The sequence below is a fragment of the Protopterus annectens genome, chromosome 3.part1 (genome assembly GCF_019279795.1).
Source record: "Protopterus annectens isolate FY-2018-M chromosome 3.part1, PAN1.0, whole genome shotgun sequence".
Lineage (NCBI taxonomy): Eukaryota > Metazoa > Chordata > Ceratodontiformes > Protopteridae > Protopterus > Protopterus annectens.
In genome coordinates, this window is record NC_056732.1 from 1,541,828,145 (window position 1) to 1,541,900,233 (window position 72,089).

Here is a 72,089-nt window from a genome sequence, read left to right on the forward strand (position 1 = left end):
CCATTTACAGAAAGGAGATGTTTTCCAACACACATCTCTATTTTAATAGTTGCCACCCTTTTCAACAAAAAAGTATGTCGTTAAAGATCAAATGGTGAGGCTTTCAAGATTTATATTGGGCAACAACATTTTTGAAAAGGAAATACATTATTTAATATGTATGTTTATGGAAAGGGGACATCCTATTCAGTTGTTAAGAGATATTAAAGCTGATGTGGTGAATCATTGCAATGACTATTTTTCACCCCATTTTAAAAATTAAGTCCCACACAGCTGAAAATGCAGGAGAAATAATAGTTGGTAGAACAAGTAATGGTCTGTTCGACTCATCCACTCCTATTTTTACCATCCCGTATAGTAAAGATGTTTTCCAATATGCTAGCTTAGTAAGGTTGAATTGGGACATAGTATTTCCTGATGACATTAAAAGTGCTTAGGAACTGCTCCAGTAATTGTTTTTGCAAAAGGAAAAAAATATTAAGACTGTTTTGTAATTGTACTCCAGTGGAAAGAATCGACAGCGGGTCAGGGAGTGATGCAGAAGTGTGGGACCTGTAAGATGTGTAGGTTCATCAATGAAGGTCCTTATGCTTCAGTAGACAGTTTTGCAAGAAACATCCCCTGTCCTGGGAGGTGTAACTTACCACCCCCATATTCTCTATCTTGCCACATGCAGCTTCTGTAATGCCTTTTACATGGGGAAAATTATAAGAAAATTTAAAGAAAGAATAAGTCAGCATGTTTATGATATCAGGAAAAAGAAAACTACTAACACCTTTTTCAGGATCCACGGTGGTACAGCGGTAGCATTGTTGCCTCACAGCAAGAAGTTCTCCCATTCGATTTTTGGCTGGAGTGTGGGGAGTGCCTTCTGTGTGGAGTCTGCATGTTCTTCCAGCCATTGGGTGGGCATTTGAAAGACATGGGTAAATGGGTGTGCCTTCATTGAAGTTTGAACATTGAGCTGGCACCTCGGCGTTTGACAAAATCTACTGCCAATCATTAGTGGACCGGAGTTCTTCTGTGGTGACCCCTAACTGGGAAAAGCCAAAAGGCAACAACAGCTAACACCTTGTTCAGGCATACCACTGATTGTCCTTGTGATGATGTGAGGTATAGTCCGCTATGCCAGGAGAAGTAGGGCAGTGGACGTGTAGCATATGCCAGCACAGCTAGCTGGAATTTAGTATAGAATTATATGTTATTTGAATATCAAACAGATTTGTACAGACACTTGTGCTGAAAATGGATTTGTAAAGTTGCTTGTGTTAAAAATCTGCCAACAGTGGGTCCTGTCTGCATTCTAACTGAATTAAATATATATGTTAACAGAGGATACCGGAAGAGAAGAGGTTAAGTTCAGCTCTAGCTAACTTTGGAAAATAGTAAGAAATTAAATTACTGGGCCTGGGTCATAAAGATATTATCTCATAGTTCTGAATGAAGCCAGAGATGCAATGTCTGTAAGAAGCATGTTTTGTTAGTCTCTATAGAAGTAGAAGTTTATAATTTTTTATGATTTCCAGAAGTTCCACCAGATCTGAGCAATGCTCTCATGTATGCATTATTGACATGTAGGTGCAAAATCCTGGCAGTTTCTAGCAATAGCTGATTACATGCGAACCAGAAGTCAGATGGTCAGATGTATGTGATGTTATTCTGTACAGAAATAATGTTTTAATATTAGGAGACAGAAGTCTCAGGCAGTCTGTTTCTTGGAACCTAACACAGAAGAATCCCTCACCTACTTCATCTTGCCTTGCTCTATTAAGTAAGTAGGAACTCTCTAGATCAGTGAAGAAAAAATAGCGATAATAGTTAAGTATTGCTTTTCTGTAAATGTGTGAATTTTTCCAGCTTTGCTATTTTGAATATTTCCAGTGATTGAAACACTAGTGTTTACTGTAAATAGATATTTCATATTGTCATGTTCTTTTATTATTTATTATTAAATATATTTAAATGTTTCATTGTGGCTCATCCTTTAGAGACTATTTTAACCCCTGTGAGTACCTATATCTATTGATGACACTGTGGCCACTCCTGAAGCCTGACTGCTCAGTCAACATTACCATTTGTATTAATATTAATTTCACTCAGAATAATAGGGTACCCTTGCAAGAGCCTTAAGTAGCTGGCTTTGTAGTGTCTGGTGGCAGAGATAGCTACCTTATAGTCTGGGTAGAAGGGGGCACAGCGGGTAAATCTGTGCCAGCCTTTCCCAGGTGTGCTTGTGAAAATCAGATCTCACAGTGTGTGCGTGTGTGTGTGTGTGTGTGTGTGTGTGTGTGTGTGTGTGTGTGTGTGTGTATGTGTGTGTGTCACCAACTTGCAGCAGGGAAATGAAGAAGAAGGTAATTTGGTAAAGAATTATATGTTATTTGAATATCAAACTGATTTGTACAGACGCTTGTGTTCAAAATGGATTTGTAAAGTTGCTTGTATTGAAAATGTACCAACAGTGGGTCCTGTCTGCATTCTAACTGAATTAAATATATATGTTAACAGAGGATACTGGAAGAGAAGAGGTTAAGTTCAGCTCTAGCTAACTTTGGAAAATAGTAAAAAATTAAATTACTGGGCCTGGGTCATAAATATGTTATCTCACAGTTTTGAATGAAGCTAGAGATGCAATGTCTGTAAGAAGCATGGTTTGTTAGACTCTGTAGACGTAGATGTTTGTAATTGTTTATGGCTTCCAGAAGCTCTACCAGATCTAAGCAATGCTCACGTGTGTTTTATTGACATGTAGGTGCAAAATCCTGGCAGTTTCTGGCAACAGGGGGTTATATGGGAACCAGAAGTCAGATGACCAGATGTATGTGATATCATCCTGTACAGAAATAATGTTTTAATATTAGGTGAGACATAAGTCTCTGGCAGTCTGTTTCTTGGAACATGACACAGAAGGATCCCTCATCTACTTCATCTTGACTTGCTCTATTAACTAAGTAGGACATCTCTAGATCAGTGAAGAAAACATAATGAGAATAGTTAAGTATTGTTTTTCTGTAACTGTGTGACTCTTTCCAGCTTTGCTATTTTGAATATTTCCAGTGACTGAAACTCTGATGTTTACTGTAAATAGATATTTCGTATTGTCATGTTCTTTTATTATTTATTATTAAATATATTTAAATGTTTCATTGTGGCTTGTCCTTTAGAGAATATTTTAACCTTTGTGAGTACTTATATCTATTGGTGACACTGTGGCCACTCCTGAAGCCTGACTGCTCGGTCAACATTACCATTTGTATTAATATTAATTTCACTCAATATAATTGGGTACCCTTGCAATAGCCATAATTAGCTGTAGTTGTAGTGTCTGGTGGCAGTGATCACTACCTTATAGTCTGGGCCAAAGGTGGCACAGTGGGTAAATCTGTGCCAGCCTTTCCCAGGTGTGTGTGTAAAAATCAAATCTCACAGTGTGTGTGTGTGTGTGTGTGTGTGTGTGTGTGTGTGTGTGTGTGTGTGTGTGTGTCACCCACTTGGAGTAGGGATATGAAGCATTGGTTTCACAGAGAGAGTGCTGGAGGACCTGGCTTGGACACTGAGGACTTTACTCTATAGTTGTGCTAGTAGAGAGCCTTACTGGGGCCTTGGAGGTAGACAAAGAAATTCAGACCCCGGGCTGACTGTGTTCCCTGTGTGCTCTTAAGGGAAATTGTGCTTGATGCAGACAGGTCTGCTTTTAGAAAGACTGAGTGTATCCATTTTTGTTCCAAGTGAACATCTGTCTCCAGTGCCAGTGGTGAGGATTCAAGCTCCTTGATTACTGGCCCAGACTGGGGATGTCACAGTCCTAACTTTAAGAAGTTCCTATTTTTCATTACTGACAGGGTGATAGTTGTGAATTTTTGTGGAGACTTTGAAACTCTTCTTTAGTTTAAATAGATTACTTGTCAATTGAGGCTCAATGCTTCAGTTGCTCCTGGTATTAATGACATTGTTTCTCTTTTAAGGGTTCTTAAGAGAAAAACCCTGCTTTAGTATGAGACAGTATTCAATTTATACTATTTTAAAACATATTTATTTGTCATTTTTATTCTTTATTAATGTTTTATGGTTTTATAGTTTTGCAGTCTTATATTTATATCCTTGTTAAACCATAGTGATTTTGACATGCTAAGGTCTCTTTAACTTGTTCTTTTAGCTTTATCTTGTTGAATGACATCACACTGGTTATGCAAATATTTCATTTCTGATTAGCCTAGTAAAATCCTATGAATCTATGTGTACAGTATCACAGTGACCACATCCTCAATCATTTACACTTGACTTTGCACTGCTGTACTTCCTGTGTACATGGGCATAGTTGATGCATTGCCATTAGTCTCCATACTGCTGTGCCATTCATTATAACACACCACTTCTTAATTCACTCATCAATTGCAGATGCTTCATACAATATTCATTGCTATTACATGTGGCAGATGCATGTAATACCCAGCTGTGTGTAGGAATCCACTCATAATAGTGTGGTGTTTGTATGTGTTATTCTTCATATGGCCAATATCTACATCAGCCAGGGATGCTTTAGTCAAGTGTATCACATCTGGCACATTGAGCTCCCACACATCAGGTAGGCCATAGAGACCTATTCTTTGAGATGCATACCCATAAGGATTTGACAGTGCAGAGTTCCTTAAAGGTGCTTTACTACATGCTTGGGTGATAAGTCTTTTTGTGCTGCACCCAGCAAATACACAGCTTGGTGACAACATTGATGACATGGGTTTGATTTTTGCAGGTGGTTAGTGTGGCTTATATGTCATGAAAATCTCTCAAATGGTCATAATTGGCCATGATTTCAATCCCACTTTTAACACTGTTCTTAACCCTTCCAAAAGTGGTCATTTCTGGGGAAGGGGTGGTGAGTTACCCTTACAGAATAATGACAATCATTACAGTTGTACATGTCGGTTCCTGCAGAAGATGTATAATAAGTTACACTCACATAATCTGTCCATGCCATAGATTAATGGTCATCATATTTTAAAAGTGTCCATGATTGTGCCTGTTTCTGTCTACATTTGTCCTGGAGTCTGTTGCTATGTGTCCTTGATTGGTTAAGAGTTATGGTGACATGCCAGTCATATTCAATCAAGCCATTTTGCAGATCTTCATAGTATGCACATACTCCATAGTGTATATGCTATCCTTGCTAAATGCCCTCTCCAGTGAACATGTCAATGATATTTATATCACAACCATTCACTTCTATTGACATGTGACCTTGTGTGACCACCACATATATATTATCATGCATGATGATATCCTCTCACAGGAGGTGTAAACAGCACTATGTACTGTGCTATCTACATATGTCCATAGTGTTATGGTACTGACTTATCTTGGATGTGTACATACATTGTCGTGTCCTATCTTGGGGACATTGCTATATTTCCATGCCCTCGTCCCCTTTATTCATCCCTATCATCCATGTCTGTACCCATTTTCATCAACAGACTTTTGCTGCCTAGTGTACTTTTCCTTGTACTTGCCCTTGCCATTTCCCTTCTTTCATTATTTCATTCTGCAAATAATTGTAGGTCTGTACATTGCATAAGTTTTTTAAATATGCTATTACTGCTGTTATTGCAGTATTTTCAACCAGGGTAGTCATTGTGACTGTCTGCACAATCTCTCTGAGCAGGTTTGCTCCTATGCACACTTGGATGCTTCATGATGCTCTGCATGGTTAAATAGCAGCAGCACTGTTGCTTGAAATGAAACCTTGCTTGTATTTTTTGTAAGTGTAATGAGCAGTATGAATATGCAATTAACACTGCTGCTCATCAAGCAAGCATGTAAACTTCATGTAGGCTTCATAGAATTCCCGGGATCATTTTCCCATGTTAAACCAAACTTCTTGGTGGTCATGCAAGTTTCAGTAATCCATGTCAAAATGGCTGACAGTGTGGTGTGGCCAAAGAGGTGGACAATGTGATGTAAGGTTGAGTACTCTGCCGCACAGAGGCTTAGAACTTTGCTCTGTCATCTTACCAGACCAGCTTCCAAAGATTCCAGATGGGGGTGCTGTTCATGCTAAACATCATCCTTCTGGGATGAAGGATGTCCTTTCCCATGTTGTCTAAATAGCCTTGATGGTGTAATCTCACATATTTATGTGTGCATATTCTGCAGTGAAAGCCATGGCTAGAGTGGTGAGTATTAGAGTGTACCTTCAATGGTTGGCTTGGCTGCATTCATCCTCTTTGGGAGAGTAATCAGGACATACCAAGGATGGAATTTTCATCTGTCATCGGAGAGGTGCTCTTCCAATTCCCCTCCTTCTCTTGGATTGGGACCTCTTATGCCCTCTGATCATTGTAGATGCTTCTTTCTCTTTTTCTGAAGTAAATAAGAGGGTCCTTTAGGATTTTTGAGGGGCACTTAAGTCTTGGAATTTGAGAATGTTGCCCCCATGAAAAAGTAACTGACTGACCTCTAGTTCTACAGTGATTTGAAACCTCAGTTTTGCCAGAAGCTTGAGGATAGTTATCCTTTATACATCCTCACCTGGGGTAGGGATGAGCTCCAGTTTGTCTGGCTATTGACTCCTGGAGCTGGGGCCGCTGTTCTATGGACCCCCCAAGTTTCTGTGTGGTAGTTCTTTAGGATGCTTCTTCTATCATTTACGTTCCTCTGAGATCCAGTTCCTTAATTGCGTGCCCCTTTGTAGCCTCCTTCCCTCTTAAGATGGTTACTTTGTCTTGGTTCCCTTCAGTGGTTTACCTGTTCCGAGGAATGTATGCCAGAACTACTTTGATGGTTGGAGGATGCCCTTCTGAGGAGTACCTTTCATTCTGCCTTGCCTGGTTGCAGAAGAGTTGGGAAAGTAAGGCTTGTGAGGCTTCCCATCACGTAGATCTCTCAGAGCTCCTCAAAACTAAGAGTGATTCTTCCCTCAGAGTTCTTCCTATTTTATATTCTTTTCATTTGTTTTCTGGTGCTGAAGGGCCACTCAATGTTTCCTCTTTGTCAGGGATGGCTGTTGACCTTGCTGTAGATCTGTCTGCATCAGTAGTCTATTCTGTTGGTCCTATGTGTTCAATTCTGGTAGAGGGGTACATGTTTGGGCTTTTAGCAGTTTATATATGTCTCCTGCTCAGGTCAATGGCTTCTTTTCCTCTGATTCTCCATTTGTAAGAGGATTTAACTACAATTCCATTTTGGTGAATACAAGCCTGTAACTGGTATGACAGGCTGCTACTCTGTTTTCCTTCATATGTGGGGAAAGGCAAGCTTAGAGGGTCAGTCTTCTACATATGGTGGTGGACTTGCCTTCACTTCTAACTCTTGGTCTGATGAGCCCTTTAGACCCTCAGAAAGGAAGATGGAATCTCAAGGAAGGTTTCACTTCTGTTCAACTGAGAGTAGTATTTCAGGGGGAACAACATGTGGCCAGTATCAATTTGATCATGGGCTTTCATGGTTCTGGGTGTTTATTGCTAGGTCCCATCTTAGTTTGGATAAGAATTTAGCACATACTGGTTATGTTCAACGTTGGAACAGGTTGCCCTTTTTTTCTTTAAAGAGGCTCCTAGTTCCCAATTGAAATCTTGAGACTAGCTTACTTGAGTTCCTAAATAGAGAGAAAAGAAACAATTCAGAACAGCAAATATCAAGCATCACTCTTCTCCTTTAAACTGCAGCTCCTGATGTGGGAGGTCAACACCCCCCAAATAATTATTTATATCAATTCCAAAATTACCTTACCTTAGAGAAAAGAGAATAGTTTGAGAACTGTCAATGTCAAATTCAATATATGGGGTTTGGATTTTCAGCCATACAGTTTTCACATCTCAGAACTCAGTAACACGGGTCCTGAGAGTTCAGACTGTACAAGATCTTCCCTTCTCAGGGTCCCAGACTTCTGGTTAACATATATGTCTGTCTGCTATGGGGCACCTTGAGTTCCATGACACTAGTTCCATTTCTGGTAGCTCTGCCACCTCTGAATGTCCTGATGGTGCTGCACTGAGGGAAATCCTTCTACCCCAGTGGGAGCTCCACACAGCTTCCCACCTTCCTTGGGACAGTGGTTTCCATCCCTGATCAAGCATTGAATACCTGTTTTCATAGGAGTAGTTGGAATTAGTGGAATCCTAACTCGTAAAAGAATAGCTTCTTCTTGACAGATTTCCTCCCAGAGTATGCACTTTCTGGGGTTAAACTATTAGTTTGTTCCCAAATGCTTAAGGAGTAAGGGGCTGTCAATCAAAGTTGCCTTAAGACAACTGGACCTGGAACAGCACTGGATTGTTTGCTCACTGTGGCAGACAGTAGTCTTGTCCATTCGTGTAACAGTACCTACCTCTAGTGATTGCTTAATTTGCCCTTGACATGGTTGGTCAGTGCAGCCAATTTTAATGTGTTCTCTTTCAGAGGCTATCCACTGTTATGACATTGGATATGGGTCCTTTTGGGCTCAGTATTCTTTAGTACCTAGCTGTCTATTTGGCCCTAATATGGTTCTCTGATTCCTTACTGCTGAGTCACTTAACTGCTTGGGATTTGACCTAAACTAATGAGGATTCCTGAAGTTAGATACAGCAGACACCTTCTTACTGTATCAGCTAGTCTGCTAAGAAAATCATCCCTTATGAATCAGAAATTTCCTCCATTTGTTCTCCCATGGGCAGGCAGTTTTTTTTCCTGACAGTAACTGGCTCTTGGAATTTTTGCAAGTTTGGTACTATACTTTTGTATATCATGTATTAGCAATGACAGTGTTGATTAATTATTGTTATTCCTGATTTGCAAGAGTATTTTTGCTTGTAGCAATGGGTTAAATTCTAGAATGAAAGACAGGTTTGTTTATGCAGCTGACTTGTGATAGCAACACATTTATTTATTTATTATCATTTGTTTATTGAGAAAGTCCTACTTGGAATGAGCCAATTTTCAGCAGGGACCCGAGGAGAAATGCTCCAGACTCATGCAGTGAAATGGTTACATATCCATCCCTGTATGATGAACATGCCCTGGCCCAGCAATTAAGGAGCCTCAATCCTCACCACTAACACCAGGGAGGTCATCTCCTAGAAGAGGAAAGGATAACTGATACACACAGTAAAGTACAATTTCCCTTAAGTGCACACAGAGATCACAGTCAGTCTGGGGCTGGTTGCGCCCTTGCTCTCCAGGTCCCCAATAAGACTCCCCACTGGCACAGCTACAGGGTCCAGACCTCAGCCTAATTGGAAGCTAACCTCCAGTACCCTCTCTGTCCAACCAGTGCTTCATGTCCCTGCCCAGGTAGTTGGCACCCACCCACACTTTGAGATAAGTATTTCTACAACTTCACAGACACTCCTGGGAAAGGCTGACACAGATTCTCTAGCTGTGCCCCTTTACCCAGAGTATATGGTAGTAATTCCTGCCACCACCAGCTTAATAATAATCAGCTACCTAAAGGCCATTGAAAGGGTGTCCAATTATTAATGTGCAATATTATCATCCAATTGGTAATGTGACTATTCAGTCTAGGGCTTATTAGAGTGGCCTATTATGATAACCTCTATAAATATGCAATGTACTCTAGAGCCTATCTCTACACAAACCAGCCACAGGTAAAGGTTTTTAAAATATTTAATAATAAATAATTAAAATACAAGACAATACTACTACACCACAGAGATATCTAAGACATCAGAGATCACACAGAAACTTAAAACAATACAGTAGGACAGGTCTGATGTCAAAGAAAAACACTTAATCTAACTTTCTAATCTTTAGCTATTCTTAAGAGAAAACACAGTACTACAATCCTACTTACAGATATAAAGAGCATAAACAGTGCTGAGTAGATGGTCCAAGACAAAATGCTTTCAGTCTCTCACTGAATAATAGTTTTTAAAACACTAACAAACAGCTCTGCTAAGGCCCTCCCCAATTACATCATTTTGATACTTAGGCTTTCCCAGTATTCACATTACATCATTTTGATACTCAATCTGGAGTTCCCAGGCCACACACTGCATTATTTAGCAAGCTAACACCTGCTCAGGAAAATACAACAATAAAAGACATTTCATATGTATACTCTAACAATTATTCCTTAAGTTAAGACAATAGAAAGAATGTGTTCAGCTAGATGCTTTGGCACCACTTTTTTTTTAGATAATTGTAACTTCAAAGAACATTTGAAATGCTTGGCTTGATTTTCCTTACAGCAGATGGCAATGTTGCAACAATGTTGAAGTTCAAATTTTACAGTGTTTTCTTTCATTTAAGAACACAAGTCTGTATTTTACATTTATTTATACAAATGATAGAATTATGTATCAAATTATATTTGACTAGCCTGGCAGCCTTCGCCCATCTTTCCCCAATCTTCACATCTCTTCCCTCCCTGGAGAACTCAAGCTAGTTTTTCAAGTGACCCTTGAGAAATGCCATTTGAGAGGGTTAGGTCTATCTGGGTGTACCTCACCCCATTCCCTGTCTTGACAGCCCATCTGCATTGGCATTGCTACTCCCACTGCGGTGCTGCACTGACATATATGCATGCAACCCCAAGCTCCATCTTAGTAACTTGGCATTTTGCTGACTGGCTCTGTTTAACCATGTTAGAGGGTCATGATCTGTCATTACAGTGAATTTTCTTCCATACAGATAAGGTTGAAGTCTTTGCAGTGCCCACACTATGGCTAGACATTCCTTTTCTACAGCTGCATAGCATTCGTCCCTGGGTTGGAGCCTACGACTGAGATAAACCATTGGGTGCTGTTCACCCTTTGAAGAAATCTGGCTAAGTACAGCTTCTGCCCCATGGTTCAAAGCATCCATCTGTACAACAATTTATTTGCTGTAATCTGGACTGGCTAACACAGGGGGTCCTCCCAAAGCTTCTTTAAGCTTCTGAAACCTGCTCACATATTGGGGTCCACACTACCTTATCTGGCCTGCTCTTCCTTGTCAGGTCTGTGAGGGGGCAGCTATGGTACTATAACTAGGTAGTACCCTGCTGTCCCTAAGAATGCCCTCACCTGATTTTTGGTAACAGATGCAGGCCATGCCTGAATAGCTTCCACTTTGGCAGGTTCTGGCCTTATCTTACCACTCCCCACTCTATGTCCTAGGTAGGAGACCTCTGCCATACCCACCTGACATTTTCTCAGCTTAATGGTCAGCCCTGCCCTCTGTAGTATGCCCAGCACCTCCCTGACATGCTGAAGGTGCTCTGGCCAGGAATGGCTGTAGATGGCAATATCATCTAGGTAAGCAAGGGCAAACCCTCCTGCTCCTGCTAGGATATTATCCACCAGCTTCTGGAAAGTCGCTGCTGCATTCTTCATCCCAAAGGGCATCTTTGTGAACTCGTACAAGCCGTAAGGAGTTACAAAGGCTGACTTCACTCTAGCACTGGGAGTCAAGGGCACCTGCCAGTAACCCTTGGTAAGATCAATGGTTGTAAGATACTTAGCCCCACCCAGCTGCTCTAGGGCCTCATCTGTCCTAGGCATGGGGTAAGCATCCGACTCTGTGTGACTATTTAATTTCCTGTAATCCACACAGAACCTGGTGCTGCCATCCTTCTTTGACACCAACATCACTGGTGAGGCCCATGGACTGTTGGACTCTTGAATCACCCTTAGTTCCAAACTCTCCTGCACCTCTTCACTCAGACTCTGTTTGACTCTCTCTGGGACCCTATAAGGGGCCTGCTTAATAGACCTTTGGGATCCTGTATCCACCAGGTGCTGCACCAGGTGGGTGCATGCTGGTTTCCCAGTGAACATGTCTCCAAATTCTTGCAACACTGCTAGGACTTCTCGAACCTGGGTAGGAGATAGCTGCTGGGATATTGCTACCCCTTCCACTGAGGTGTCAGCCCAAGCCTCACTGAGGAGATCAGTCCCCAGATCTCCCTCAGACTCCTCCTGCAGTCCATTGCAAATGCTCAGCACAAGGGCCTCCCTATCATGGTAAGGTTTCATTATGTTCACATGGTACAATTTGTGCTCCTGCTGTCTACCTAGCAGTTCCACCATGTAGTTAACATCACTTACCTTTCTCACCACCTTGTAGGGTCCCTCCCAAGCTGCTTGCAGCTTGTTGTGTCTGACAGGAATGAAAACCATTACCTGCTGCCCCATAGCATATTGCCTAGCTCGAGCATTTCTGTCATACTGCACCTGTTTCCTGTTGTTGGGCTTCTTCCAGGTTCTCCTGGGCCAAGCCCATGAGTTCCCTGAGCCTTGTCCTGAGGTTTAGGACGTATGCCACAACAGACTCCTTGTGAGACTCACACTCACCTTCCCACTCATCTCAAATTAAATCTAGAGGTCCCCTCACCCTATGCCCATACAACGCAAAGGGTGAAAAACCTGTGGATTCCTGGGGAACCTCTCTGTAAGCAAACAGATGGGGCAAATATTTGTCCCACTCCCTCTTAAACTGATCTGCAAATGCCCATAGCATGGACTTGATTGTAGAGTTTAACCTCTCAACAAGACAATTAGTCTGGGGATGGTAGGGGGTGATCTTCATGTGCTTCACCCCACAGGACTTCCACAGACAAGCCAGCAAATCTGACATGAAATTGGCACCTTGGTCAGTCAGTATTTCTTTTGGGAAACCTACCCTGCCCGAAATCTCTAACAAGGCATTTGCCACCTTTTCTGCCTCAATGGAGGACAAAGCCACTGCCTCAGGGTATCATGTAGCATAATCCACTACCACTAGGATATACTTTTTTCCCTGTGGAACTTGGTGTACTCAAAGGGCCCACAATATCCATAGCTACCCTCTGAAATGGCTCCTCAATCACAGGCAAAGGCATCAAAGGAGCTCTCACCTTGTTTCCTGCCTTGCCTACCTTTTGGCACTGCTCACAGGTCCTGCAGTACCCTGTTACATCTCTGGAAATTCCAGGCCAATAGAAGTTTTGCATAATATGCCTCTTTGTCCATTTTATGCCCATATGACCTGCAAAGGGAATATCATGGGCTATGGCTAGAAGCACCAGATGGTACACTCTAGACACCATCAACTGCTGTACTCTCTCACCTTCTAGCCCTCCCTCAGGGTTCCACTCTCTGTATAGTAACACTTTGTCCCACTATAAAGATTCCCCCTTCCCTTGAGAATCAGGTGCCTCCCTAGCTACCTGTCTCAGGCCTTGCAATGTAGGGTCTGAGAGCTGAGCCTGTCTCAGCTCTCTCCTTGTAACCCTTCCCAGCTCCCCTTCCACTGGAAGTCTGTCACCCTCTGACAGTGGTGCCTCACTGTCAGCCTGGGTACTACCACTCACCTCTACCTTTGCAGTTACCCTTCCCAAGGGAACATCAGTACCCACAAGCAGCTGTGGCTCATATTCAGTTTCACTTCTACAGAGTAGCTCACTCCCTGAAGTAACCAACTCAGCAGTCCTGGCTGCAAGTATGCAGTCTGTCTGGGTCTCCCCCAGGCTACCAGACCCACATGCTTGTCTCCTAGCCTCACTGCATATAACTGCATAAGTACATGGTACTGCCTCATCCAAATCCTTACCTCTCAGGACATCTGCAGGATGGTAGTTCCATACCCCTGTTGTCTCAAAACAACCTACTATTGGCATTTTGTCTTTCCAACTTACTGGCTCCCTCACCTTTGGTTCCTCATCTTGCCTCCATGGACATTTGTATGCCACATGGCCCCACTGGTTGCATTCAAAACATTTCACCCTAGCTCCTGGATGTCTACCTGCACTAGTGGCTTCCCTTACTACTGGCAGATTCTGTTGAGGCAGTCTGTGATGCCCACCATGGATTCCTTTAGACCCATGAGCAGTATTAGGTGTCCCCTTCCTGTGCAGGGCTGCCCTTCTGGCCAGGTATAGGTCTCCCTTCTTCCCCAACTCATCTGAAGTAGCATATTGTCTATCAGCTAACCAGATCCTCATGTCCTCAGGCAAAGTGCTAAGGGCTTGTTCCCTCACCAAAAGGTCTGCCAGCCCTTCAAAAGTGGTGACCTAACATCCACTCACCCAGCTATGAAAATAAGTGCTCAGTTCAGCAACATATTCACATACATTTTCATCTGCCTTGCGTCTATGCTCACAAAACTTTTTTTCTATACATTTCAGGTGTTATCTTAAAACATTTTAACAGATATTTCTTTACAGCAGTATAATCAAAACAGAGTCAGGCATTTGTGATATACAAGTTACAGCTTTCCCATGGAGTAAGGGGGTCAGGAACTGTACCGAGAGCCTTTTGTCAATACTATACTGTTTGCATACCCTTTCAAACATGTGAATGAAACTATCAAAATTATCCTCCTCTTTAAATTGCAGAAGAAATTTACTGACCTGTTGTGCATCTGCGGTCCAGTTATTCCCTTCCCCATTACCGCCATGACTCTGACAAAGAGTCAGCATTTCCCTCTCATGCTTCCTCTGATGATCCTTTTCTTCAGCTTCTATCTCCAAATGCCTGGCCTCCAACTCAAGTCTCTTTAGCTCCAACTGGATATTTAAGTCCACTGTAGAAAGGTTGAGCTGTCCATTCTCTGAGGATATTGTATCTGCACTGCCAGCTTGATCATCCATTTTCTGATGCAGCTGTAACCAAGGCTGCAATCAGGTCTGCCTTAGTCAGGTTTCCATGCAATAGTCCCCTAGCCTGCACATCTCCACCAGCTGGCTCCTTGTCAGCTTTCCATACTCCTGTGTTTACATGCTGCTTGCTCACCCCTGACTAACTAAGCTAACAAAAGAAATAAAACAATTGTGATCTTAACTCTGAGTATACACAGTGTGGCTGATTTAGAGTACAAAACACTTTCACAGATCACTGTAAATAAGCTACAGGATTCACTCTACCCACACCACTGCCAAACACTTGTGAGGATATCTTATCCCACCACTGCCACCACTTGTGATGACCATGCCCTGGCCCAGCAATCAAGGAGCCTCAATCCTCACCACTAACACCAGGGAGGTCATGTCCTAGAAGAGGAAAGTATAACTAATAGACACAGTAAAGTACAATTTCCCTTAAGTGCACACAGAGATCACAGTCAGTCTGGGGCTGGTTGCTCCCTTGCTCTCCAGGTCCCCAATAAGACTCCCCACTGGCACAGCTACAGGGTCCAGACCTCAGCCTAGCTGGCAAGCTAATCTTCAGTACCCTCTCTGTCCAACCAGTGCTCGTGTTCCCGCTCATGTAGCTGACACACACCCACACTTTGAGATAAGTATTTCTACAACTTCACAGACACTCCTGGGAAAGGCTGACACAGATTATCTAGCTGTGCCCCTTTACCCAGACTATACAGTAGTAATTTCTGCCACCACCAGCTTAATAATTATCAGCTACCCAAAGGCCCTTGAAAGGGTGTCCAATTATTAATGTGCAATATTATCACCCAATTGGTAATGTAACTATTCAGTCTAAGGCTTATTAGAGTGGCCTATTACGATAACCTCTATATATATGCAGTGTACTCTAGAGCCTATCTCTACACAAAACCTGCCACAGGTAAAGGTTTTTAAAATATTTAATAATAAATAATTATAACACAAGACAATACTACTACACCACAGAGATATCTAAGACTTCAGAGATCACACAGAAACTTAAAATAATACAGTATGACAGGTCTGATGTCAAAGAAAAACACTTAACATAACTTTCTAATCTTTAGCTATTCTTAAGAGAAAACACAGTGCTACAATCCTACTTACAGATATAAAGAGCATAAGCAGTGCTGGGTTGATGGTCCATGACAAAATGCTTTCAGTCTCTCACTGAACAATAGTTTTCAAAACACTAACAAACAGCTCTGCTAAGGCCCTCTCAAATTACATCATTTTGACACTTCGGTTTTCCCAGTATTCACATTACATCATTTTGACACTCACTCTGGATTATTTAGCAAGCTAACACCTGCTCAGGAAACTACAACAATAAAAGGCATTTCACATGTATACTCTAACAATTATTTCTTAAGTTAAGGCAATAGAAAGAATGTGTTCAGCCAGATGCTTTGGCACCACTTTTTTTTAGATAATTGTAACTTCAAATAACATTTGAAATGCTTGGCTTGATTTTTCTTACAGTAGATGGCAATGTTACAACAATCTTGAAGTTCACATTTTACAGTGTTTTCTTTCATTTAAGAACACAAGCCTGTATTTTACATTTATATATACAAATGATAGAATTATGTATCAAATTCTATTTGACTAGGCTGGCAGCCTTCACCCATCTTTCCCCAATCTTCACACCATGAGTGACAGAACGTACAGAAAAAACAAATGAATTAGTTAGCATAGGGGGTTAGTGTGGTTGTTTCCTGTGGCAGGGGTGCAGGGCTTCAGTCCTTATTCTGTTCATTGGCACAGGCAGCTAAAGCTCTGATTTGTAAATCAGCTAGTTACCATGGCAAAGGTAGAAGGTTTGAATCTTTCCATTTTCATTTGCCTATTGGTGCTTTGGGGTAATTGGTAATATGGACTATGCTCATTAATGGTGTCTTAGACTGAATGCCTAGTAACTCCCAATGTACCTGTAAAATATGTTGAATCCATATTGGCAGACAAACTTATCCAGTCAATGGACCCACCAAGGAGAATCCTCTTCATAGATGAAATTATATAGTACATGTTTGTTGTATATGTTGTACAGACTAATATAATTAAGTCACAGCTGAAAAGGGAGTTATTGTATCCAGATTATATTCTGTAAACTGAAAATAAATTAAATAAAATAGAATAATTTCCACCAAGGACTGTCTCTTGTAGTGCTAAAGGAACAGCTTAGCACTGAACATTGGTTACATATCAGAGACCCATTGCATTCTCCAACATGCAGAATGAAGCCTGTAAGTGGACAGTTGTAGAAACAGATTAATACCACCATCTTGTTCACTACAATATCACAAGTTTTCTGTTCATTAAAGAAGAAAAAAAAACCTTTCACTTATCCCTACATACAGCTCTGTTCCTGGTACTCGATTATACCATCCTGGCCCACATACCCCTTGCAGCACATTTTGTTGTAAAAAAGCTCTTATATCCTCCCTTTTTGAAGCAGAACTGTGGTGAATTAAATTCCTATGCTACTGGTGTATACTTACTGCTCTGCTGAATTAAGTAACCTCATCTCAGCTCCCTCCCCTTTTTATTGTGTCCTTGACACTGGGATGAATTAAATAAACTTGCTTTTTCTTCCTCCCACAGTGTCATCTCAGCTGTCATAACAAAGCCAAAGAGCTATGCCAAATTATTCCTTTATACAGAGCATAGCCTTCTTCAAATGATTAATTCATGAAAAAATAAAATAGCGTTTCACATGCCATTTAAATATTGCTAGAGTCACAGAGGTCCAGTATGCCTCATAACATCTTGGTATTCAAAAGGTGTTGGTGATTCTGCATAATCGGCAGGTCAAGTGTGACTGGACACATTTCATGTCACACTTTTTGTGGCATATCCGTCTCGGACATTTCAACTTCTATCCTCCTCACAAAGCTAGACACACCCCAAACTCTTTAGTGCACTTAAGTAGATTTCAGATACCAGATGCATGCTGTGCAGTATAATTTTTAGGGAGACCCATGCAGCTGTTCCCTAGATTATGCTGGCTGTTCCATACAAGGGCTATGGGGATTCTCTCTGATAAGTAACTTGCATTCTTCTGCTGATGAGAAGACCAGTGTATACATCTGGTACTTTCAGTATCTCTGATTCAGATATTCAGAGACACTCTGATTGTACATTAATTACATTAATTACAAAAATGGCAACCTGCAATTTGCAATCTCCCTTGCGGAATATTTAGCATGTTCATGAACCTCAGCCAGAGTCTTTTACACATATGTCTATGTTACTTCAGTTTAAAATTGAATATAGGCATAATATTATACAAAATGTTGGGGAAAAACAAAACATCCTGGACAGGAGCTGCACACATTACCGTAAATATTGTCACATTTCTAGCTATACAATGCAGGGTAAGATTTTCAGTTTTCATATAATGTTGCTAGCAAGAGACATCACTGCAGGCTAGCCATTGTTAACTGTTTTCCCCTCTGACTTTGTAAACCTTTTTTTGGCAAGATTTAGTCACAACAGTTTATTCAGCAGCAAATATAAACAAATTCAATAGATGGTGGAAAAATTCAACCCATTCACCCAGAAGTCTAGCAAATTCAAAGGACTGAAGATACAGCAACAATGGTGGATTTTTTTGTGAAATTCTGGTCCAGAACATAATAAGGCATAGCCCTTTGATCATCAGAGTTTCCCATATGGAAATATTAGCTTCCCTTGCAGAGTTCTGGGCTTCTTGTAGGAAATGCCCAAGTTAAGACTGAAAATGCTGTGTGCTTAAGAACTGGACTTTTCCATATTATTTTCCAGTGGGATTTGGATAAATGCAGAATAATAATAATCGATGGATTTGTATATTAACTGCAAATCAGTAGTAAGAGAAGACTGCATTAAGACAAATCATGGTTATGAGCTGAAAAGTGTGTGTGTGTGTGTGTGTGTGTGTGTGTGTGTGTGTGTGTGTGTGTGTGTGTGTATTTCCTGTTGAAATTCTGAGAACCAGAACTGGGATCCTTAGAGCAATAAAACTGTTTGTGTGAATATAGAAAATAAGTTCAATGTTACGGCACATGCAACAGAAGAATGAAACCTCTTTATAAAAAATAATTTTAATGTTATTATAGTGAATTTGGACTTTTGTTGAAGTTCTTGCAGAGTTATAGTTTATTTTTGAAGCTGCAGGACTCACAATTATAGATTTTTCAAATCTAGTAGGAAGGTGTGTGTGTGTGTGTGTGTGTGTGTGTGTGTGTGTGTGTGTGTGTGTGTGTGTGTGTGTGTGTGTGTGTGTGTGTGTGTGTGTGTGTGTGTGTGTGTGTGTGTGTGTGTGTGTGTGTGTGTGTGTGTGTGTGTGTGTGTGTGTGTGTGTGTGTGTGTATGTTTCCTTTGGGTGTCTGTCTGTATTGTGAGAGAATGATCTGAGCAGTGCAGTGAATGTTTTTCATATTGGAAAGCTCAAAATACTTTTTTGATATCTAGAGAGAGATCAAGGAGCCTCTATACTTGAGAGAGGATTAGTGTGACAGAATCCAGATTTTAGAGATCTAATAAAAGTGTATGGTACTGGTATATTCAAACTTGACAGGTCCGGCACCTCCAGCCTTAATAAGAAGATGAAGTGCATTACTGTATATATACATGAGTTTTCTTACTCCTAATGTGGTCTAAAATACCCATGTTATAATTACTTTAGCAACCAGAATAATGTATTTACTCATATCAATCTCACCATCTTAAAATATAAGCAATACAGATGCACTTACAGTTCAGGTATGTCTTGTAATTTTGTTTATAGTCTCTTGTAAGGGTAAATTATTTACTAAGGTGCACTTTTCTATTTTATTTGTGTCAGAAAATCATGGAATACCTTTGAAAAGGACTCTGTTATATACACAATGTACAGAGACTACTTTCTTGCACGTATGCACTACAGCTGTGCATTGTTCTTAAAATGACAGAAGTTATCTTTTCTCAATTAAAACTTCTGTCAACAAAAGCTTATTAAAATGTTCTCAGCCCTAGTACCCAGGAGACATGCAGTTGAGAAGGGACAGTGAAATGTAGTACTCATCTGTAGCAGCTGTTAGTCTATTGGATGGCATCCTAGCAAAGAGCCTCTACATTTAGGCCTAGTAAATTAAAATAATTTGATTCCTGCAATGAAAATTAATATCTAAATTTAAAATTATCTTAGCCTCTTTGTCAGTAATTTAAGGGGACATATATGACAATAATATATATTGGTCTTTGCAGCAGCACAGTGGTGTCCTCTCATAATGTAGTCTACTTTAGAACAACAAAATGCCACTTACCAAAACCCATATCACAGAGACGAAAACATTGACAGCAGTAACACACCAATGTCTTGGAACACTAACTAACCACTCCAGGTAAGTAACTGCTTGGCCATCCTGTTGAACTTTGCCCCTTACCCCCACAGTAGTGGGATCTCAGAATTGGTATATTTAGTTGGGGAGGGCACAGCCCACCCCCACATAGGGGTGTGTGGGTTTGGTTTTCTTCCATCTATGTGTTTGTGTCAGATGGCCAAATGGTTACTTACCTGGAGCAGTTAGTCGGTGTTCTGGGACGTCAGTGTGTTGGTGCTGTCAATGTTTTCGTCTCTGTGATATTGGTTTCAGGTAACTGGCATTTCATTGCTCTAAAGTAATGGTAATGTGTAGAAAATTGTGATGCAATCACCTGATCTGCAGACTGTGTTGTTGTTGTTGCACTTCTAACCCCAGATATAGAGCAACAGGAATAATCTGAAAAAGCAAAACGCACAGGTAAGGTCTATAAAATTCTTGTGGATAAACAAGTACTGGGGTTAGATCACAGTAGGCAATTCCATGTTCTGCTCATTATTTATTTATTTAGTTATTTTAATGGCAAAAGCTGCTGTTTTTTATTAGCCAACATTATACTCTTTCTTTATCCCATTGCCTTTTGTCAATCCCTGTGATTCTTTACAGAAAGCTCAATCTTAGGAGAGTTTTGAGAAATGGCTTTGGGGATTGTGGGTGACATCTACTTAACAGTCTTACAGGGATCAAGTGAGAAAGGTTGCCCATTATGACATTTTACCTGTTTGTTCAATTATTTATTTACAATTTAGTAACTGAGTAATCACAAAAGTACAGTCATGTCCTTTGCAGAAGGGAGATGTGAAATAGATAGAAGTTTATCATGCATGATACAATAGACAGCACCATCATGGCTTCCCATTAAAATAAAAAGCTGCAGCCATTGTCCATATGAGTACTGACACACATCAGCTACAGTTGCATTATGCAGGACAGAGGGTAAAAAGGGGAAGTGGCAATTGAAGATTGGTTCAGTAGTGCCACTGCAAAAATATAATCAATAGTGAGTAACAGAGAAGTAAAAAGAGAGAAAATAACATCTATGGGTGTGGAGATAAACAATAATGTTTCAGCTAGTCTGGCAGAATTTAGAAGTAGGGGCCTAATGATTATGTATAATTAGGTAGGCCGCGGTGGTGCAGCGGTTAGCGTTGTCACCTCACAGCAAGAGGTTCTCCCGTTCGATTCTCGGCTGAAGTGCCTTCTGTGTGGAGTCTGCATGTCCTCTCCGTGGTCGACTGATATTAAAGACACGCAGGTAGGTACGTGAATGGGTGTGCCTTCTTTGAAGGTTGGGCATCGGGCTGGCAACTCAGCACTGTAAAAATCCACTGCCACTCATTAGCGGACGGGAGTTCCGCTGTGGCGACCCCTAACCGGGAAAAGCCGAAAGAGAGCAATATTTGCATTGTGAATGCTGTGCCACTTTATATAAAGTGCTTGCAAGTCCACACAGAAATAAATGCATTTTGGGAAGCATAGCATTGCCAGACCTCTCAATCTCTTTGCACAAGAATTGAGGGCAAAACCAAATAAAATCGTGGTACAAAGGCCCAAACATAGGGACATATTTTAAAAACTGATTTTATAAACTTAGAAAGCTGCCAGAATAATAGGTTTTGCAATACCATGCATTGTCTGCAAGATATGAAGTTTGAAACTCAAATGTCTATCATTATGTGGTGACTGTAATTCTCAAGGACTTGGCAGAAAAAACACAGTCTTTACAAGGGACAGAACAAACATGAAAGGCAAAAATCTGGACATTCTATGAAATTATAGACAGTTGAGAGGTATATTAGCAAGTTGTCAGGATGCTTATTTTTCCCACTACAGGATGGCTATTTACCTTTCACTCGCTTATGTGCACTGTCCTACTGAACCTGCAATTCCATTTACAACATGGGCACTAATGTTTGAATATTCCATGGTGGGATGAGGAAATAGCCTGATGCTTAGCAGCATGCAGATCTACTTCATTGCCTGTGCACTAAGGCATAGGTAATCTTCTAAGCATTTCCAAATATGGGAACAACTTCTGCTTCTCCTCCCTGTGCTTTAAGTGATGAATTTTCTCCCAAAGTAAATGTGGTAACTGAAAAAAAAAAATTCAGCAAAGGGAACAAAAGCAGGTTGAAAAAGTTATACAGTATGTGTGTTTTCTCTGAGAAATGTTGGCAAGGTATACCTTTGGTGGTAAAGAGGATAAAATGATGATGGACCAACTGTCCATCAGATTCATGAATGTCAAGATGCTACCTATACTGGAAATGCTGTGGTGTAGGTAAGTGTGCTGATAGAACCTGTAGAGCTTTCAGCACACCTATACATGCGGAAGAAACTGCTATGTCTATGTAAGGGAGCTAATGTTTGCAAACAGTAGGGGTTACACAGCCACACATGTTGGTGTTCAGATCACAGATGTTACCACTGCAATTGATGCAACCATCAGGCAAAGGTTTGCCATTTTGATGACAGAGAAAATGAAGTCCAAGCACATACTGTTTCTATATGATAAACCTAATTCTTTCTGCAAATGAAATTAGTTGCACTTCCGAAACAGGTACCTCATCCGGCATCCAGATTCCTGAACTGATTGTAGATACTAGGTCTTCATGGCCATTGCTACATGAGACTTTGAATAAAAATTAATTTTCTAACACGCCATTGCAAAACAATAGATGTTTCTCTTGCTACCTACATTTAATATGACCTCAGCTATACTTACGTTCATGGTAACTCATGCATACTATGTTAAAAATTCAGTACCAACTATGTTTTATATAGAAGAAAAGCTGTGACTTCTTTATATAACATGGAGCTTACCACATCCACCAATCCATGCATTTCTGAAAATAATGTCCTTTTTTCTAAATAGCTTGTACTGGCAGTATGCAGTTATCTTCCAGTTCACATTTGGATGTGTCAAAAAGTATGTATATAAACTTAAAGCGCAGCAAAATGTGCTGCCACATCAATAGAAACTTCATCATCTGCCCTTATGAGAGAAGGATAAAATTTTTGTTGAATTAAAACATTTTCTGAATGCTGACATAACTGAGAAAATGGATGTGCCACCCTGGGTGTCAACAGTTATGGTAATCTGAAAACATCTGGTGTTATCAGAATATTTAAGGACCTAATAAAGTTATTGCCATTGGTAGTTACCCATTTCCACACATCAAAGAACTTCTGATCACAGCTGAAGGGGGGACTATAATGCGTTCCACCAATAACTTTGCAAATGCTTTTTTATCGAGTTCCATTATGTGAGAAAAACAGAGATTTAACTGCATTATAATCCATGGTGGTGGATTCACATAAAATAGACTATCTGCTTTTGTAACCCATAGTGACCTGTTCATGTTGGTCTTAGAACAGCACTCCAGTCTGCCAGATATCTTTGTTTGAATCATTGTATTGTTAACAGGTGTTAAGTGGACATTCATGCAACTGACTGTTCATCAAAGCTCCCACTACCTAATAAAGACATCAGTAATCTGGGACCTGTTATCTTGATTTCTATTGCCTAATAAGGACACAAGTAATCTAGGACCTGTTATCTTGATTCCCATTGCCTAATAAGGACATAAATAATCTGGATTCACAACTGGAGACAGTGATTGCCATCTCCACATTGCTCAGTGCAGTATCTGACTTTGTAACTCTTTGCTCCTGTCTGTAGTTAAGTACAGTGTGCATCTGTTTTATGAATGGTTGGCCTGTTACACCAAAAGATGCACTTGGTGACATGGTCCCATATTTTCAGGTATGAAATGCACATACTGTTCATGATTCTTATTTGCTGAGAGGAAATCATAGACTAATGGTACCAGATACTTTATGCTAGTGCTTGGTTAGTTTTGCCCATGAGATCTGCTATGGTTTTGTGTACACCAAACAAAGATTATGACCTCTGTATCAGTGGCCAGACATACATTCTTTAGTACAATCTTCTCCTGCTACATATGCAACATGACAACATAATGGCAAGATGTCCACACTAGCATTTCCACCACTGACTGCAGTAGAGCACTCAAATGGCCCTTGGCCATTGACATCATCAGTCCTGTGAAACTGGACTGACCAACTGCAAATTTGCTATCACACGAATGGTAGGTTTTCCACCATGAATGGCACTGGTTACTGTTATATTGTTAAAGTCTGTCTTTAGCCAAAAAGTAATCCATAGCAAATCATAACTGACGATAAAAGTCATTTTATGTCCTTTGCATTCAGACAGTTTCTAAAAGAAGGAGTTTTTTAAGTTACATAAGTTTATATAACAGTGTTCATTGGCTCAGGAACCAGTCAAAGAGCACTGACTCTGTAAAAGGAGGATCAAAAACATTATTGTCAATCTATAAGTCCAGCTTAGATTTGAACTCAAGTTAAATTTGCAGCCATTCTAAGAGCATAGGAAAGCCAATTCCATAATCATGGTATATTATGAATGGAAATTAAAAAAGAAAAGTTAGAACTACCTATTTTGGTCAGGGTACCAATTGATCTAACTTGGACCACTGCACAGGGTGATTCAAGACAAACAGCCAAAGTCTTCCCAGGATGATCCCTAATAACTAGTTTAAAAAGCCATTCGAGTTAAGGATTTTTTTTTAAATTTTGTGACTGTGACTGATCAAAGTTATCACTTCTATATTATACGGTATCAGTGAAGTTGACCGGCCAACAATACATGACAGCACTCTTTCTTCCTGGAAATAATTTATTGGTGTTCACAATTCACATAGCGGTTTTGGCTGCATAACCCTTCTTCAGTGTAAAGAACCACTGTTACATCAGACCATTACTTTCTACTTACATCCCATTGGTCAATCACAAACAATCATTTAACCCTGGTGGAAACAAGTCCCATAACCTGAAAATCCACCTTTTTTCTTTTTGATCCAGTAGTTTATGCCATCCACCTTCGTTATTTCTTTTACACCCAATTTTATCAATAACTGTAAAATAGAATTTAGCAGTACTATGCTGCAGAGTGCGTTTCTATAAAGCATTAGTAGTTTTTTTTTGCATCTGATATCACTCATTTGTTCTGTTATCCTAAACCTCAGAGATCTACAAGTCTGACCTATATAAAATGTTGGACAGTCACATATAGCTATATCACCCAGTCTGTGTTGCAATTGCCAAACATTCGAATGTCAAAAACTTGTGAAGTATTAGCAGATGAAAAATGCTCAGTTTTACTAACATATTTACAGTTGTTACAGTGTCCACATCCTCTAATTAGATGCCCTCAAAGGGACAATTGACCCATAGTTGGACCTACCTCAATGTTCTTTTTATAATGATTGAACCAGCCCCCTAAAGTCTTTCCATACCTAAATGTAAATAAACACTCAGCTGGTAAAGTATTACTTAGATTTTCATCTAAAAGTAATATATGCCAATATTTCCTCACGTGATCCATAAAACATTTGGTATTATTTCCAAAATTCGTAACTAGCCTAAGAGGTCCTTCTGTCACCTTTTTAGACTCATATTTTAAAAGCTGCTATGTCTTGGATGGAGCATAATATTTTATGGACATCTGTGCCATCTCTCCCCCTTTCCACAAATCTCTGAACCAGATCTTCAGCCTCATGAACATATTCTGACTCTAAAGTACAGATATTTTTGATCCTAAGGAACTGTGCCTTCAATGTATTCTTAACCATGTGTTGAGGATGACAACTGTTGGCCTGCAAAAGTGTATTTACGTCCAGGAATTTCCTGAACACTTGACTATTGAGTGTCCCATCTAATTCCACCTTTATCTCTACATCTAAAATGTAATTCTTCCCAAGTCATGATGCTCAGTAAATTGTATGCCCCATTTATTTTCATTTAGGCACTGCACATATTCTGATAGATAACTGGCATCTGACTTACAGACCAACCAACAGTCATCCAAATACCTTCTCCAGATGTCCATTGATTCCAAATATATATATTGTGTGAGTTATCATAAATCAATTGCTCCTCCAAATACCCCATAAAGAGGTCAGCATAAATAGGTGCAAAGGATGCCCCACACAGTGGTACCATTAAGCTATAAATAATCCTTGAAATAAAATACATTTTTCATTAGTACATGTTCTGTTAAACATAACAGAAAAATATTGAACCCTGCACAGTATATAGATACCCTATTTAGCCAGTACTCTATGCCCATTAATCCTGCCCAATGTGGAATACTAGTGTACAATGCTTTCACATCCAACGTGTACAGAAATCAACCTGAATCCAACTGCATATCCTCTATAATTGACAAAAACTTAGTCATATATTGAATTCTAGCTCTGACATAATCCCAATAATGGTTTAAAGTAATATGAAAAATAAATTTGATAATGGCTCTGTCAGAGAACCATTCCCCACTACAATTGGTCTACCTGGTGGGCTCCTAGTATTTTTAGGGATCTTGGGCAGCATATAAAAATACTACCTGATAGGATCCAGCACTGTCAGTTGATACAAGACATCTTTTGTGATAATCCCTTCCTCATAGGCGTCTCTCAAAAAATTATCAATCTCAACCTTAAATTTAGGCTTGGGGTCTAAATATATCTTTTGATAAAATCGTTGGTCAGATAATTGGGCATTAGCTTCAGCAAAATACATGGCCCAATCCCAAACAACCACCTGGCCATACTTTTCAGTCTTATTTATCACAATTTGCTTATTTTCAGCTAATTTTTGGAGTGCTAATCACTCTATTTTATTCAAATTTGAACTAGGGGTTTTCTTAAATTCCGTATACTGTAAACACAAATCTTTTAAGATCTTCAGTTGAAAACTGGCCACATATTTGTTCATAAGCGGTGTAAATTTAGATGGCCTAAATCTAAATTTCTGGGTATCCTGACCACTTCATTTCTGTTTATCAAAAAACAATCTAAGGTTTAATAACCGGCAAAAATCAACCACATCTGTAGCAAAAACATCTTCCGATACAGAGTAACCAGGAATAAAACCCAAACCTTTATTAAGCACCTCAGTTTCAGAAGGTGACACCACAGCAGAAGTATTACATACATTACTGTTCTTGTTTATTTGGTCAGCATCAGCTGTAAGATTGCCTCTAAATTGACTGCCTGTGTCTGTGTTTCCTATCTCTCCTTCTAACCCTCCTAAAAGGGTAATTCCAGACTTCCTTTTAGCTATAGAAGACACAGTTACTTCACCATCAGTATCATTAGCTGAAGAACTCTCCTTGGCTGATACATCCAATCGAGTCTTTTTAAGGATAGATTTACCCCTCTTACGTTTAAAAGAGGAAGAATGTCCTTTATTAGGCATAAACTTCACTGTCTTTTTACTACTATTAAACTGTTTATCATTTTTATAATCAGTCAGATCTCTTTCAAATGTTTTAATCATATGCATTTTAAGCTCCTTTTCAACTGTAGCTAGCTTATTCACAAGCATCTCCATTTGTTTATTATATTCAGCACTGCGTTCAAATTTTTAACATATGAAGACAATAATCTGGCCTTTGCCAACAAGTGGCCAGGGTAGTAAGAATATCATTCAATTTCATCCAACTTATAAGTAAGGTCATGGTATCTAGATCCAAGGCAGTCTATTTGGCCATTATCAGACCAATCATTTAGCATAATGCCTCCTTCAACATGTACCTGACTAGACATATGCAAAACCTGGAATGCCCATAAAGGTTTCTTACCTGGAGAATCCAGGGTATAAACGCATTTATCTGTACAGATCACTTTAAAGCCCTGTCTCTATAGTCTGTTTCCTACAGGTTACTGAAAGGAGAACTGTGCTTGGCATACAAGGTATCCTTGGATTCAGCTTTGATGGACTTTTCTGCACATCTGCAAATTGAATAGCATCAGAACCACTAGATCCAAGGATTTAAATTTTGCTTATTACATAAATAAGTTGTGTTGGCGAGACAAATATGCATCCTACAGGATCCCTTTGGATCTATGTGATGCACAGACCATCTCTAACATTATTTAAGAGTAACCTTGATCAGTGGATGGGAAACTGGAAATTCATCCTGGATTTGGTGCCATGTCTCTAAGAAATAGAGGCAGATAATAGTGCCCAAACTATCATACCCCCTCCTACATAACCTCTAGAAATTCCCTAACATGCCCCCACCTAACAAATGCCCATGATTCATAGGGGTAGAATTGGGTTGGATTGCATGGCTAGGCTTATGAAGGCCCTGGTGATCATTAGCCTATGAGTCTATGAACCTAAAATATCACCTGGCAACTAATAACACCGTGCAACTGTACCACACCTATAGTTTGAAGTATGCAATCCTAACTGTGTCTACTATAGATGTTATGCAAATGTATTAATACAGTACTTTTGATTCTACTCACAGTATCTAGAAAGTATGTGTTTCCATAACTTGATATGCTTTGCTAATAATGTTTGTTGACAGATTGCTTTGAAATACTTTACAAATAATGTTTGTTGACTGTTTTTCTTTGGAATTATCAAAAATGCATTTCTGTCCTTGTTTTGGAGATTTTGTCCCTAGACCTCCATTGAAAATGGGCATTTCTGTTTCCAGACAGACTTTCCTGGTAAACAAAAGTGAATAAATAAATAAAGTTAGATCTCTGTATGCTTTATAAAAATGTATAGAAAAAAAGCTTTCCATCTGTACCATGATGCTTAAAGTTTTGTTGTACACAGCATGCAGTTGTAAGAGTAGCAATCATGCACAGGCATAGTGCGATTCTTAGTAACAGCTGGTACAGCAGTGGGGAAATCATTGTGAGAATAAGTGTATGCAAATTATATAATGATATATAAATGAAGCCATGCAGTCACATAATGAGACCCAGATGTGTGCCAGTATAATCAAGTCATAATTCATAGTCATAATGCTCAGAAGATCTGAAGTAATTGCATTGTCACTACAAGAGCCAAATAGTTTGCCATAATTTTGGGAGCTGCAATAAGCAAATATGCTAGATTCATATAATTCTTATAGGTGATTACTAAGGTAATGACCCCAGGGGGCCTATTTAAGCCTAGTCATGTTTCCCAAATGTTTCTTTTGTTACCCTGGTGTTATAAGGGTATATGTAGGCTAGGGCATGGGTGATCAAGCACTTATAGATTGCTTCTGCCTACTAGAGACAGAGGTTCCAGGCCAGAGGCATATTTCCAATTCCTTATCCACCGATCCAAGTTATGCTTAAATTAGGTTAGGGAAGAACTTTGCTTAATATGGATACAAAGCCTGTTACAGAGAAGATGTAGTCTCTGAGACACACACCTATTGCTTTAACATGTCCTGTTTATGTTGCAGATGAGGTTTAGGTTCCTAGACCAGGTACTTTTGATGCTATTTGTTTTACAGAGGTGCAACAGGTCTGTCAGAGCAGGATCAGAGGATGCTATGTAGGCCAGGCATATATTGCTTCTCAGCAATCTATAGGAGACTGAGTACAAAGACTGGGTTTTGAGGTGGTCTGTGAAGGACATTTTGTTTAGGCCATGTATTCTTTTTGGGAGGACCCTCTGTGAATGCTCCAGTTGTTGCTTATGCCTCGAGAGGTACATATCAAGGGGGGGGGTTGTACTCAATGATCAGTCTAATAAGGACCAAGTGCAGGAAAACAATGACATCCTTGGACCTGGATGCTACACCTGTAGGTGCAAGTTGCACAGTATAGAATGATTTCCTTCCTACCATGGACACATGGTGGTCAAAGCCCAGGTTACTGTCTATATGTGTTTTGAAATCCCTCACTACTGGATATACTGTTAGGGTGTATTAGTTTTAGGAGTAACCATCTTCCCAAAGGATACTAGTTAGCAGCACCAGCCTTCATGTACTATTTATAAGTGCTGCTATCTTCTAGTCAGGTGTGAGATGCAGCAGCAGGTGATAGAAATGAAAGCATTTCCACTAGTGTCTCACCTTGCACTAGCTGACTGACCAGCAGCTGATCAACCATTTTTGAGTACAGAGAGAAATATCATTCAGGCATTGACTGATATGAATCACTCACAAACAGGATTGTATAGTTCCTATAGAACTAGATGCTAAGATGTATGTTCCTCTTATTACACTAGCTACAGGGACCTTACTAAAGCAAACAGGGGATACATTGTGTGTCTCTCCAACATCAGACTATAGAATAATCAATATACTACCTGTGCAAGTGGATGCATATAGATGAGTGTATCCCTCCCCCATACAGACACACAAGGGTGGAAAGAGTCACCTCCATGTGTGGCGTCTATGACTCTACCTACCTCCCTAAGTACTAGGCAGTATTGGTTGGACATATGTCGCAATAAAGGCTCCACCTGGTGGTCTTGGACAATGGCTTGTCAATAGAAAGGGCTACCATACTATCATCTGCTAGGTGGTGTGCAAGAACTGACAACAAATGTCTGTGCACAGTTCTCTGCAAGCAACATATGGCTATGAGGAATGATGTAGGCCAGCTATAAATTCCACAAATCTATAGACCCACTACAACAGCATCTTACATGGCCACCACATCAACATCATCCAGAGAAGGCAATGGGGCTGAGAGACACTGAGTAGCAGCTGCACTTCCAAAGACAACAACTGGTACAGTGCATGGCAGTGCAAGCAAATTAGTATCTACTCTAGTTGGGTCTACCTGACTTTGTTGAAATTGCATATTATTGAATCTCATTTTGTCGACACTCAAAATATCAAACTTTCACTTCATCGAAGCAACGGAAGTACAAAGATCTTACTAGGGTAAGTAACCTGCTGAGCAAGATGGTGAACTTTGCCCTTTTCCCACCTGTAATGCAATCTTGGAGTTGGTATATTTACTTATGGAGGTGTGAGGGGTGCAGCCCCCACTTGGGTAGGTTAGAGATGGTGCAGTTTGGGTTTTGTTTCTTTTTGGGTAATAGTTACTTACCCTGGGAAGGTCTTCGTAATTCCGCTGCTTTGATGAAGTGGGAGTTTGATATTTTGAGTGCCGACAAAGTGAGATTCAATAATATGCAATTTTGACAAAATGAGGTAAATCCCTCTAGCTTTGTGGACCATGAGCACCATATAGTGACAGTGCAGTATCACACAGAACAAACATAAAGCATGCAGGGAAAGCTAAAGGCTATGCTGGGAAGTGCATCAGACATCTCCACAGACATCACGTAGGATGGAGGATGCAGAGGGTCAAAGTTACCATAATTTGCACAGTGGTAGAGGGACACAGTGAGACCTAGTTGTCATCACAAGCTGGGTGCTGGGAGCATGCTACTGTATTGGGAGACTAGGGTCTTATATCATGGGGTTGTCTGTGCCATAGGCAACATACTTCTATGAGTGACAGAGCGAGGGGCACTGAGACCAGGATCTGGGTCATTGTGCTGGTTTGATGTGGCAGGACTAAAGACCCTCACTGGCTGAAATTTTGTACTACTTTAGGATTGTTTCCTGCTGGGATCTCATTGGCAGGGTGACATGCCCCAGAGGCTGTTTTCATGGGAGTCCAGGATATGGGCTGGGGGAGTATGATACTCCTTGAATTGCAGGTGTACACTGTGCACCCTACGAATGCCTCACAATGTGGTCATCCCATGAAGCATCCACTCCCAACTAAGAGCAACACAGCTGGAAAGAAAAGTGATAGTATTACTCATTATCCTCTGCATGGAGATGGATGGTGCAATGATGTCTGCCACCATAGCCCTGCAGAGACCTAGCACAGCATTGTCTCTGTACTCCATGGCTTCAGATAAGTCTTGGAAGTGCTAGGTGACATCCTTTATTATGCCACTCAGTACAGCAATCTTATTCATGTCAGCAGTCAGAACTGCAGACTTTGAGCAGTTAATAGTCCTACACATCTGTTAATTGATCCTTAGTACTGCCCACACTGGACAGAATGTATTTATCTGCTACTGCAGACACTTGGGGATCAATACTGCTACTCTTAGTCATGGGGAAGCCTTCCCAATGAGGTTACTGAGCTCATATGTGAATAAGGTTGCAAATTTACCCTGTTCAATTGGTTCAGAGCCCCCCCCCCATTGAAGGACAGAGCTAGTGCTATAGTTTTATCTGATTGTGACTCAGTCTGTATCTCAGCTTCATCCTCAAACCTTGTACAAGTGCTAGCATCAGCTATTTTTTCTGCCCCAGCCTGTTTAGGTGACATCATAGCAGTGACCCAGCCTGACACCATAACAGTGACCTAGCCTGTGGCTATACAGTACATGACAGAGCAGAGTGAATCCAAATACTCCTGTAAATGTGGGGTTCTGTGATGTGCATACAAATGATTGTCATGAAACAGGAGAAATAGACTAGATACATATCTCTGCTGCTATTCTTGTGTGCCTGAACACCTGACATACCTATGTGAAATACATGCAAGCATATTTCTGGTCTACCTATAATCTTTATGTGCTGTTGCTGTATATAAATTCAGTATTGTTGCTAAGCTGGTGTATCCCCTTCTGAGAATACATGAGGGTTGATCACTCTCAACACCCATCTCCCCTCTTCCAGGCATAATATCTGTCTCTTCATCTCTATAGAGGGACACTAGACACTCTTCCATTTCTGTTAGACGTGTAGTGATAGGCTTCTCCTCCAGTGACTGGCATCTCTGTTGCTATGCTGTGTGTGTGATAGTGCAGTCCTGCCTTTTCATGACATGGATACACCTCAGACATTGATGTGCTCTGGAGTTCCATCCACTCACAAACCATGTTCTCCTGCAGTCCTGTAGATGCTAGTGAGCACCCCCTGTGCCCATCAAGTGCCACCCATGGATCCTGAGTACTTGCTACATGATGTCATTCTCAGCCTGGTTAAAGCTGCCCTATGTCTTCCACTCACTGCTTTTTTAGGAATGACAGTATCTTATTGAAACAAGAGGCACAGATGCTTGGTGATTGCAGGGGGGTGGTAAGCTAACATATACACAAAGTGAATGAACATGGGTATTCGCAATGTTGTTTGGGATGTGATAGGAAAGGTGGTAGGTGCCACATATCTACTATGGACAGAAGGGTACTCTACTGATACCTCAGACCAGTGGTAGGGACAGACGTGTGAACATATCTAGCTTGGGCAGCTGCTAGATAGAGATTCACAGAGATATACATGTGTATACATGAGGCTTTGTGCCCACTGAATGGTGCACCGTGACTGTTATCCCACTCCACAAAGGGGAAGCCATGACGGGCCCCAGGAACTACCGCCCCATTAGCTTGACGAGCCTGGTGTACAAGGCCATGGAATGTATCATCATGGAACTCATAAACAAAGACATTGGTAATCTCCAAACTCTGGACCCCACCCAGTTCGGGTTTGTAAAAGGCAGATCATGTCTCCTAAACCTGATAGACTTCTTTGAAGCAGTCACCAAAGCCATAGATGAGGGTAAGGTGGTTCACACAGCCTATCTAGATCTCACCAAGGCTTTCGATACCATCCCCCACTCTGGAATTATAGATAAACTCACTAAACTAGGTATAAATCCCTATGTCACAAGATGGGTTGTCAAATGACTCATGGACAGAACCCACACTGTGAAAGTAGCAGACTCCAAATCCGACTTCAGACCAGTGACAAATGGAGTACCACAAGGTTCAGTCATGTGTCCTCTCCTGTTTGGTATCTACTTCTCTGAAGTACAGGCTAACACAGGAGGTCTTTGGCTAATGAAGTTTGCAGATGACTGCAGACTGGGAGTCATAACTGAAACTCCTAACAATGTGGACATCCTACAAAAGGGCCTCACTAAGACAGATGCCTGGTGTCAAAGCCATGGCTTGAAGCTCAATGCCAAAAAGTGCACTGTCATCCCCTTTGGTAAAAACTCTGTACCCACGAACTACCACATAGGTGGTAGTTTACTTAACACTGAAAGTGTGATAAGAAACCTTGGGACACAGGTGGACAGTAGTATCTACTTTGATAATCACATTGACACAGTGGTCAGGAAATCCTTTTACATGGCACACCTCATCACAAAATGTTTCTCATCCAGAAAAAAAGAAGTCATTGTTCCCCTCTACTCATCACTCATTAGACCCATTATAGAGTACAGTGTCCCTTTTGGTATGTACCTCACAAGACATCTACAACAACTGGAGAGGCCACAGAAATACCTAACAAAGAGGATTACTGGCCTCAAACAGATACCCTATGCAGACCGTCTCAAAAAAACCCAGCTTTACTCCATCACATATCGCCTGCTCAGAGGCGATCTCTGCCTAACATACAAAGTTATGTCAAACCCAGAGCTGTTGAACATGCTCCACTTAAAGAAATCCCAATCCCTCCGAACTACATGCTGTAGGGACCTAAACCTTGTCACCACAATAAACAGAACATGCTGGATGGATAGATTCCTGTCCCAGAGACTTCCCATACTCTGGAACAGACTACCTATCTATGTCAAACAGAGCTCCTCATTAGCACTCTTCAAGAAAAATCTTGATGATTGGATGGGAAACAGGAAATTCACCCCAGGGATCACTTCTGTGGCTCTGCTCGACAGGGGCACAGGAAAATAATTTTCTTGGGTGGCAAAAGCCAGGGTACCTTTTTGGCTAGTCTTATATAGGCCCTAGGGCCAATAGCCTAGTATCTACCTATGAACCTATGACCCTAGGAACCTATGTAGGGTAGCCTTTAAAGCTCATAGGTAGAGGGGGCCTAGGGAGTCAAAGGTGGTAGTGGGTTAGTGGGTTATGGGGTCAGGAATACACATGGTGTTCTACAGCTGTCTACACAACATGCATACACATATCTCTATGTATGATAAACAGGATAGTACTATGACAGGCAGTCCTGATAGTGTGGGTTGCTTTCCTACACCTACAGCATAGATGTACAGCTACATACATTACCTATAATGTATAACAAGCAAGTACCACTTCTGGATAACCACATTACAGGCCAGTAATTTTATCTATACTGCATGGACTGACAGGTATAACAGTCACAGTGCTGCAGAATGTTGTGCACCTCCTCAAGGACTGTCATATTTTAGAAGCAGCTTCTTGTGTTGCCAGAACTTGCTTCTTACTGCTATGTTGCTTCCATTGCTGCTGCCATTTCATGCAAGTGCTAAAGCCACAAATATACATAGAAGTTTGCATAGTTTGTATGCAAATAAGACTAGGATCCACGAAAGTTTATAAATCACTATGTTTCATTGAATCGCAAGGTCATCATAACTTGCAGCTAGGTTCCACTTCTTGCATTCACTGTAACACGTCTGTGGACTTGTGCAGGATAAATATGCATTGTTCTTCAGATCAGAACTAGACTGCATTGCTTGCAATTCAGAATTCATGTTTCCAGTATGAATCACAGGCTAGCATTTTGTGCCTCATGACAGTGAAACCATTTCCTGAGGAAATTTGTGGCAATGACTGCCATGTTAGTGATCCCTAAAAAGTGCCTGCCTTGTGAAAAAAAATGAGAACAAAATCGTACTCTTTTTATTTACACAGCCAAATCAAGGAGTGACTGCTGGGAGCATAAGTGTGCCTATTTAGGGAGGTGGATGTTTGGTATAACATGAAGGAGGTCCTTACTAAAGTAACTGGTGTTCCCAGGATCAGTGAGCAATGTGGTCAGCAGTATGATGACTTGTGGTGGTACTGTCCTGAAGATCTCTGGGAAAACAGAGGTTAAGCAAGCATGCCCCATCTGATATAGTAAGTATTTAACATTGGTAGTGTTTTTCAAAATTTTATTTTATTTTTATTTTACATTTGTTGACAGGGCTAGTCTAGCTGGAGAAATTTCCATTTTCAGTAGAGGCCCGGGGAGAAAAGCTCCACAGAGTGAGATACATTCAGAGACAAAAAAAACAAAAATTATCATACAAAAATGTAATAACAATAATCATTATAATGAAAATATTAGAGTTAGTAATAGAGTTTGCAAGCAAAAATTAAAAATAAAAGATAGTAAACTCTTCAATGTAAATAAAAAACTACTACAAGAGTTAGTTACTAAAACACTCAATACAGTCGAATTCACAATTAACCAGTTGAAAATACTAATTGGATTAAAATAGAACAAAGGAGTGAAGGTATGGAGAATAAAGTGAAAAGAGAGTAAGGGAAAAAGGTAGGAATAGAAAGTGGAGAAAATAAAAGAGCAAGTAATGCAGAATAACAGGTAGAGAAGTAGTGGGAGGAGAAAAGAAAGACAAATAGTACGAAGAGTAAAAAGGAGAAGAGAGATGGTTTTATTTAGGTAGTAATAGTGAAAGACTAATCAGGTTTATTACAGGAGCAAAGCCAGTGATTTTGGAAATGCACTTTAATATTTTGTTTGAAAAGAGGCAATGAAGTTATCTTTGTTATGCTAGTGGGTAACAAATTCCATTTTGTCCCTATAGCATTGGTAAATAGAGAGTCACCAGCATTATTATTTGATTTTATTGAACTTGTCAGAAGTTTGCTGGAAGAGCGGAGAGAGTTGAGATTTTTATAAGGGATTATGAGTTGTGAGAGTATGGGGGTATTATCAGGTTGGTATAGTATTTTATGGGCAATACAGAGTTGATGGATTAAAAGATAGTTCTGAAACTCTGGCCAGCCTAGAAGTTTTAAGTTAAGACAGTGATGAGTTTTATAGGGATTACCAGTAGCAAAGTGGGCAATGTTATTATAACAGGTTGCCAGTTTGTTAAGGCTGTTTTTTTTGAGGTTAGTGAAGATAGGCGCAGCATATAGAAGAGTTGAAATAAGATGAGAGTGAGCAATCCTTGTTCTGGTAGATGGTGTAAGAAATGGTCTAATTCGATATAAGGATCCTATCTTTCTGTTAACTAGTTTTATGGAGTTGTTAATGTGTAGGTCGAATGAGAGATTATTGTCAATTGTAATACCTAACAATTTAGTTGATGTGTCGGGTAAGATAACAGTGGCGCTGTTTGAAGAGATGGAGAAATGTAAGGGGGAGGTTCTAGATGTGGGAGTAAAAAGAAGAAGTTTGGTTTTTTTGGCATTTAGTAAGAGGAAATGACTAGAGAACCATGTTTCTACTGTACTGAACACTTTTTGGGTGAGAGAGATAAGTTCTGGGGTAGATGGAGCTGAGCAGATGAGTGTCGAGTCATCCGCATATTGAATGCAGGTTGCTTGAGGGATTATTGTTTGAAGATCATTAATGAAGAGGGAGAAGAGAAGTGGGCCAAGGATAGAGCCTTGAGGAACGCCAATGGAAACAGGCAAGAGAGAAGAGATGTGGTTATCCCAGAGAACAGCTTGTTTTCTGTTTGTGAGGTAAGATTTAAACCATTTAATGGCTGGGGCATCAAACGAGATGGATTCAAGAGTATTAAGTAATAAGGGGTGGTTTACCATATCGAATGCTTTGGAGAGGTCAATGAAGAGGGCAGAAGAGAGTAAGTTGTTGTTTCGGTTCTGGTTAATAGTATCTACAAAAGAAAGCAGGGCAGTGGTAGTACTGTGATGTGGTCTAAGAACATGTTGGCAGTTTGCTATTATGTTATGCTTTGAGAGATATTGTACAAGTTGAAGGTGGATACACTTTTCCATAATCTTGGACAAAGGTGAAAGGAGAGCAATAGGCCTATAGTTGGAGTAGTCAGTTGAGTTTCCACCTTTGTGAAGTGGGATTATATGAGATACCTTCCAAACTTCAGGGATGATTCCTTCTTTAATTGTCCTATTTATAAGAATAGATATAGGATATGCAATAACCTTAGCAGCCTTTTGAAGAAAAAGGGAAGGGAGCTTATCAGCAGAGGGGGTGCATGGTTTTAGTTTGAGAAGAAGTCTGTGAATGTACGATGTAGAGATAGGTTGTAGTGAAAAGTTGAAGGAGGAGTTTGTTAGGTTACTTAGTGGACAGAAGTTGTTGGCATTAAGCTGTTTAGCTAGTGCTTGAATAGTTTCTGTGAAGAATGAGTTAAGAGCATCTGCAGTCTGTTGTGGGGTATCAGGGTCTGCATTTAGTGGGGAAGGTGTTTTGGAACTTCCTGGGGAGAGGAGTTTATTGATTGAGGACCAGAATAGTTTAGAATTATTAAGATGGGTTTGTTGTAGTTCAATATAGAATTTCTTTTTGTCAGCTATAACTGCTTTTTTAGTTAGATTTCTATGCTGTCGGAAGAGTAGGAGATCTGTATTATTTCTGTGGGATCTCCAGCTAGCCCAGACTTTATTCCTAGTGAGAATAAGCTTTTTGGTTTCATGGGAGAGCCAAGGGGCTGTATTGGATTTCATTCTAATAGTACGTTCCGGTGCATGTGTGTCAAGAATGGATAAAAATATTTTGTTAAAATGTAGTACTGCATTTTCAAGAGGGAGTGTTTTTAAGGGGTTCCAGTTACATGCACTGAGTTCAGCTTGAAATAAGTCAGGATTAAAATGTTTGATGGTACGTATTTTTCTAGTAATGTGGGGATTTGGACAGTCAGTTTTTTCTCTTGTTATAAAAGTTAAAGAGTGGTCACTAACATCGTCTGGCAAGGTTCCTACTTTGTAATTAGTTTTTAGTCTGTTTATAAGTATCCAGTCTAAAATGCTTTCTCTATTAGTATGTTTATTGAGCCTAGTAGTCAAGGTAATGGTTTGGGTGAAACCATGAAGGTTAATATGAGATGAAGGATTTTCTGCATTAATGCTATTCCAGTCTATGTTCAGGTCTCCTAGTATGATGGTTTCCTGTGGATAAGTAGCTGATACGCAACTAAGATAATCTTCAAGTATTGGTATATTGTTACCAGGAGGCAGGTACATACAGATGATATATATGGATTTTTTGGAATTTAATTGGAGTTTGATAATGATGGCTTCTATTTTGCTATCTTGAGATGGTAAGGGTGGAAGGGTAGTGATATTCAGATGTTTTTTTAAAAAGAATAGCAACACCACCACCTTTTCTTTTGGAACGGTCGAGTCTTACTATGTTATAGCCTTGGGGAATAATCTCAGTGTCTTTAGTGCTAGGTTTTAGCCAGGTCTCTGAGAGGCATAGAATATCAAATGAGTGTGTGTGAAGGAGGGCATGTAGGTATGGTACTTTGTTGTTTAAGCTTTGCATATTAAGATGCCCAATTAAGAAGCTATTATTGGTTCTAGGCATAGATACTGTGGGGGAAGAGAGAGAAGGGCCAGGGTTAGGGTGGATATCACCATCTTAAAGGGTAGGATTACTACATTTGATTACCAGGTAGAGCCTTTGTAAGGTTAGAATTTTATTTTTGTTATAAGTTGTTATGACATAGTTGAGATGTCTAAGTCTGTGAAATTTAGGTAGTTGATAATTGGGGGTAGATGAAGTAAAAGGATAAGAAATAAGTGGAATGATAAATGCTGAGGTGTGTTTATGTGGAAGGAGGGATTGAGCATCAAGTGATATCTCGTAAGAGGATAGGAGATAGACTGAGCATAGGGTGGAGAGTAGCAGGAATGAGAGTAAATGCTGGCTTGGCAGGTAGGGAGCCATGGTAAGATGAGTATGAAAAGTTAGAGAAGGCTATAGAGTGTATGAGAGGCAAGATGTAGAAGGGGTATTCTACTGTTGAGTAGATATAAAGATATAATAGGAATAGGCAAAGAGTGGATAGTAAAGTGGTAAAGGTTAAAGTGGGATAGTTAAGTAAAAGATGTAGAGAGGAGGAGTGGGAAAAATATAGTGGGAGTGTGTAGTATAGGTGGGGTGTGTGTGGATGGGAGGAAGTTTGAGCGGGAAGGAGAAGGATTGGATGGGAGGGATAGGGGAGTGGCTAATAGCACTATAAGGTTAGCACCCCTGGGGGTGGGTGGGAATTGGGGGTAGGGAGGGGAGCGGAGTGAGCCCGCAGGGCGAACGGAGCGGGTAGACACAACAGGAGGTGGAGAGAGGAGACAATCAGAAATGCAGGTAGGTATGGCAGGAGCAGAAAGTATATGGAAGGAAGGGTAAGAAAGGAGACCAAAGTAGACCAGTGGAATAGGAATAGGTATGCAGGAGTAGGTAGAAAACAAGCAGTAGGATGTATGGAAGAGAGGGGTGAGGTGGAGCTGAGAAGTCAGGCAGGGTACTGGAGCAGTACCAGCACTATTAGCAGGGAGATAGGTAGACTGTAAGATAGAATATGGAGCTTAAAGGAGATAGGAAATTTAACAATAACTTTAAGGGCTGATTCTAGGCATGAGAAGTAGCGATGAAGAAAGAGAGTGAGGAGAGCGCCACCTAGTGGCTAGGGCAGGTAAAGAGAGGGAAAAGTCACAAGAAAAAGGAGAGTAGTGTAGAGGCAGGAGAAGGCAAGAGTAAGGGGGTAGGAAAGGATATGAAAAGGAGAGGTACTGGCTGCTAGGCACACAAGCACAGGGAACTAATGGACTCTATAGGTTGACTTGAGCAGAGGCTAATAAATCATCAGTGCAAAGCCCATAACCTACTTTCTGTTCCTTGAATGAGGAGTAAATAAGGGAGGCAGATAGTCTTTCAGTTACTGTAGGCAAGGCAGGAATCGTCCGACACCAGTAGGGTGTGAGGCAGGTCAATATTCAGAAGGGATTGAGCTAAGAACTTTCTAGGGGGAAGGGAAGACGGGTAGGGAGGGAGAAAAAAAATAACAGAGTTAGCATTGGTATTAGAGTGAAGGTATATAGTGAAAACAAGTTACAAGGAAAATCAAAGGTAAAACAGCAGAATAAACTTGCAATCTAACACAAATCAATAATGCTTGACTGATACAAAAGGTCACATGGGCAAAAAAAGCTAACATAGAAATGACTCTATCACTCTAGCATTCATATCTAATTAACAGACTCTAAAGACTAGGTATTGTATGTAACAACGCTCATAAGAACAGGCAGGTAATAGCAAGTATATAATACATTGTATCCAATTCACTTCAGAGATGGATGAAGAGGTAATAAGTGTTATAGGACTTATGGGCAATATAATGTAAGCCTGGTCAGTTTCGCTATAGGTAGGTCAGCCTCGCTAGAGGTACATGTACTATAAGCTACTGCGTTAGCTGTAAGGGGTAAACCAGAGCATTAAGCACAATGTACTGTTTAAAGTAACTGCAGGGGTTTTAACAGAGGTATTCCGGAGAGGACACCGCTTAATTAGTGAATGCTGACTCGCAAGGAGCATTTAGCGTTTTCACACAGCAAGGTTTACTAAGAGCCTTAAAAGAAAAAAATGGCAGAATGGCTAGTAAAACACATAAAACAAGGTTAGCGACAGAGGCGCCTATAGCAACATGCCATTAGTGCAAGGTCATTTAATAAGTTGAATGGCAGTTAGCGTTTTTGCAATATCAAACACGCCAGGTGTAGATGTAGAAGCACCACGTGGGTGGTGCAGGTAGGTAGTAAAAGGCTGTAACTACTAAAAGTCGGAATAGCTCTACAGCAATATAAGGATTAGACCCAGGCAGCACGCTTAACCATATGGTCACCCTTAGCGTTATAAAGAATGCAGGAGAAACCCAGATGGCAGTTAGCGTGTTTGCGATAGCAAACACGCCAGTTGTAGATATAGAGAGCACCACGTGGTATTTTTTTTAATATGTTGTTATTATCATTCGGAGCCATATTTCTGATAAAGGCTGTTTCAGTTGTAATGTGGTGGACTGTATCTGTGCTGTGGGTAATAGCGGTGGCAGACATAGTCATGTGGCACTTATGTGTACTGTCAGTACTGCACATAGCTGTTCAGTTGTGATGCTGTGGGTAACACTTTGAGCTGATGTTATTTTGTACTTCCATGAGTATCTAATAGCTTTGTAATGTTGTCTATATCATACCTTCATCTGTGTGTGATTGATTATGTGCCCGTTTCTTTTTAAGCATGGGAAGATGAATAGGACAACCATTTTGGCTGCCACAGGATGCAGAGAAAAGACTTTCAGCACAGTGAGCTTAGCCTGCATTATATACTGATGTGTAGTATACATATATTTTATTTTCACCAATGCAGGACTGATTCATTTATGGTGCACTTCAAATTTTGTTTCCCTCATGTAGGTCATTATTTCGCCAGTGGGATGTACTTCAGCTCTGGCTGCAGCTTTGTTGGGTGAGAAGGTTGGGAGTGCCTCACCAGAGAAGGGTTCTAATGCTTCTTTGGTAGAAATCCCATATCAGTCGACCTCTGTGGCATCAACATCACTACAGCAGGCTGTGAATACAGAGGTTAACAAGGTATTCTGGGGTATCTGAGACCCAGCACTTCCTGGAATAAATGACAGATTCACTTAATTGGTGGCCCCATTCAATTATGCAACTAAAGGATAGTGTAATCCATTCCATCTACTCAGTAAAGTCCCTCTCGGCCACTCAGCAACTAACATGCTACCACACCCCACTCAATCCACAGCCAGGTGTACCTCCATTCTGTTTAGCCAGTGCTCATCCCTTATATGTTACCTAATCCTCATCTTCACCATTTGTGTCTCTGTCTCTTTCCAGCAACCATCCCCACTTCCTAGCATGTCCACATCCACTCCTGTTTGTCTGTTCTGTTTTATGATGTTTGTTTTCCTGTACTCATTAGCCTTTGTTCCCCCTCAGACTTCCCATCATACCTTCTTTCGTTACATATATATATATATATATATATATATATATATATATATATATATACATATATATACATATATATATATAATTTTTTTTGAAGGTAGATTTAACTGAAGCACGAATGGTTGAAAAATTGACTTTTTGACTGAAAAGCCATTTTGTGTAAAAATGTAGAAGTCAACAGAATGCATTTTAGGTGTCATTTGTACATCAGCACTGATTCACTGTATGTGGTAGTGTTTCTTTCTTCACTGCTGTGTGACAGTAAAGTTAGAATATATAATTAAGAGGGTGTGGGTGTATAGGGCGAGCTTGACCCCTTGCAAAAAATGTTTTGTGGTATATACGGTGAATGGAATATTTCTGATTAAATGGCTTTTGAGTGTAATGCATTTTCAGTCATTTTCTTTCACCCACTTGTGGACAGGTAAAGGTACCTTTCGCCAAAGTGATAAACAAATATATATAAACATATATATATATATATATATATATATATATATATATATATATAAACATATATATATATATATATATATATATATATATATAAGAAAAGTATGTAAGAGTGGTACAGGACATGTACGAGGGTAGTGTGACAGCGGTGAGGTCTGCGGTGGGAGTGATGGATGTGTTTAAGGTGGAGGTAGGGTTATATTAAGGATCAGCTCTGAGCCCTTTCTTCTTTGCAATGGTGATGGACAGGTTGACAGACGAGATCAGACAGGAGCCCCCATGGACTATGATGTTTGCAGATGACATTGTGATCTGTAGTGAGAGTAGGGAACAGGTGGAGAAGACCCTGGAGAGATGGAGATATGCTCTAGAGAGAAGAGGAATGAAGGTCAGCAGGACTAAGACAGAATATATGTGTGTGAATGAGAGGGAGGATAGAGGAATCGTGAGGATGCAAGGAGTAGATGTGGCGAAGGTGGATGAGTTTAAATACTTGGGGTCAATAGTTCAGAGTAATGGTGAGTGTGGAAGAGAGGTAAAGAAGAGAGTACAGGCAGGATGGATTTGGTGGAGAAGAGTGTCAGGAGTGATTTGTGACAGATGAGTAACTGTAAGAGTGAAAGGGAAGGTCTACAAGAGGGTAGTGAGACCAGCTATGTTATATGGGTTGGAGACAGTGGCATTGACAAAAAGGCAGGAGTTTGAGCTGGATGTGGCAGAATTAAAGATGTTAAGATTTGCACTGGGTGTGTCAAGGGTGGACAGGATTAGGAATAAGTATATTAGAGGGTCAGCCCAGGTTGGAAAGTTTGGAGACAAAGCCAGAGAGGCACGATTACGTTGGTTTGGACATGTGCTGAGGAGGGATGCTGAGTATATTGGGAAAAAGATGTTAGGGATGAAGCTACCCGGTAACAGGAAAAGAGGAAGGCCTAAGATAAGGTTTATGGATGTGGTGAGAGAAGACATGCAGGTGGTTGGTGTGACAGAGCAAGATGCAGAGGACAGGAAGAAATGGAAACAGGTGATCTGCTGTGGCGACCCCTAACGGGAACAGCCGAAAGAAGATGGTGATATACATGATTCCCACAAAAATGTGACAACACACCCACCTGATTATTCTTGTTTATGCTTACATTCTGTGTGGATTACTCAGAGGCATAGCTGGCTTTTAGAGCACCTAGGGTTCTCCTCCAAAGTGGCACCCCGCATATGTGCTCTTTCCAGGCACACACCCTGTCCCTACTACAGCAAAAAAAAAAAAAGTCTGCTGCACTCACTGTATCTCCAAGCCAGCCAGAAACACAGCATCTCTCCCTGCACAGTGCACCAGCTCTTCAGTGGTAGAGCCAAAAAAAATAATTTGTTACATTTTAAACTGTAGCAAGCCGACTGACACATCTGTAACAATTGACTTCTTACAGCTATAGCTTACTCCACACAAAATGCTAATGCACTAAACCCACTTATCGTACTGTCACTTTTTTACCCTTTGGACTTTAGGAACTCATGATAAATGGTCATGGATACATTTCTGAATCTTCACACAAGGTATTCAATAACTTACTGTGATGTCATCATCATTTATTTGGAAGATTTGGAGTTAATTTTTTTCAATGTGCAAATCATGCTGGACATTTTAAGAAAAGCAGGGCTTAGAGTTAATGCTGCTAAAACAAGCTTTGTGTGATGGAAGTTACATAAGAAATATGACTGAAAGATAAATAATTAAACCAAAAACTCAAAAATAGAAGTTTATAGAAACTGGCCTCTACCCAGTATGAAATGACAAGTTAAAGCATTCGGAGGACCAACAGGCTGCAATGGGAAAGTTGTCCCCAAATTTGCAACCATAGCCTGTCCTCTGACAGACCTTATAAAAGGTACCATGCTTATCCAGATAAGGTGGATTGTAGAAGCAGATGAGGGTTTTAATCAGTTCATAACAAGTCCTAGCTCTCCCTGACTTTACTAAAACCTTTGTTGTGTATATCAAAGCTATTTAAGGCTGAGAGAAAATACCTTGACAAAGAATAATAATGCCCCCCTGTTAAGTAGATACTAACTTTGTTACAGTATTATTTGTTCATAGGTTCATAGGTAGGTACTAGGATATCAGCCCTGGGGCCTATAGAAGCCTAGCCAAAAAGGTTCCTGGCTTTCGCCACCCAAGAAAATTATTTTCCCTGTGCCCCTGTGGAGCAGGGCCACAGAAGTGTTCCCTGGGGAGAATTTCCTATTACCCATCCAATTGTCAAGATTTTTCTTAAAGAGGGTGTTAAATAAAAACAATGATAACAACACAGGAGGCTCTGATGCAAAAGTTTACTAGTGTACACCAGGAGGCAAAAAAACATACAAGTACAGAGTTTTGTCTGACATGATGCAGGAAATGCAGAATATTTTATAGTACTTCATTCAGGTTTTGCCCACCTTACTGACATGATTAGTCACAGGGCATCTACATCACTTTTACTAACAGTATTCTATTCATAAGAATTGCTGATGTTATATTTTTTAAAAAAAGCTTTCCCTTGGGAATAATACAGCCTTGCAAAGCACCTGGTCAGTTATAATGTCTTTCTGTAAATGTTACTCCTTCAAGGTTTCAGGCCTGCTCGAATACAATAGTTGGTTCAGTCTTGTAATACACTTCTTTGTTCTTCTTGCAACATTTTCTCAGCAGCTGTGTCTTATCTTGGTAACATTCACAAGGCCAATTGCCCCAGAGGAAGGAGAAGAAGATTTTCAATGCTTTATACATTTAATTTCCTGACCCAGCAAATAATCATTAGTGAAAAACATAAGCTTGCTGAGCTAGCTACTGCCAGGGTCAGAGTTCAAATACACTGCAGTTCCAAAGCTTCAAGCAATTACATGTAAAATCATTCTTATTTCCATATTATTAATAGAATAAAATGCATTATATACTATTTGCTTTTAAACTAGCACTTTATATATGTTCAAATACATATTTTTCTAACATTTTCCTCCCTTTTAATACTTTTATTCTATTCTGAAATATAAACAATGTCATTTCACCCCTGGCCTTCCTTAGGACTTTCAACCAGGTAAGTCATTTAGTTTATACTGAAAGAATTTCATCTGAAATTAATTTTTCTAACTCAATGTCTTGGTACAAAGTTTCAGTTACAGAAATATCAATAAAATCTTTGATTAGTCTTTTCATGCAGGGGATCCCACAACAGACACATGCTCCTAATAGGAGCAGACCAACACAAATAGCAATCAAGATATTCATTAGGATAGAACCCCACCCACCAAACAGACTCTGGAAAAAGTTCATCAGTGGGTTTGGGCCTGGTTCAGTCATGGCCGATACCTGCTGTATTACCTCTAGGTGGTCATTAATTTCATGTCGATTGTCTGGTATAAACACACAGCATTCTTCTTTGATAAGCACGCACGTACCACCTCTCGCCGCTAGGGTGAAGTCAAGAGCCATTCGATTTTGTAGCACAACAGTTCTCATTGCATTCAGTTCATCAGTCACTAGTTCGAGAGCAGAAAAAGTTGCGTTACTCATTACTTCGAGAAGTTTCGACAGCTTTTTCAACTCTCAGATCGATTTGACTGCTCCATATGCTGGAAGTATTCCAGCCCAGGATATAACACTGTCACTCAAGTCCATATGAGTCAATTTTTCTTTATCTTTCACGGAATGATGGTCTTTCCAACCAGCTTCGATTTTTCCCACTGGGTTCACAGGTTTTCCGATTGGATCTTCAGGTTTTCGGGCTACATCTCTCACATTTCGTATCTTACCTAGAGGTAATTCTGCAGTATGCCTTATGGCCGGAACCAGATAACCCAAAAAACAACGGCTGGACCAATTCTCAGGTAACCATTTGTATGCCTTTTTCCCACAAACAAAATAACAGTTTTCTACTTTAGTACTGATGCGGGTTAATTCTGAATGAAACATTTTCTTGTCTATAACAGACAATTGTTTATGTAAAACAGGATTTCTCTGCACATCACTTAATGTTGTTTTCATTAAACTCAAATATGAATCATAATTTGTGTTACAAACAGTGCCTTTATCTTTTGCTTTAATATAGCATTTATAAGATATAGTTATGTTACAGTTACTCCAACCCACTTGGAGTGTATCATTCTTGTAAAAACATACAATTCCCTTCTGTGTAATAGGCAAATACAATGCAATTTTGTCCTGTGATCTTACAGATCCTGTATCAAAAAGTAAATTCTCCCAAGTCTCATTTATCCCCAAGGGGACAGCGGACATTAACAGTCCTCCATATGCTGTTGGTATAGCAGTACAGACCCAGCAATTTGAAATGTTCATAGTCTCTACATATACACGCTTCATAGCTAGGTATGTGTTAAAGTTTGGATGCCAGTCTATAGACAGTTCATCACATTTCTCCACTTTCACTTGTGTGGTTACATGTAGGAAAAACCACAACAAAAGGAAGGTCATCACAATCATAGTCAATAAATGCATAGTCAACAGGATGATTAGACAACATCTTTGGGGTTGATCTGTATTTTTACTCGTCTTGCTCTTGGCCATCCTGCCTTTGTTGTGTATCAGTCCCAAAATGTTTATCAAGTTGAAAATTCTTTACCGGTTTACAGTGCGTCAGGTGGACCCAGGATGATCTCTCAGCAACTTTGACTGCAGTAGGCATTGCCAACAGTACCTGGTACAGTCCTTCCCACTTTGGACTCGCCCAATTCTTCCTCTTCGTAACCTTCAACCACACCCAGGTCCCTGGAGTCAGCACTGCTTCTAGTGGTCTGGTCTGTCTTTTATCTGAAAAACAGTTCAACTGCAAAACAGTTTCATTTGTTAACAGTTTCCTCATATAGCTAGCTAATGAGCTGTCAGCCTCTAGTTCTGCAGGCATGAGAGCTTTCCACTGTGGCACATAATATGCCCTTCCAAATATCATTTCAAAGGGAGTCAAACCCTTTAAATTTGGAACTGTTCTCATGCTCAGCAGTGCCAAAGGCAAACAGCAAATCCAGTTTTTCTGTGTTTCATTCACTAGCTTCCTCAATCTGTTTTTTAGAATTCCATTGTACCTTTCCACCAGTCCTGCAGACTGTGGGTGGTAAGCACAATGATTCTTCAAGGAGATTCCAAAGAATCTCCCAAGCTGGCAAATCATCTGATTAACAAAATGTGTCCCATTGTCACTATAAATCCTCTCCGGTATGCCAAATCTAGGAATTATTTCTTTTACTAGGGCTTTTGCCACGGTTGCTGCATCCGGATTTTTAGTTGGAAATGCTTCTACCCATTTGGAAAACATATCTATAATTACTAAACAGTATTTTTTCCCTTCACATTTATTCAATTCTATGAAATCCATACAAATAGTGTGGAACGGATATGGTGGTGTAGGAAAACTCCCTTGCTTGGGTTTGAATGCCCCTTGTGCATGATGTTTGTTACAAATATGACATGCTGCACAAAATTTTTTTGTATAATTTATGAATCAGTATGTTTGGAATATTCGATTTACTAACTGTACCATCCCCCCTGTTGAGACATGGCACTGCCCATGGCTCAACAAAGCTGCATATCTAAATAAATTAGACGGTAATATTGTTTTTTTTTTTCTTTGGAGACATACAGTCCATTTTCGAGGATTGCACCTCGTTTCTCCCATTTTTGTTTCTCTGTTTTCGTAGTTAGTGTCTGCATTGTTTTTAACATTTCTAGATCTAAAATCTCAGAGGGTTGTAATTCCTCGGTTAAAAGTAAAGTTTCTGAGTCTGAGGCTGCTTGCTTTGCAGCTGCATCAGCTTTTGCATTTCCTTTGAAATTCTATCCTGTTGTTTTGTATGAGCTAAACATTTACAAATAGCTACTTTAGTAGGTAACTGAATGGAATCTAATAAGTTCAAAATAAGTTGCGCATGATTAATCGGTTTGCCATTAGATGTTATCATTCCCCTATTTTTCCATTGCTGTGCAAAAACATGCACTGTAGAGAAAGCATACTGACTGTCAGTATATATGTTCACACATTTATCTTTCGCTAGAGTGCAAGCCCGTTAAGGCTATCAGTTCTGCTGCTTGAGCAGATAGGTTATGCTGTAAAGGTTGGGCTTCTAAGATCTCTGTATCTGTGACTACTGCATATCCTACTAGATTTTTCCCTGTTGGACCCTTTCTGCATGAGCCATCTACGTAAAATGTCACCTCGGCATCATCCAAGGGCATATCAGTGAGGTCTTGTCTGGGCAAAGTTATTTGCTCAATTTCCTGCAGGCAGCTGTGCGGTGTGCCATCCACAGGAGTCGGAAGTAACGTTGATGGGTTTAATGTTGTACAACATTCAATTACCATATGAGGTTGGCTCAGCAGTATGGTCATACATGAAAGATGTCTAGCAGGAGATAGATATGCTATCTTTCTTGCAGTAAAATTATCGCGACTGCATGAGGCACTCTCAATGTGAGAGGGTGGAATAACACCACTGAGGCCGAAGCCTGTAGAGCCATTGCAGCTGCGACCACTGCTTGCACACAGTGAGGCAACGATCGCGCCACTGGGTCTAACTGTGATGAATAGTAAGCTATGGGGCGTTGCTTATCCCCATGCTGTTGCATCAGAACTGACGTCATGTATCCCTGTTTACAATCTACGGTCTGAAAAAATCTTTTGTGGTAATTCGGAAGTCCTAAAACTAATGAAGAAGCTATCAATTGTTTTAGTTTGCAGAAAGCTGTTTCTGCTTCGGGTGTCCATTGTAATATATCTTGTGCTGCCACTGGTGTTTTATATATTAAATCAGCCAGTGGAGCAAATTCCAAAGCATAGTTTGATATCCAGCTTTGACAAAATTAGTCGTCCCAAGAAGGACATCATTTCCTTCTTGGTTGCTGGTTTAGGTGCCTGTAAAATTGCTGTTTTCTTTCTTAGGTCTAATATTCTACCTTCATTGGATATTACATATCCTAGGTATCTAACCTGTTTTCTCCAAAGTTGTAACTTACTTTTGTTTACTTTGTGTCCCTGTGCTGCTAAAAATTTCAATAATGCTATTGTATCCTCCCTGCATTGATGCTGGGTGGGGGCTGCTAGCAAAATGTCATCTACATAAAGTAGAATCTGACTACCTCCTGGTGGGGTAAACCCTGCCAGGTTGCTTGCCATTTCTTGTGCAAATATCATTGGACTTTCACAATATCCCTGTGGTAGCCGAGTATAGGTATATCTTTTACCTTGAAATGTAAATGCAAACCAATACTGGCTATCAGAATGTATAGGTATTGAAAAGAAAGCATTGCTTATGTCTACTACAGTGAAATATTTTTGTTGCGGCTTCAAATCGTTCAACAAGGTGTGTGGGTCTGGCACTGTCGGTGCTCTAGGTATTATTGCATTGTTTACAGCTTGTAAATCCTGTACCATCCGCCATTCCCCGTTTGCTTTTTTAATAGGAAATAGAGGGGTATTACATGGTGAATCAAGAGATTCTAAGAGTACTCCTTCCTTGAGTAATGCTGCTATTATAGGCTTGATTCCTTGCTCTGCATCTTTCCTCAAGGGGTATTGTCTTTTCTGTGGTCTAAATGCTGATTTTGGTGTAATAGTAACTGGTCCTGCTGTTTGAATAAGTCCTACATCTGATTTGCCTGTTGACCAAAGAATCTTTGGTATATCACACAAGGCTTTTTCTTCTTCTTCTAATAAGAACGCTAATCAGCTGTCTTCACTAGTTTGTAAGTGTACAGCTGGATGTGTCTGTGTTAGCCAATTCAATTTCTGTTTTTGTATTCCCTGCTCTGATAATTCTAAATCAGTTTGTTTTTCCCATCTTGTTACTTTTTCTCCTAAGTCCGCCCATTTCATATTCTTGTTTTTTGTTAAGCTGACATGTGGTAGTCGGTTAGATTTGTACAGTGTCATGAATTCCTGAGGTAATGAACAGCTTACCACACTGTTTCCCTCAGTATCCCAATACAAGGTTCATAATACTAATCTGTTAGCAGGATTTTTGAATAATTCTTGCTTATATTCTTTATCAGGTCCTGGCATGCTACAGTAGTATAGAGTACAATGTAACAAATGCTGTCAGTCAGTGTCAAGGGAGGTGGCCTTACTGATAGTTAAGTTCATCAGTTCCTCAGTTACTGCCCCTGGACCAGTCGTAACTAGGTCCTGGCTGTACCAGTAAAAAGTCTCACCCTCCGATCGCACCACGAAAGTCTCCATTTGTCTTTGTGCCTCCATACCCTGCATAGTGGGAACTACCGCTATGCCAAATATCTGCATAAGATCTCTTCCCAGTAAGTTTACTGGACATTTTGCAGAAACTACAATTTTACTTTTCTGAGTCATACCTGAGACAGGGTCAGTTATTGCTATATCATGGGAGAGTGGCTCCCTATATAGCTGTCCGTTTGCTGCTTTTACTAATATATAATCAGGTGATTCAGAATATTCTGGTAACTTGGAGGGGTGTATCAAAGTTCGTGATGCTCCTGAGTCACACAGGAATTTTACTTCCCTTCCCTCCACCAGAAGTGTAACTTCCGGTTTTGTGTCTGCCAGATAGAGCTCCAAGCTCAGTAATGCCAAATCTAAAATTTCACCTTCTTCATCCTGTACATCTGCTTGCACTTCTTCTGTTCCTTCCACTACATTTACATTTGTCCTTTGTTTGTTAGCCTTTCCTGATGATTTCTGACTTTCATCACTATCATATAGTCAGTCCTCATCACCTTTACTTTCTGTAGTCACCTTTTTATTTAGCCTGCAATCCCTTGCTAAATGTCGTTTCTTTCCGCACTTAAATCACTCACCTTTCTTTTTTCTCTCTTCAAAATCTTCTGACCTTTTGACAGATTGTCTATTTCCCTGGGAGTTTTTCTTACCCTTTTTACCTGACTGTACTACAAAGACCTCAGCTCCGTCTTCAGCAGTGAAGACTTGTGTCTTCTTTTTCTTTTTACTATTAAAGTGTCTTTCAGCATGTCTAGCATATTCAAGTAAGGCTTGTAGCCTACTTGTTCGATGATCTATCATATGCTTTGTAATAAAGCTACTGATAGGTGCAATGCAACCTTTCAAAAACGCATTTTTCAGTTGCTGTTCATACGAGGTATCATGTGTCTGATTTTCAGGAATAGGCATACCACTATGGTTATTGAAACATTCCAATAATCTACCATAGTACCCATCTACAGTTTCATTCTCTTGTTGTATGCATTGATTAATGCAAGTCCAATCTGCTCTAGGTTTCCATTTTTCAGAAATTCGGTCTGTAAGACCTTTCACTCTGTTGTCTAGTTCTGCGTCGCTATGTGGGAGTGGTTTAAGCTCTGCATTACGAGGATTCCAGGTGCCACAAATCATGTGCCAGTCTGGACCCACAATTTGTCTAACTACCTTTTCTACTTCTTCCCCATTTAAGTGGTAACTTAGTCTCATACCTTGTAAATCTTGTAAAAACTTTGTGTAATTAACTTTTGGATGAGGGATTCCCTCTGTAGCTTTCCGAATATCTTCCGGTGTCCATGGTCTGTATACTAGAAGAGTTGGGTCCTGCCCTTCCTGTCCAGCCTGAGGATTTGGTACCTCGATTAGTGGACAGATTTCTTCCTCATTTTCCTCTAATGTGTTTCTCCCTACTTGATACAAGTCTGTGTCCCCAAGTGTTTTACGTGTCCGGGACCTAGTTTCAATAGGATCTCTAACAAATGGTTTTAGTGTTCTTGTGACCTCAGGATAACGTGGAGGTGGACCAGCTTGTCCTCCTGCTTCATATCCTAAAAAAGGCATCGGAGGGGGCGGGGGAGGAGGAGCCGTCGCTATTACTGTATTATTATCCTCTTTATCTAAAAATAACGTCTTAGCATTTTTAGTTTTTTGTTCCCTTCGGTTTACTTCCTCAATCCACCTGTGTGCCTGAGGAATGCCTAATCGCTGTTGTTTTTTTGCCTGACCTTCTGCGTCAGATTTAAGTTGTTTTAAAAGTTTAACTAATTAAATTTTATCCAATTTACCATCGAATCCGTATTTATTAACCCATTTTGTATAATACCTTACATTATCAGCCCGTTGTAATTGCATATATTTTGCGTCTTCAGTTAGGGGCGGATCTCGCAAGTTTTTAGTGTACTGATTTCCCATACTAAAAGAAAAATGTTACGTAACCCTTTTCACCACATGGTATTTCAGTTCCTTACAGTTTATCTAGAATGACTGCCTACCTTATTTTGTTTCCCTGATCCCTGACAAAATATACAGTAATTTCCTTTTGTCCCTGATCTGTATAACAAATCTTCTGACAATAGTATTTACTGTAACCTAGTCCCTGATCTAAAACAGAAAAAAAGGCAAATATCTTCCTAAGTGAGCCTCCTGAGTCGACCAGTTCGAGACTGCTCTTCGGCCGCAGATCAGAAAGTGGCCAGCCTCTCAAAACGACAATTCAGTCGGAGGTCTTTGTATTTCAAGAAGAACCATTTCGGTAGCTTCTCCTGCGCAGTGTTTGACCACCGGTACACTCTGATCTGTAGTTGTCTGAGGGCTTCCGTTTCTCGAAGGACCAAACTGTTAAATAAAAACAATGATAACAACACAGGAGGCTCAGATGCAAAAGTTTACTAGTGTACACCAGGAGGCAAAAAACCATACAAGTACAGAGTTTTGTCTGACATGATGCAGGAAATACAGAATATTTTATAGTACTTCATTCAGGTTTTGCCCACCTTACTGATGTGGCTAGTCACAGGGCATCTACATCATTACTAACAGTATTCTATTCATAAGAATTGCTGATGTTATATTTTTTAAAAAAAGCTTTCCCTTGGGAATAATACAGCCTTGCAAAGCACCTGGTCAGTTATAATGTCTTTCTGTAAATGTTACTCCTTCAAGGTTTCAGGCCTGCTCGAATACAATAGTTGGTTCAGTCTTGTAATACACTTCTTTGTTTTTCTTGCAACATTTTCTCAGCGGCTGTGTCTTGTCTTGGTAACATTCACAAGGCCAATTGTCCCAGAGGAAGGAGAAGAAGATTTTCAATGCTTTATACATTTAATTTCCTGACCCAGCAGATAATCATTAGTGAAAAACATAAGCTTGCTGAGCTAGCTACTGCCAGGGTCAGAGTTCAAATACACTGCAGTTCCAAAGCTTCAAGCAATTACATGTAAAATCATTCTTATTGCCATATTAATAATAGAATAAAATGCATTATATACTATTTGCTTTTAAACTAGCACTTTATATATGTTCAAATACATATTTTTCTAACAGAGGGCTAATGAGGAGCACTGTTTGGCATGAATGGGTAGTCTGTTCCAGAGTATGGGAAGTCACTAGGACAGGAATCTATCCCTCCAGCATGTTCTGTTTATTGTGGTGACAAGGTTTAGGTCCCTGAAGTGTGTGGCTCGGAGAGATTGGGATTTTTTTAAGTGTTGCATATCCAATAGCTCTGGGTTTGACATAGCTTTGTAGGTTAGGTAGAGATCACCTCTGAGTAGACGATATGTGATGGAGTAGAGCTGGAGTTTTTTGAGATGGTCTGCTTATGGCATCTGTTTGAGGCCAGTAATCCTCTTAGTGAGGTATTTCTGTGGCCTTTCCAGTTGTTGCAGATGTCTTGTGAGGTATATGCTAACTGGGGTGTAGTACTCTATAATGGGTCTGATAAGGGATGAGTAGAGAGGAACAATGACCGCCCTTTTTCTGGAGGAGTACCCCTTTGTGATGAGGTGTGCCATGTAGAAAGATTTCCTGACTACTGTGGCGATGTGATTATCAAAGGAGAGACTACTGTCCACCTGTGTCCCAAGGCCTCTTATAGGTTCATAGGTTCATAGGTTCATACTAGGCTATCTGCCCGAGGGCATTTACAAGCCTAGCCCATAGTTTTGTGGCTTACGCCACCCCTTTAGTATGGGGAACTATACCCATTATTTTGCTGTGCCTCTGTTGAGCAGTGACACTGAGGTAATCCCTGGGGTATATCTGCGATCTCCCATCCATTGGTCAAGATTTATCTTGAACAAGGCCAGCGAGGTGCTCTGCCTCACATATACCGGGATTTTATTCCACAGCATAGGAGTCTTTGGGTGATGAATCTATCCCTCCAGCACGCCCTATTAATAGCCGTGTCGAGGTTTAAGTCTCCGCCTTGTGACTCTGACAGATCTAGATTTTTGAGGTGAAGCATATTCGTCAAATCTGGGTTTGACATGGCCTTGTATGTTAGGCAAAGGTCACCTCTGAGCAAGCGTGGCGACTGAATAGAGCTGGAGTTCTTTCAGTCGGGCAGCATAGGACAGATGTTTGAGACCCTTTATCCTTTTGGTGAGGAACTTTGTGGCCTCTCCAGCTGCTGCAAGTGTCGGGTCAGATACATTCGAATGGGGCATTGTACTCAATCATTGGTCTGATGAGTGATGAGTATAGGGAGACTATGACCTCCTTGAGCTAGACGAGAATCCCTTCATGATAAGGTGGGCAATGTAGAAGGTCTTCCTAACTACTTTAGCTACATGGGTGTCGAATGACAGACTACTATCAACCTGGGTCCCCAGGTCCCTGATAACTTCTTCTGTGCTCAGTGGATTGCCACCTATTTGGTAGCTAGGGGTAACCTTGTTTTTCGAAGGGTATGACTATGCATTTTTGGCATTTAACTTTAGGCCATGGCTCTGGCACCAGTTATCCGCTTTCTGTGAGACCCTTCTGAAGGATATCTGTGTCAGATGTGTTTTCTACTATGGCACCCAGTTTGCAGTCATCTGCAAACTTTGTCAGCCATAACCCTCCTGTGTTTGCTTGTACCGGAAAAGTAGATGCCAAACAAGAGTGGGCCCAGGACTGAGCCCTGTGGTACACCACTTGTGACAGGCTTTGAGTCTGACATGGCGCCAGCAACTCTGACCCTGTGGGTTCTGTCACTCAGCCAGTTTGCAACCCATCTTGTGATGTATGGGTTAACATTTAAGCTGATGAGTTTTTCAATGATACCCGAGTGGGGTATTGTATCGAAGGCCTTCGCCAGATCGAGGTAGGCTGTATGGACTGCCTTTCCTCATCAATGGCTTTGGTGACTGTTTCAAAAAGTCAACCAAGTTTAGAAGGCATGATCTGCCTTTGACAAAGCCAAACTGGGATGGATCCAAAGTCTGCAAATTCCTATGTCTTTATTTATGAGGTCCATTATGATCCTCTCCATGGCTTTGCAGATAAGGCTTGTCAAGCTAATGGGCGGTAATTTCCAGGGTCGGTGGAGGCACCGCCTTTGTGAAGTGGGACCACAGTTGCAGTGCCACTCCCTGGGTGTATCCAGAGGTAAGACTATGATTAAACAGCTGTCCTAGCTGTGGGTTTAATTCCTCATTGAGTTCGTGGAGCACACAGCCGGGGACACCATCAGGTCCCATGGATGCTGTGTTTTTGCTTTGGAGAGAGCAGTTCTCACTTGGGCGTTGGAGATGTTTGGGGCTGCAATCGCTTGGTATAGATATCTCTCCTTTGGGGAGGGGAGAAGTTTGCACTGAACCTGTCAGCCAGTATGTTGGCAATGTCTGTAGGATCAGTAATCTTCACATCATTTTGAACTAGTTCTGAGCATATCTGGGAGTTTCCTCCCAGGTTTCTAACATAGCTAAAGAAGGCCTTATGATTGTCTTTTGAGTCTTTAGCTATTTTTCTCTCAAAATTTGCTTTGGATGATTTTATGAGAGCTCTTAGTTTTTTACTTATAGTGATCAAGGGTGTCTTACCTTTTAAGGATTTTGCTCTATCTTGTAGTAGCTTCCTCCTTTTGTTGTAGAGTTTGTTTATGGCTGGGGTCCACCAGACTGGACGCTTGCCTTTGGTACAAAGAGTCTTTGTTTTGCTTGGGATTGCCTTATCCATGCAGTCCTGCAGGTGCTGGTAGAAGGCATTTGTAAGTGATTCAGCGGCTTGAGTACTGTTTTCTGCTCGGGGCCTTAAAGGAGACCACACTAGTCTTTAGAAGTGTGAAGTCGGCTTTCGAGAAGTTCTTTACTGTGGTCTTTTTTATTTCAGGTGGGGGTGGGATGAGGACCTCCAGCGAGATTAGTTTCGATGTTTAGTAGGCTACTGTCTATGTGATAGTTCATGGGTACAGAGATTTTCCCAAAGGGGATGACAATGCACTTCTTTGCATTGAGCTTGAGGCCATGACTTTGACACCAAGTATCAGCCACAGTGATGCCCCTTTGTAGGATGTCCACATCATTAGGTGATTCTATTATGGCTCCTAGATTGCAGTCATCCGCGTCATTGGCCAAAAACCTTCTGTGTTAGCCTGAACTTTTGAGAAGTAGATGCCAAACAGGAGATGACCCAAGACTGAACCCTGTGGTACTCCACTTGTCATGGTCTGAGGTCAGATTTGGAGTAGACTTCTTTCACTGTGTGGGTTCTGTCAGTGAGCCAGTTGGCCACCCATCTTGTGGCATAGGGATTTATGCCCAATTTAGCAAGTTTATCTATAATTCCAGAGTGGGGGATGGTGTTGAAAGCATTGGCAAGGTCAAGATAGGCTGTGTGCACCACCTTACCCTCATCCACAGCTCTGGTGACTGCTTCAAAGAAGTCAATCAGGTTTAGAAGACATGATCTACCTTTTACAAAGCCAAACTGAGTGTGGTCTAGAGTTTGGAGGTTACCTATGTCTTTGTTTATAAGCTCCAAGATGATACGTTCCATGGCCTTGCAAACCTGGCTCATCAGGCTAATGGGACGGTAGTTCCAGTCTGTGGTGGCACCCCCTTTGTGGAGTGGGATAACCGTCACTGTACACCATTCAGTAGGCACAAAGCCTGAAGTGAGGCTATGACTGAACATGGTACTTAGGTGGGGTGCCAGTTCGTTCTGTAGTTTGTGCAGAACGCAGCCGGGGATGTTGTCTGGTCCCATGGATGCTGTGTTCTTGGTTTGGAGAGTTCAGTCTTTGCTTGTGCGTCCGTGATTACAGGGGCTTTGCACTCTTCCAGTATTGAGATGCACCCTTTGGAGATTGAAGGGGGTAAAGTTTGCACTGAACCTATCTGCTAGGATGTTGGCAATATCAGTTGGGTCTGTATATGTAGTGCCATTGTGCTGTAGCTCAGAGCAGATCTGAGTGTTACCATTGAGATTCTTAACATAGTTGTAGAATGCATTGTGGCTGTCTTTAGAATCAGTGGTGATTTTATTTTTGTAACTAACTTTGGAGGATTTTATGAGGGATCTCAGGTTCTTACTGAGGCTGACCAGGGAGTTCCTGCAGTCATGAGATTTTACTCTTTTTTGCAACAGCTTCTTCCTTCTGTTGTAGAATTTGTTTATAGCAGGGGACCACAAGATTGGGTTCCTTTTTTGGAGGATAGCGTCTTGATTCTGTTGGGGATGGCACGATCCACGTGTATGTGCTTCTACAGTGCATTTGTATAAGATTCAGCAGTCATGCCTCTATTTTCCATCTGCATGGGTGTCATGATGTTTGCCACTTCTGTCTTAAGAAACATGAAGTTGGCTTTGGAGGAGTTTCTTATGGTGGTTTCCTTAATGGGGATGGGGGGCTGGGATATGGATGTCTAGGATGATTAGCTTGTGGTTGGATCTGACCAGCGAGGAGTTGACCTCTGATGTGGAACACTGGTTATCCATATTGGTAATGACCAGGTCCAGGATATTGCTACTCCTGGTGGAGGTATGGACTAGCTGATCCAGGGCACTGGAATTTATGAATTCCAGAAAATGTTGAGCAAGTTAGTTAGTACATGAGTAGATTTTCCCATTTGATGGTGGGGTAGTTGAAATCAGCCATTATTAGGTTATTTGGCTGTACCTTAATATTTTCCAGTATATCAAGAAACAAGGAGTGGGAATCCTGGGGCATGGCAGGGGATCTGTAACAAGTTACAACCAGGATTGCAGTCTTGCCCAGTGTTAGTTGCACTTGGAAAATTTCGGAGGCATTATGTTGAGCAACTAGCCTGGGGGTGTGGCTATCCTTAATGAATATGGACACATCTCCAGGTTAGGTGGCCAAAATGTGTTGTATGAATTATAGCCTGGTAATGCAGAGGTACTCTCTGGAGCCTTAAACCAGGTCTCTGTCACTGCACAGATGTCGATGTTCTCCATTTTAAGGAGTGCCTCAAGTGAGTGAATTTTGAGGTTTAGACTTCTAGCATTGAGTAGCATTACCCTCAGATTTTTCTTGCTTGTACCTACCATTTTAGATCATGAGGATATTCATTTTACTAAGCAATGAAAGAAGATTTTGTTGCTGTAACTAATATTGTTGTCATTGAAAGTACCTAGATTTCTAGTGACTATATCGACCTTAAGTGGGATTCTATTTATGTGTTCTCCAAATGTGACTTTACTTCATTTTTTACATTATGTCTAAGGCCATGGTCAGGAAATCTGTATTGTTGTCCACATATGTTATTTGGCAGAGGTTTTACACTGAATGCCCTTCTTGACACAACCCTTCCCATTTATCCGGGCTTGGGACTGGCACGAAGAAATGAACTGGCTTGTGCATCCCCAGTGGTAGGGTTAAGATGTTAAGATTTGCACTGGGTGTGACAAGGATAGACAGGATTAGGAAGCAGTATATTAGAGGGTCAGCTCAGGTTGGATGGTTTGGAGACAAAGTCAGAGAGGTGAGATTGCGTTTGTTTGGACATGTGCTGAGGAGGGATGCTGGATATATTGGGAAAAGGATGCTAAGGATGGAGCTGCCAGGTAAGAGGAAAAGAGGAAGGCCTAAGAAAAGGTTTATGGATGTAGTGAGAGAGGACATGCAGGTGGTTGGTGTGACAGAGCAAGATGCAGAGGTTAGGAAGAAATGGAAACAGATGATCCGCTGTGGCAACCCCTAACGGGAACAGCCAAAAGAGAAGAAGAGGAGGAGTCTAAGGCCATGGTCAGAACACCAGATCTTGACTCTAAGCATCCCATCTCGGAGAAGTTTAAAGTCTCTGAGGGAGTAAATAAGCACACACAATTTGCAACCATCTGCAAATGTCATCAAACAAAAACCTTGGTCATACATCTTCAGATCAGAGAAGTAGGTACCAAACAAAATATGAACCAGCACAGAGCTCTGAGAAACTCCATTAATGACTGGTCAACCAAATGCAAAGGCACCTCCTACTCTTACCCTGTATGCAAGAACAGAGAGACAGTTAATAATCTATCATGTAATGCAAAGGTAGACATTTAAACTGGTAGTTTTATTAACATTGCTTTCTAATGGAGAAATCTTAGAAAGGTTGACATATGTGGGGTGGACAGAATTACCCCCTTTAAGTAACATCATTTACATCTCAGAAAAGTCAACCAAATTAGCCAAGTCAAACCCGACCCTTCACAATTCTCTATTTGTACTTTGCCAGTTTTGCTGGCAATAATACTAATAACTACTCCCTGATTTTACAGATAATAATAATGACTCTAGTGAGATGATGATTTCCAGGGTACTGACAGTTACAACACTGGCCTTATGTAGAGGCCCCACAACTGCTTTCCTCCAGAACTCAGACACATAATCTGTGGAGAATCCAAAACTAAAAATCTTAGGGGTTTAATAACATTCTTTGTGCTAATAACAAGACAGTTTGGTAAATTGTTTTGGTCCAAGGCACTGTTGTTCTTAGTTTTGGTAATAGCTTCAGGGATCTGGCCCATAGTGATACTGGGAAGAACACTGTTAATGATTCAAGGGAATGGACACTGTAGTGTGAAAGAGGAGAATTTTTTGAGTTGTTTGTTAATCAGAACACTGGCTCTGTCTTTGGTAATATATAGTGTCACTGTGTTTGTGGTCAGAACAGTACTGGTCATTACTTATAATGCTCTCAATATAGTTGAAAAAAGTGTTGCAATTATCCTTAAGAGATGGTCATTCAGCCTTCCTCTTCTTTGTGATCCATTTATGATCTCCACAGGCCTGCTTATAGTCCACCTTGATATTGATGGCAGTCTTTTTTATAATAATTGTATATTTCTCTCTGTCTGTTACAAGTTTATTAGCTGATAGTTCTACCATAGGTTTTTACACTTGAATTTCCTATCATACTTTGGCAAATTCATGCCTGTTTATTTATACTTAATGAGATTCCTATAAAAATCAGAACTTTAGTAGGTTTAGAGATTAGCTAAGCAGGAGATAAAGCACTTTTTAATAACTTAAGGCCATCAGACAGGGACATAAACTTGCCTTTCAAGTAGGCCTTGAAAGCAATTGAACTTGCGGGCAATTTAGAATCAAATTTGAGGGCAAAGGTGACAGTCTGGAGGTCAGATATTATTAAGGAGAAGTTAAGGTTAGTAGCCATGTAGGTAAAGGCAGCCTTCATGTCAAGGTCAAGTATATTTTTTTCTCTGTTAAGGAATTTTGGAGAATTTAATTTAAGCAGTTGATATTAAAGAAATCTAGGAAATGCTGGGAATATTTACTGCAAATTGTGTAAAACTCTCAGTTGATGGAGGTATAATTGGAGTCATGTAGAATTAGTATATTGGAAGTAATAAATATGGACTCCAGCTTGTTAGGGTAACTACTGTAGTTCTCAGGTGACAATAAAGCTATCTATAGTTTGCAATGATGTCATTAATAGACCATCAAATATAACCAAAATGTCATGGAGCTCAAATTTAGAATCTTGTTATATTTGGCATGAGTTTATATTTGAGCAAATTAAAACAGATGTTTCACTGCCACCCCAAATGGTCTGAAAGAGTGATAGGCACTGTACCCAGATATACGGGGAGGGTTTTCAAAACATTAAAACCAAGTTTCTGTGACAATAGATATCAGGCCCATCTGTATATTGACTATGAATTTTTCATGGCCCCATTGTGCCAGGCCTCCAAATCAGGAAGGTCCCCAAGCCAGGCAATTTATTCTTCAGACACCTTGCATTAAGCAGAGACACCTTAGTGTAGACTAAATTAGGATTTACTAGGTTGAAATGTCTAATAAATGAGCTTTTTCTAAGAAAGGCACAATGGGGCCATGAAAAATTCCTAGTCAATATACAGATGGCCTGAGGAAAGAGGTGAAGGCCATCCTTGGAAAAGCAGGCCAGCACATCATTCATCTTCTCAATATCGGCACACATTGGATCTGACACCAGATAAGACATCACTTGGTAAACTCAGTTTTCTTTGTTTGAATTTTTGGCATCATTCTCAAAGAAGGTAAGATATTGCTTAAGACAAGTGTCCTATGCGACTGATATGGTTGCATATACAAACTATATCACTCCGACTCCCCCCAGAGTAGAACATCTAAAGTCACTTACACCAAAATGGATGACAATGAGAATATACTTATGCATGGCGTGAAGAGACCTAAGATTTAAAAACTCAAAAGCGATAAGAAAGAAGCACCTCCAAAGGAAGCCCTACTAAAACCAAATGTATTAGAACAAAGACGGACTTTCACCAGAGTGGGCAAGTAATAAAACAGCTAAAACAGCTATCGTTTATTAAAAAACTTTAAAATGTATGATCTAAAAAATCAAAGACGTTCTCAGGTCAAAAGTCAGGACAAGCGCTTTCAGTATTGTACCTTCATCAGATCCTAGTGTGAAAACCTGAGCATGACTTTTTAAAAAGCATTTAACATCCAATAACAATTCCAGGAGCACAACGTCAATCAAATTTGCTTTGGACCAATCAAAATACTCATAACTCACACAGCCTTCTTTTCTCCAATCAAAGTAGCTCAACTCTTCCTGTCTAAGCTTCTCCCTCTTTTTGGTTTCAGAGGAATAGCTTGGTTAAGTCCCAGTGGTTGACAAGAATGTCTTTGATTTTTTTCATCATACATTTTAAAGTTTTTTAATAAAAGATAGCTGTTTTAGCTGTTTTATTGCTTGTCTGCTTTGGTGGAAGTCTGTCTTCATTCTACTATACGACCTAAGATTTAGGGTGATATCCTGAATCCTTACACCACAGAAACATTTGACTGAGCATGACCCTTACCCTACACAGCCTCATGATTGAGCATTAGTGTGCCTAACTATAAAGTCATCTGTGATTACTTTAGTATCATATGTGGCTACATGCTTATGGGTCCTTCTGTGAAAAGCCTGGAGCCAAGATGACTTTCTTTAGTTGTAGGTGAAGGGGCAAGTGAGGATGCATTAGAGTGGGTAATGTGGGACTGGCTTTTCAAAAATCAGCTTCACCCAGTCTCTATGCCACAAATTTCTTGGCGACTTAGGCAATGATTTCTTAGCAACCATGGCAAAAGCAGTTCTGTTGTTAAGTGGTTACAGAGTGGTGTTAAGCTGTGTACTGAGGTGTGTAGTGGGTGAGAGATTAGACTCCAAATTTAACAGGAATTTACACCTTGCACTGATAGTAGGTGATAAAATTAAGTGATTGCCAGTAAACCTGAAGTAGTTGTTACACTCTCAGAGATCATAAAGTGGGCAGGCTGACAATAAAAGTGGGAAAGCAAGATGAAAACCTATTCCTGTATAGACAAAGAGCATTATTCTTTAGTACAGTAAGCAGTCATGCTTTGAATTTGCTGCATACAGTTGCATTGTGGAAGTCTGATGGGAGTAACAAAGTTTAAGTGCTGAGATAGATATGGCATGTTCAGTGGAGGAAAGGTAATTCTTGGATTCCACCAGAACTTTGGCATTAGTGGCTTGTGATCAAAATTGATGTGGTATATCTTTGATGGTGAAATTGAGGCTAAGAGGGGTGGTTGAGTCACAGAAGAGTGTTTTATTGATAAGAGAGAAGAACTAAAGTTCTGCTCACCTCTATTTGGGTAGCAAGTTGACACGCTGGAGAGTGACGTGGTGGGGTTCATTACTAGTTGAGAGGAGAATGACTCAGCAGATTCTGTTTGTGATGGCCTGTAGGGCTTTGAGATTTTTAGTGGATTTATAGGTCATTACTGGTAGGATGCATTCCACTTGTGCTTAAATGATACTTTCCCAACTGAAGAACCCCCTTCTGGGGTGAGAAACTGCAATATTTTGTTGTATCCAAAATGGGTGAAGCTGATTTTTTTGCTTTTAGGTTGTTGATATTATGCACATACTTAGGATGGGATCAAAAGTTAGACATAGATTTTTGAAAGAGGCTACACATTCCAGAGACCATTTGCATAGGTTAGGGGAGGGAGAGGCAGAAATTTACTTATTTTTTGAGGAGTGCCAAAAAGCATTATTTTTTGGGAAGGTGGTTCATTCTTAGCTACTTTTTTAGGTCTTGGAAGGTAGGTTGTAGCTCATACCATATGTTACTGTAACTGACAAAAGAGTGGTAGAAGATGATGTTATCTCCATAAAGGATAACATTAACTACAAGTAGGTTGGTAGGAATTGAGTTAATAAGGATACTTTACAAAAGACAGGAACTAGGATAAAGCCTTGGTGGTGGTAAGGCACCTTCTAATATTTGTTGTGGTGATGACAGGGAATTGTGCAGTGAAGGATTGGAAAGACAGCTGGTGAACCAGTCTGTTGCAGAGGAGTCAAAACTAGATATGATAAGTGAGCAGCAGCATAAGCATATGATTGACTGAATAAATGTTTTGGAGAGATCAACAAAAAAGGGCTCCAGTAAGGAGTGATTTGTTAGTGTTAGTGAGTACAGTGTTGATTAATCTGGATAAAGCTGGATGACTTCTGTGTTTTATGAAGCCATGATGAGGGGATTAAATTATTTTGTACTGGTACAGGTTAAGAAGGTAAGCTGGTTTTACAGAGCTTTTTGTATCAGGTTGCCTAAAAGAGGTAAGATGGATATTGGTTGAAATCTGATGTAGTGGATAGTTTGAGAAATTAGTGCTGAGGTCTCTTTGAACTGGAATTTGTTTGCTTTGGTTTTCCTGGTCTGAGATGTTTTTTGAAGTTATTCAGGGTGACTGGTGGAGTGGTAAACCACTGCTAGAAATAGCTTTGAAATTCTTGGGAGTAAGAGATTTAGGATTAACCAGTTTTGGCTGAATTCATCAGTGGTGGTAGAGATGGAAAGTACTGAGTAATTTATGGTAGACAGTGTATATCATGCAGGTATCTCCAGGACAATTTCCCAGTCTGTTAAGGTGAATGATAGTGTGCTGATTGTATAAATTATCAGTATGGGGTTTGAACCAAGTTTCAGTAGGATATAGATGTTTGTAAAAGCCTTAATTATATATTATCTAGCTTGGTGATAAGGCTTCTGCAGATGAGGGATTTAATTTTTGGTACTTGGTGTGAGCAGAAAAAAGCTGAGGGATGGGAGAATCATTTGTTTTTATTTGATGAAGCTTGTCATCCTAAAAGGAATGAATGGTGGTTAGTTTGGCTGTTAAAGGAATTAAACAGCCATTCTTAATTGGCTCAGGCTGCTTCAGGTGGCTGGTGCCTGAGGCAACCTGAGAAGTAATTCAAACTGTGAAAGAAGATATGAATGTCTTTGCATAGGAGTAAGAGGATGGTGAACATTTTGACGTGGTTAAAGAGTGTCCAATTAGATGTCAGGTTAGGCTGAAGCAGATTAGTCAAGAATTGTTATTATTTTAATAATTATTATTTAGGTTATTTGTTCTGTGATGTTTTTAGTGGAACATTTTACTGGAAGTATGTGTTGGTCAGTTAGGTATAATTCAAGGAAACTGGGGAGCAGTTGTGAATGAGGCAGAAGAAGAGAAAAATGGGTTACTAACCATAGTGAACAGTAGCCAGTTTGCACATATGTTTATTATAGCTGCCAACAATGTCACAATTTGGGATGGGGAAATGCTTAAAGCAGTTAAAGAAAAATTAACATCCAATCACTCCTTTGAGGAACCATTGGAGCCACAACATATTTAACTCTTTTGTTTTTTTGTCAAGAAGTATTCAGAAGAGATAAAAGAAATTACAAGGGTGGGGGACCACCGGAACCACAAATTCGGGGGGGATTTTACCTATGTAAACATACAGTTGTGTCATTGGTATAACACATTGTGAAACAGTGGGTGTTTAAAACTGGAAAAGGGAGCAAAATGTGTACAAGAGAGGTCTGTGCCAATGAGTTTGAAGCTAAGGCTGTAAGTACAACATTGGAAACTGGCACAGAATTACACGCAACAGTACAGGGATACATTTATGGTGGCAAACAGTGTTCCAAAATCTGGAACAACTGCCAAGCAGGACAGATGCTATGCCACTATCAGGAGAGGGTTTCCAGCATGCCAAAAAAAGTGGCATGCATTTTCAACCCAGGACTATGCTGAGGGGACTAGGAGGTGGATGCATAAAAAGCTGTAGCCATGTCATACCTGAATGCAGCGAGCTGTACAAAAGTGTAGTAAGAGTGGTAACAACATAAAACTGTATAGCTGTTGATGCGCTACATAAAGGAAAGGTAATGGTGCGCAGATAAGTCTATTCCTCAGCTCTTGGAAGAAATGTTATCTTTTCCAGCTGGTCCTGTCATTCTGGCTGACACTGGCTGTACACCTTTTATAGATAGAATAAGAAAAGAAAATCAAACCAGAAAACAGAGGTTAGACAAACATCGAGAATATAATAACTTAATTTTGAAAATTTATCAAACGTTAGCCAAGGATTACTTGAAATTAGATCAGAATTTCTGGAACTTTTTTGCTAAGGAATTTACTGTAGTTTTCACTGATCAAAGCAAAAATCAACTTCTTTCCTCTATTAAAATACATCTTGGTCCCTTTATTGGAGTATATTTACTTGGAAATACTTATTTAGATCATTTATAACCCCTGCTAGTGTTTCTAAAATCTCTCTTGATATTAGATGTATAATAAGCAAACTAAAGCTAATTGGTCGGGTTTACTTTGATTCACTGAAAACTTATTTCACTGAATTTCAAAACACTCACACCAAATCGCTGAAAGCTGAAATCACTGAATCACATTTCACTCAATGTAAGTACTTTTGGGCAAATAAAACATTTATGCCCTTTTCCCAACTGGAGTGCAATCCTGGAGTTGGTATATATAGTTGGGGGGTGTGAGGGGCACAGTCCCTCACATTAGGGGTTTGGGGGTGTAGCACCCCACCTGCTTTTGGTTTTATATTGTTAGCTTTCAGTTTAATGAGATTCATAAATATAAAAGTGTGCCCCACACCCCCCTAACTATATATACCAACTCCAGGATCACACTACAGTGGGGAAAAGGGCATATACATTTTATTTGCCCAACAGTACTTACATTCAGTGAAATGTGATTTGGTGAAATAAGCTTTCAGTGATTTGAGCTTTCAGCATTTTTTTGAGGGTGAATTGTAATTCAGTCAAATGAGTTTTCAGTGAATCAAAGTAGACCCAACTGGTCATATATGTTTTTTGATTGTCATATGGTACAACATTTCTCGGTAAAAATTTAAGATTTTTTTTAAAGCATCATGGAATGATATGTTTATCTTAAAAAATAAATGGTTATTTTTAATGTTCTAGGAACACATATAGAAAATAAAGAATTTTCTTATTCAAGTACGACTATATGTGCAGTGGCCAGGAAAAATATTGCTAGGAACTGGAAATCATCTTAAGAAAAGAAATTTGAAGACTTTCTTATTCTTCTAAAGGAAGTTAAAATTAAAGAAGTCAAAGTAAAAGAAGCAAGAATATTTCCAAATAAACTGTGGAATAATCCTTGGATGAAAGTCTTGGCCCTTATTGAATCATCATCTTAATCTGCTTAATTATTTGGACTATTAGAAAGTTTCCTTTGTTTTAATTATTACTTTGTTGATCTCAGGCTCTTGTAAATATTGCAAATTATTACAATTTACTTGTTTTTTTAAATGACAATTCATCATATTTTTACTTTTAAAGTTAATTTTTTCTAATATTTGCTCTTTTTTTTTCAAAATCTTAATAAGATATTTAAGAAAAAAGAAGAGCAGAGAACATTGTACATATAAAATAAAGCAATACAGCAGATGGGACATGGTTCACTACAGTACATTATAGCTCAGCACTATAAAACACTGGTCCAGGGCCTATGCAGGTAAGATCCAAATATATTAGGCAAACACCAGCCTAAACCGGAAAAGTATCAGACAGAAACAAGGAGCAACAGACAGCCAATTACTAAGAAAACTCTCAGAACAGAACAGCAGCTAGTCCAGGCAGATAAGGCACAATCATTTTTCTGTCACCAAGAATATTAACCATATTCATATAAAATCAGCAATGGTCAGTCCCAACTGACTCAACTGACTTGCTGTCTGGCCCAAACCCAGATGAAGCAAAGACAGCAACAAAATCCAATTAGCATAGCACAACAACCATTCCTAGGTGAAGGAAAGGCAGTATGTAAACAAAATATTGTTAGAACAGATGGACTCCAACTACACATTCCAGCACTAAAAGTAATGAATGGTAGTTAGTTTGGCTGTTAGAGGAATTAACAAACAGCCATTTTTCATTGGCTCAGGCTGCTTCGGGTGACCGGTGACTGAGGCAACCTGAGAAGTAATTCAAACTGTGAAAGAAGATATGGAGAGCAAGGTGCAAGTACATTTTCTTTTTCTTTTTTAGTATTTTTAGTTATATAATTTAGAAAGACCGACACCTGCAATTAGAAAAAGACCGCAAAAGTATCTCACCAAGAGGATCAATGTTCTCAAACATATGTCAAATCCAGAATTAATGGACATGTTCCAGTTCATGTGAGGCAGAGCACTATTAGACAGAGGCACAGATAGCCTAGTATGAACCTATGAACCTATGAACCTATAAAATCCAAACTCAGTGTATGTGTGTGTGTGTGTGTGTGTGTGTGTGTGTGTGTGTGTATGTGCACATATGTGTCTGTGTCTGTATGTGTGTTTGTTTTAGTATAATGTACTGTATATGTTTGACATCAACAGATGAATTACTTTACTGCTGCTATTTATTTATTCTCAGTCAGATATCTCAGGTGTGTAGAGCCGATAAAGTGGCAATTATTGGTGAGGTATGTGTGGTAACAATGGGTGGCATTTTATCTGTCTGACAGTTACAACCTGAAGTCCATTACTATAGCTGTTATGTATTAATTTATTTATTCATTGATTGAAGTGCAATCAGATATCTGATATGTACGGAGTCAATAAAATATTTGTAATTGAAAGGCACTTCAGTGTGTGTGTGTGCATGCGTGCGTGTGTGTGTGTGTGTGTGTGTGTGTGTGTGTGTGTGTGTGTGTGTGTGTGTGTGTGTGTGTGTGTGTGTGTGTGTTCACACGCACTAATGTGGGTGTTTGCAAATTATTGCTCTGTGTCCGTCTGACAGCAGTGAATTGAGATAAATTACTTTGGCCATTATTTATGTATTTATAAATTAATTTGATCACAGATATCTGATGGGACAAAGTCATTTGAAGTGATACTCCTAGCAATTGCTTACATTATATTTCTTTCTTTGCATTTTACAACTTATAGATATACTTGTTTTCTTACTACTTTATCAGCTTTGAATGTAAAGCATTGGGCATAATTTATTTCCTTGAAAGAAAAAGAATAATAAAGGCTGACTCTGGTATTTACAGAATTTCAGTCTATGCAGTTTAATTTCTCCCAGTCTTTTGTGTTTCTAATATGTATGATTAAAATGCATGAAATTAGCATTTTATTTAACATTTGTTTACTGGGAAAGTCTGACTTGGAATGAAACCGATTTTCAACAGAGGCCCAGGGAGAAACACTCCAGATGCATGTTGTTGTAACATGGGAGGAAACCAAAGTACCCAGAAAAAACCCACATGAATGCAGGGAGGACATGCAGTCTTTGCACAGAAGGCACTCCAGCTGAGAATTGAACCGTAGAACCTCTTGCTGTGAGGCGACAACACTATCACTGCACCACTGTGCCATTGCATTGTTTCACTCTTTAATTTTAGCCAGAAGTGATCTTCACAGTACCCGCAATGTGCCCAGAACTGAATCTTTCAGCAATTCATATAGAGTTACATATATCAGTAGCACATCTAAATAAGATTGTAAATTCTTTTTTTTTTGAGACCCCATTGCCCGTACAACTATTGGAACTGCCTAGGTATCTTTTTTTCACACTGCCCTTGTTTCTGCCCACAAATCCTGGTATTTTATGACTTTGTGGCTCTCTGTACATAAGACACTGGAGTCACTGAATTTAGCAATTTTATTTTATTTTTATTTATTTATTTAGTATTTGTTTACCCAACTGGACACTGGTCCTTTTTCAGCAGAGGCCTGGGGAGAAAAGCTCCATGAGTAACAGTAAATTTTAATGCAGGAATTACAATACTCAGTAAAATATAAAGTAAACAAAATGTAGTATACATAAGAAAATACAAATTTGGTACATCATGACAACAACACCTAGGCTTTGAATATATCTAGTACTATTTGTAAAGTATAACTTATGTCAAGATATAAGGTTAAGACAGGCTGGTAGGAATAAAAGATTAAACACCGGGGAAGAAGGTGGATATGGTTGGGGTATACTGAGATGTCTCAGAGCATTCATGAGGGGTTAGTACAGGAACATAGCCACTTTTTTTTAGATAAGCTTCAAGTGATGGCTTAAAGTGGTTAGTGGATGAGATTAAGAGAAAGGAGTTAGGAAGGGAGTTCCATACATGAGATATATAGCTGGAAAATAAAGATTCTCCTGCAGTGTTGTTGGCCTTGGAGATGGTGAGTAAGTTCTTATCATTAGAGGAAAGTGGTCTGCTTGAACTGTAATGAAGGATGAGATTTTGTAGTGCAGGGGTTCGGATTGGTTGTATTACAATTTTGTGAGTTAGAGAGAGAAGTAAAGAATAATGTTGGGAAGTTCAAGCCAGTCTAGTATCCTTAAAGCTGTACAATAATGTGTTCTATATGGGCAGTCAAGATGCAACCTTAGCAATTTTATTATAACATGCTTCTAGCGTAGATAAGTCAGTTTTCTTAAGATTAGTTAAAATTGGAGAGGCATATAGTAGAATAGATAGCAGATGGGTTTGTGCTAATGTAATTTGGACCATTTTGGTCAGGAACATTTTGTGCCTTTAAAGACTTCCAAGTTTCTTATGGACTTTTTTGTTAAGAGACATGCAAGTCAAATTTTAGGTTATTGTCTATTTCCACTCCAAGAAGCTTTGTATAGGTTTCCGGGGAGATGACAGTATTGTCTTTGGCTGTTATGCTAAATGGTGGCATGACATTGCTGTCTTGTTAGGTTGGAAGCGTGATAGTTTAGTTTTGTTTGCATTCAGGATTAGATCGGCATTGGCTAACCATGTTTCAACAGAAGTGAAAGATTCCTGTATTTGAGAATGAAGGGCTGATAGGGAAGTGGCAGCACAGATAAGTGTTGAATCATCTGCATACTGTATTATAGAACCATGTGAAGTCGATGATTATTAGTAAAGAGGGAGAAAAGGAGAAGGCCAAAGACAGATCCTTGTGGGACACCAATGGATAAAGGAAGGAGTGGAGATAGGTCACCCTGCCATAGAACAGATTGCTGACAGACAAATAAATAGTTATTAAACCAAGCTGTGGCAGATGGTGAGAAGGATAGTTCAGTTAGTACATCTATTAGTTTGGAATAGGAGACCATATCAAAAGCTTTTGATAGGTCTAGAAAGATGGCAGATACAAAGCTGTTGTTATTCCTGTGATGGTTTATGGTATTAGTGAAGGATAAGAGAGCTGTAGTGGTACTATGTGATGGGCGAAACGCATGCTGACTGTTTGAAAGAAGGTTATTTGTTAGTAAGAATTTCATGACCTGGAGATGAATACACCTTTCAAGTAGCTTAGAAAGAGGTGAAAGAATAGCAATTGGACAATAGTTTGTAAGTTCTGTAGAAGGCCCCCCTTTATGAAGTGGGATTACATGGGAGATTTCCACAGTTGAGGAACCTTGTTTTCGAGAATAGATTTATTTATAAGGATTGATACTGGGAAGGCTATGACTTCAGCTGCAATTTTGAAGTATTCACTGATTAAGTTATCTATGACAAGTGTAGTAGGTTTTAGTTTCTGGAGTAGTTTTGTTATAGCAGCTGTAAGAATTGGGAAGAAAGAGAATGAGGCATTGCTAGTTGTAGACTTGCTTGGTTTGATATCAGGAGTAGGGGTTTGCTGCTTGAAAAGGGCAATTATAGATTCAGTAAAATGTTTGTTAAAAATAGTAGCTATGCTATCGGAACTGTTGTGGATGTCTGGGGTTGGTGTAGTACATTTTCCTGGGTGAAGGATTG